This window comes from Mobula hypostoma, chromosome 10 (assembly GCF_963921235.1).
Source record: "Mobula hypostoma chromosome 10, sMobHyp1.1, whole genome shotgun sequence".
Classification (NCBI taxonomy): Eukaryota; Metazoa; Chordata; class Chondrichthyes; order Myliobatiformes; family Myliobatidae; genus Mobula; species Mobula hypostoma.
Window position 1 is genome coordinate 29,541,657 of NC_086106.1, and position 72,089 is coordinate 29,613,745.

Here is a 72,089-nt window from a genome sequence, read left to right on the forward strand (position 1 = left end):
CTGCAGACACCATGAACAACCCCATCAGATTAGCAGGTGAAGTCTTGCCTCACGTTGGAGGACTGTCTGGGGCCCTGAATGGAGGTGATGTATTGGCAGGTGTAGCAGGTATAAGTGCCAGGGGGAGATTAGTGGGGAGGGACGAATGGGCAAGGGAATTGTGGAAGGAGTAAACCCTGTAGAAAATGGAGGGGTAGAGGTAACAAAATGTTTAGTTGTAGGATCCCTTTGGAGATGGGGGAAGTTGTGGAGGATGATGTGTTGATGTGAAGGCTCATGGGATAGTGAGAAAGGACTAGAGCAACTCTATCACTTTTAAGGCAGCAGGAAGATGGGGTGAGTGTGGACGGTTGGGAAATGGCGGAGATGTGGGTGAGGACAACATCAATAGTGGAAGGAGGGAACTCCCGCTCTTTGAAGGACATCTCTGATTCCCTGGAATGGAAAGCCACATCCTGGGAACAGATACGGTGGAGATGAAGAAACTGAGAAAAGGGGAATATAGCATTTTAACAGAAGATGGGGGTGGGAAGAGGTATAGTCAATTTAACTGTGAGAATCAGTAGTATGGTAAAAGATATTGGCTGAAAGTTTGTCTCCAGAGATGGAGACAGAGAGATCAAGAAAGGGGAAGAAGGTGTCAGAGATGGACCAAGTGAATTTAAGGGTAGGGTGGAAGTTAGAGGCAAAGTTGATAAAATTGACAGGCTCAGCATGAAGCAGCATCAACACAGTAGCCAATGCAGCAGAGGAAGAGTTAGTGAGTATTACCAAGGAAGGCTTCGAATGTGGACGGTTCTATGTAGCCAACAAAGAGTTAGGCATAGCTGGGGCCCATGCAGCTGCCCATGCCTATCCCTTGGTATGGAGAGACTGGAGGGAGCCCAAGGAAAATTTGTTCATGGCGAGGACCTGTTCTGCCAGAGGGAAGAAGGGTGGTGGAGGAGGGGGATTGGTTAATTCAGAGAGCTTTGAGGTCTTCTTGATGGGGGCTAGAAGTGTATAGAGACTGAGCATCCATGGTGAAAGTGAGGCAGTCAACGCCAGGGAATCGAATCGCCAGGGAGATTGAGGGTATGACAAGTGTCATAGATTTAGGTGGGAAGGGACTGAACGGAGGGGGATAGAATGGAATCGAGGTATGAGGACACGGGTACAGTGGGGCAGGAGCAGGCGGAGACAATAGGCCTACCCAGACGGTCAGGTTTGTGGATCTTGGGTAGGAGTTAGAGGCAAGCAGTGCAAGGTTAAGGAAATGGAGTTTGGTGGCAGTGGATCCGAGTTCTCCAGAGTGGAAGAGGTCAGTGATGGTGTCAGAGACAGTTTTCTAGTTGTCCGGAGAGGGGTTCTCTTCAAAAGGTAGGTAAGAGGAGGTGTCTGAAAGTGGCCAACTGACCTCAGTAAGGTAGACGTCAGCGTGGCACTCTACCACGACACCCCCTTTCACTGTGGGTGTGACGGTGAGGGTGGGACTGGTGCAGAGAGAGTGAAGGGCAGTGTGTTCAGAGAGTGTAAAGTCCTGTTGTTACCTTTGTTTGTTAACATATAACAATCTGACGTAATGTTGGGTCAGGGAACCTCTCTCCTGAGTGACTGCAAATGCTGTCAGCTTGTGAGTACCAAATAAAGCTTTGATACTGTCAGCTGTATGTCTCGTTCATTGATAGTCACAACACACTTACATGCTGGGACCAGGACAGGTCCTGCGAAGTAACACTGAGGAGTTTGAAGTTGCTGACCCTCTCCACCTCTGATCCTCCAACAAGGACTGGCTCACGGGCCTGTGGTTCCCTCCTCTGCAAGTCAATGATCAGCTCCTTGGTCTTGCTGACATTGAGTGAGAGGTTGTTGTTGTGGCACCCCTCAGCCAGACTTTCAACCTCCAAATTGGAGCAGATCCAAGTCGCTTCTCGGGCGGGAGTTAATATGTTTCAACACCAAACTCTCAAAACACTCCATCACTGTAAATGCTACTGGGCGATAGTCATTGAGGTAGGGTTCCATGTTCTTCTCAGGCACCGGTATAAGTGAAACCTCAGACTGCCGAAGTGAGAGGTTAAAGATCTCAGTGAACACTCCACCCAGTTGTTTAGCAAAGGTCAACCTATCTTCATAAGACATGCCAGGCAGCAACTTGGTAAATTTTCTCTGCACCCTCTCTAAAGTTTCCACATCCTTCCTATAAAGAGGCAACCAGAACGGAATGCAGTATTCCAAGTGTGGTCTAACCAGGGTTTTATAGAGCTGCAACATTTCCTCTTGGCTCTGGATCTCAATTCCCCCCAACTACTGAAGACCCAACTGTATTTGCCTATTATGCCAGACGACCTTGAGCTTCCAAACCCTCTGATCCAGGGTCTGGCTAGCATTATAGAATGAATGAATTCAAATTACCTTAAACTAAATAAGGGAAAAAAACAGAAATTTTGGTTATTGGTAGCAATAAAAATGCATGAATTTTAGAAATACTTGATCATCTGATCTTACAAATCAGACTGGAAGTAAAGAATTTAGGCATTAATATTGATTCTGAGTTAAATTTCAAATCACATATTAACCATAGTATTAAGTGCATTTTTTCATTTAAGGAACATTGCATGAGTTTGTTTTCTTATACCATCTCATGATGCAGAGGAATTGCTATACGCCCTTGTAATTAGCTAATTAGACTACTGTAATTCACTCTTTTCCAGACTGCCTAAGGAAGATATAAATCGGCTGCAGCTTGTTCAAAATGCAACAGCATTTTTTTGCCAGTTTTTGCATCATTACACTGGCTGCCCGTGTCCTTTGGGATCAACTTTAAGATATTCGTAATTGTATATCACACTCGGAATAATCTAGCTCCTCCATATATTTTGGAGTGTCTGTCCCCTTACATTCCTAGTCGTAATCTTAGATCAGTGAACACTGGCTTGCTGGGTGTTCCTAGAACTAAGCATACAAGAATCAGAACACTATACAGGCTGAGATATGCTAGGCTAGTACAGTGGAACATTTCAAAACACTTCTAAAAACCTACTTTTAAAATTTGAACTACTTATAGCCTGTTGATGTTAATTATATTTATATAATTTGGTATAATATAAATAAATAATTTCCCACTCAAGATCAATAAAGTACTTGTTATTACATTTGACCACAATTTATTCTATATAATGTTTGTTTTTACTTATGATCTTTAATTTTGCCTCATATTTATACAATTATATTGATTTATTGTTACGCTATGTAAAACACTTTGAGCCTGCATCTTAATGTAAGAAAGGTGTTTATATAAATAAAGTTATTATTATTAATAACTCTAACAACTTACAATGTAAGTTTCAGGGACCTATGCATGAGGACCCCAAGATCCTCTGTTCCTCCACACTGCCAAGAATCCTGCCATTAACCCTGTATTCTAGAAACATAGAAACATAGAAAACCTACAGCACAATACAGGCCCTTTGGCCCACAATGCTGTGCCGAACATGTACTTACTTTAGAAATTACCCAACATTACCCATAGCCCTCTATTTTTCTAAGCTCCATGTACCTACCCAGGAGTCTCTTAAAGATTCTGTTGTATCCGCAAAGACCCTATTGTATCCACAACATTGTATTCTGCTCCAAAGTGAATCACTTCTCTGGGTTGGGCTCCACCTGCCACTTCTCAGCCCAGCTCTGCTTCCTGTCAAAGTCCCACTGTAACCTCAATAACCCTCCTCACTATCCACAACTTCATCAACTTTTATGTCACCTGCTAACTTATTAACCCACCCTTCTACCCTCATCCAAGTAATTTATAATAAATCACAAAGAGCAGGGGTACCAGAACAGATCCATGTGGAACACCACTGGTCACCAATCTCCAGGCAGAAGACAGTCCAGCTACCACCACCCACTGGCTTCCATGGGCAATTCAATTTTGAATCCACACCACAAGGTTTCCCTAGATCCTTGGCCTCCTGACCTTCTGAATGATCCTACCATGGGGTAACTTATCAAGTGCCTTACTAAAACCCATACACACTGAAATCACTGTTCTGCCTTCATCAATGTGCTTTGCGACATCCTCGAAGAGTTCAATGAAGTTTGTGAGGAATGTCCTGCCCCGCACAAAACTTTGATGACTATCTTTACTCAGACTACGCTTCTCCAAATGTTCATAACTCCTGTCTCTAAGAACCCCCTTCTCCAATAATGTGCTTACTATTGAAATAAGATTCAAAAGTCTATAACTCCCAGGGTTATTCTGATTCCATTTCATGAATAAGAAAATAACATTTACCACCTGCCAAGCACCCGGTACTATTCCTGTATACAGTGAGGATGCGAAGGTCATGGCCAAAGACGCAGCATTCTCTCCCCTTGCTTCCAGAAGTAACAGGGGAGTATTTCCTGTCTGGCTCTAGGGACTTATCTATCCTTAAGTTTTTAAAGTTTCATCCACTTTCTTAACGTCGACATGTTCGAGCATTTCAGCCTGTTTTATGCTGTCCTCACAAATGTCAAGGTCCCTCTCACTGGTGAATACTGAAGTAATGTATTGATAAGGATCTTCTCTACCTCCTCCAACCCCAGTCACATTTCCTCACACTGACCATCCTACCATTCTTCATGTTATGTAGAACATATTTGGGTTTTCCTTAATCCAACTTGCCAAGGCCTTCTCATGCCCCCTTCTATTTCTCCTAAATTGATTCATCAACTCCTTCCTGGCTAGCTTGTAACTCTCTAGAGACATCAATGGATCTGGGGTTGAGAGGGTGAACAGCTTTAAGTTCCTCCGCATACACATCACCGAGGATCTCACATGGTCTGTACATACCTGCTGTGTGGTGAAGAAAAACGCCTCTTTCACCTCAGATGGTTGAAGAAGTTCAGCATGAGTCCCCAAGTCCTAAGGACTTTCTACAGGGGCACAATTGAGAGCATCCTGACTGGCTGTATCACTGCCTGGTATGGGAACTGTACTTCCCTCAATCACAGGACTCTGCAGAGAGTGGTGTGGACAGCCCAGCACATCTGTAGATGTGAACTTCCCATGATTCAGAACATTTACAAAGACAGGTGCGTAAAAAGGGCCGGAAGAATCATTAGGGACCTGAGTCACCCCAACCACAAACTGTTCCAGCTACTACCCTCTGAGAAACCATACCACAGCATAAAAGCCAGGACCAACAGGCTCCAGGACAGCTTCTTCCACCAGGTCATCAGACTGATTAATTCGCACTGATACAATTGTTTTTCTATGCTATATTGACTGTCCTGTTGTACATACCATTTATTACAAATTACTAGAAATTGCACATTGCTCATTTAGACAGAGACATAACTAAAGATTTTTACTTCTCGTGTATGTGAAGGATGTAAGAAATAAATTCAATTCAATCCAATTCTGGTCCTTGCTTACTAAACCTTAAGTAAGCTTCGCTCTTCATCTTGACTAGATGTCCATATCTGTTGTCAGCCGTAGTTCCTTCACCCCTACCATTCTGTCCCTGCCTCAATGGGACCATCCTATCCAGAACCCCCTGCAAATGTTCCCTAAAGAACCTCCATGTTGTTCATTCCCATTCCAGTTTGCTCTGCCCAGTTCCTGCCTAATAGCATCATAATTCCCCTCCCCCAATTAAACCCTCTCCCCACATCTGTGCAGACACAGTGATAAACCTTGTTTTGCAGGGCATTTATACAGATCATATCAAAACATCATTACATTGAGACAGTAAAGAGAACATCAAGAATGGAATGAAGAATATAAAGGGATTATAAGAGTTCCAGAGAAAACGCTGGGTAAGGAGACAATACTGTAAGATGCAAGGAGGGAAGGACAAGGTAGATTGTGAGGCTATCTTTATCACACAAGAGGTCTGTTCACTCGTTTCATTACAGAGGGATACAAGCTGTCCTTGCACCTGCTGGGCATTATTTCAGGTTTTTGTATCTTCTACCCGATGGGTGAAGGGGGAAGAGAGATTGTCTGCTGTGGGTGGGGTCTTCGATTATGTTGGCTGCTTTTCTGAGGCATGAGAAGTGTAGGCAGATTCCATGGAGGGGAGGCTGATTTTTGTAATAGATCGAGCAGTGTTCGCAACTCTGCAATCTCTTGTGGACTTGGACAGAACAGTTGCCATTTAAAACGATGCATCTGCAGAAGATGCTTTCTATGGTGCATCTGTAAAAATCAGTGAGCCTCATTTAAGACACACTGAATTTCCTTAGTCTTCTGAGGAAGTAGAAGCACTGGTGTATTGTCTTGATCGTAGTGTACATGTAGATGATGGTTACAGCTAAGAACTTGAAACTCTCAAATGTCTCCACCTCAGCATCATTGACCCATCCCTGAGCGTGTGCTTTGCCCCACTTCCTGATGTCAAAGACCAACTCTTTAGTTTTGCTGACATTCAGGGAAAGGTTGTTAACACAACACCAAGCCGTGAGGCTCTCTAACTCCTTTGTGTACTCTGTCTTGTTGTTATTGGAGAACTGGTCATCAGTGAACGTAGATGGAGTTGGGGCCAAATCTGACTACACATTAGAGAGTACGGGGAGTAGAGTAGGAGCCTGAGGATGCAGCCTTGTGGACACCAATGTCGAGAATAATCATGGCAGAGGGGATTGCTGCCTATCCTTACTAATTATAATTATCTATGCTCTTCATGATTTTATAAACCTTTTTAAAGTCACCCCTTAGTCTCCTTCATTCCAGGGAAAAGTCTCAACTTATTGATGCTCTCCAATGGTCTCAGCAACATTCAAGTGAATTTTTTCTTCACCTTGACATGCTTCATCACATCCTTTCTATAACACGGGGATGAGAATGCACACATTAGTCCCTGTGCTGTCTCACTATTGTCTTGTAGAGTTGTAACTTGGTCTCCAAACTCTAGTGTTCCATGCCCCAATGGATGAAGGAAAGTAGGTCATACACCTTCCTCACCAACATCTCCCATACTGTCTCCAGATTCAGGGAATGATGTACTTGTATTTGTTGATCTCTGTTCTACAATACTCCCCAGGACCCTATCATTCACATGTTGTCCTATCATCATTTAACTTCCCAGAATGTATGATGTGACACTTCTCTGAGTGAAATTCCATTTGCCCATTTCCCTTTACCCACTTTCCCAGTTCACTCAGATCATGTTGTGACCTCAGACAACTTTTTCTCTGTAAAGTACACTGCCAATTATGGTATTGCAGCTAAACGTACTAATCATTAAACCTACTTTATCATCCACAGCTTAATATATAGGGCAGTCAACAGGGGATGCAGCACTTTTTAGTTACAATAAAGAAGGATTTTGAACACATCAAGTTTATAAAATAGAATTGAATTACTTGATGTAAATTGACTGACACACTGGCAGAAACAACCCACAGCAGTGCTCAGAAATGGTTAAAACTGAAAGTGATGAATTTAGTGCTTAGAATTCAAAGATTCACCGTCAGCTGTAAAACAAGCAGACAGAGTCTCAGGCCCTGAAAGAAGCAATTTAAAAGTCCATATTCCAGTCCTTTCCTGGGAATGCCCCCCAGCTCTTTCTGCGCAAACTTTGAGGAAGGCATTGGTGCTGCTTCATACACCAATGCTGAGCTCATCAATTTCATCAGCTTTTCCTCCAATTTCCACCTTCCCCTTAAATTCACTTGGTCCATTTCTGACACTTCTCTCTCCCGTCTCTATCTCTTTGTCTCCATCCCTGGAGATAAACTATCTACCAATATCTTGCATCAACCTACCGACTCTCGTTGCTAATGTGACTATACTCCTTCCCATTCTGTGACCTTTAGTGGTGCCATAACAACAACCTCTTACTCAGTGTCAGCAAGACCAAGGAGCTGATAACTGATTTCAGGAGGAGGAAACCAGAGGTCCATGAGCCAGTCCTCATTGGAAGGTCAGAGGTGGAGAGGGTCAACAACTTTAAACTCCGCGCTATTATTATTTCAGAGGACCTGTCCTGGGCCCGGCATGTAAATGCAATTATGAAGGAAGCACGGCAGCACCTCTGCTTCCTTTGGAGTTTGCGAAGATTCGGCATGACATCTCAAACTTTGACAAACTTCTATTGATGTGTAGTGGAGAGTATACTGACTGGCTGCATCACAGTCTGGTATGGAAAGACTAATCCCTTTGATGGCCCAGTCCACCCCCAGTAAAGCCCTCCCTGCCAACGACCACATCTACAGGAAGAGTTATTGCAGGAAAACAGCATCGTCATTAGGGACACCCACAACCCAGATGTGGCGAGTGTTGGCGTCAGAGGCCTACTGAGGTTTTGGAGTGAGAATATAAAAAAAACAGTGGTAGATTTCTGCAATGCACTGCCTGGTATGGTGGTAAAGGCAAATACATTACAGACTTTTAAGAGATGTTTGGATAGGTATATGGATGTGCAGGAGTTGGGGAAGTTATGGACATTGTGTAGGTAGGAGGAGATTAGTATTTGTTGTATAGCTGGTTCAGCATAACATTGTGGGCTGAATGACCGGTGCTGTACTGTTCTATGTTCCCTTCTGGTCACTGCCATCAGGAAAAAAATACAGATGCCTTAGTATTCACATCACCAGGTTACGGAATAGTCATCACCTCTCAACCATCAGGCTCTTAAACCAAATGAGATAACTTCACTTGCCCCATCATTGAAATGTTCCTACAACTTATGAACTCACTTCCAAGTACTCTTCATCTTGATATTTATTGCTTATTTCTTTATTATTATTATTGCTTTCTTTTTGTGCTTGCAATTTGTTGTCACACACCAGTTGAATGCCCAAGTTGGTGCGGTCTTTCATTGATTCTGTCATGGTTATTATTTTATTATGAATCTACGGAGTAAATGCAACTCAGGGTTATATATGGTGACAATTATCTGATCTGATAATAAACTTACTTTGAACTTTGAATGCCATTCTGTTTCCTCTGTCCTTCGTCTCTGCCACATCTGTTCCCAGGATGAAGCTTTCCTTTCCGAAACATCAGAGTTGTCCTCCTCAAAGTTCAACGTTCTAAGTAAATTTATTATCAAAGAACATATATGTCACTGTATAAAACCCTGAGATTCATTTTATTTTGGGTACAGTCGATGAATCGAATAACCTTAATAGAGTCAATTTCTCCCAATGTCCACTCTTCTCCAGCCCTTTACCTTTTCTATCACCTCCCCTTCCCCACCCACCTGGCTTCACCTATCACCTTCCAGCTTGTATTTCTTCCCCTCCCCCATCCCCCACCTTCTTATTCTGGTTTCTTCACCTTTCTCATTTTCAGTCCTGTTGAAGGGTCTCGTCCTGAAATATTCACTGTTCATTCATTTCCATAAATGTTGCTGAGTTTCTTCACCATCTTGTGTGTGTCGCTGTGAATTTCCAGCGTCTGTAAAATCTCTTGCGTTTATTAAAAACTTGAAAAACACCTTCCTTGGTGTCCTATTTTAACCAGAACCCCCTCGTCTTCGGAATGCGCTCTATCAGTGAGTGCTAGGCAAGATACGACCCTAACGTAAAGATTCCTGAGCATGCACAATGTTTAAAGTTCAAAATTCAAAGTAAAATTTATTATCAGAGTACATGCATGTTACCACATACAACCCTTAGATTCTTTTTCTGTGGGCATACTCAGCAAACCCACAGAACAGCAACTTAACAAACTGTGCAAATGCAGATATAAATAAATAGCAATAACTAACGAGCATGAAATAACAATATAACGGAGTCCTTAAGTGAGTGTAGCTATCCTTTTGTTCAAGAGCCTGCTGGTTGAGGGGTAGTAACTGTTCTTGAACCCGGTGGTGCGAGTCCTGAGGCTCCTGTACCTTCTTCCTGATGGCAGCAGCGAAAAGAGAGCATGGCCTGGGTGGTGGAGATTTTTGATGATGGATGCTGTTTGTGTATGACAACGTTTTATGTAGATATGCTCAATGGTTGGGAGGGTTTAACTTGTGATGTACTGGGCCGAATCCGCTACCTCTTGTAGGATTTTCTGCTCGAAGGCATTGGTGCTCCCATACCAGCTGTAATGCAGCCAGTCACACTTTCCACCACACATCTATCGAAGTTTGCCAAGGCTTAATATCACCGGTATATGTCATGAAATTTGTTAAATTAATGACAACAGTACACTGCAATGATAAACATAGATAAAATAATAATAAAAATAAGTTGAATACAGCAAGTCTCCCCCTTTGCTGTGAAAAAGGTGACATCCCTCCCTTGCTAGTGAGGAAGAGAGCCTGTCGCGTGTCGAACTGCTGGGTAAACAAAAGTTTTTGTTGACTGCAAGTCATGGTCTTTCTCTGGGTGCTTTGCTGTGGCTTGCTTGGTGGGTGGTGGGGGCTGATGATTTTTGCTGAAATGGATGGGGCAGAGGAAGGGTTGATGCTCTGCTGCTGCTTGCACGGGGGGGAAGAGGGGGCTCGGGGTTCAAACATTTTCTCTCATTTATTCTTTTGGGGGGTCTGTTTTTCGCGGATGTCTGTGAAGACTAAGAATTTCAGGTTGTATACTGTGTACATTCTCTGTTAATAAACTAAACCATGTATTAAATAGTTAAGCAACATACATCAAAGTTGCTGGTGAACGCAGCAGGCCAAGCAGCATCTATAGGAAGAGGCGCAGTCGACGTTTCAGGCCGAGACCCTGACGAAGGTTCTCGGCCTGAAACGTCGACTGCGCCTCTTCCTATAGATGCTGCTTGGCCTGCTGCGTTCACCAGCAACTTTGATGTATGTTGCTTGAATTTCCAGCATCTGCAGAATTCCTGTTGTTTGTATTAAATAGTTAAACTTAAGATAATGCAAAACAGGAAAAAAATGAGGTAGTGCTCATGGCTTCAATGCCCATTTAGAAATCTGATGGCAGAGGGGAGGAAGCTGTTCCTGAATCGCTGACTGTGTGCCTTCAGGCTTCTGTACCTCTTTCCTGACAATAACAATGAAAGAGCATGTCCCAGGTGATGGAGGTCCTTCATATTGGATGCCACCTTTCTGAGGCACCACTCCCTGAGGACGTCTTGGTCACTACTGAAGCTAATACCCAAGGTGGAGCTGACTAATTTTACAACTTTCTGTAGCTTTTTTTCAATCCTGTGCCCCCAATCCCCATACCAGGCAGTGATGCAGCCTGTCAGAATGCTCACCATGGTATATTTGTAAAAGTTTTCGGGTGCCTTCTTCCCTCCCCAGAGGGAGGCCACTAGAGCTCAGCGGCAGGTAGAGCTGTGGCCGGATGGCAGAGAAACAGTGTGTCTCCAGACAGCCGGTAGGCTGCAATGCTGAGGCAGTCCCGGCCCTTCTCCCCTCTCCCTCATCCAGGCTTAGGGCAGTCTCCCACTGAAGGTGTCGCTACGACCGACAAATGGACCAGCAATGGAGAGGTCCAATCACGAACAAGAGAAAACCTGCAGATGCTGGAAATCTGAGCAACAAGTACAGAATGCTGCAGGAACTCAGGAAGACTGAAGGGTCTCGGCCCGAAACGGTGACTGTACTCTTTTCTGTAGATGCTGCCTGGCCTTCTGAGTTCCCCCAGCATTGTGTGTGTTGCCGTAATGGAGAGTGCGGTTTCTAGAGCACTGTGCATTTTGGGTAGGACAGTGGTCATTTCAGACCAGTGGCTTGTAGCCAGTGGGCAAACTGTGTTGAGAAGGCAAACAGAACGGATTGGGAGGAGTTGAAGTGTATGGATACCACCAGTTCCTGAAATCCAAATCGGAGTTCTGGGGATGCAGAGCAAAAATTGAACTGTTTAGTGTCTTGATGCCATCAATAGAGCAGATTAACACTGTTCAGGGAAGAAACTTTTCTGTCTACTCAGCAAAATGCTCTCATCAATTTGACTGAATCTTCCCCTTACTTTGGAGAGTGATCAATTTTCTTAATGGAACTCCTTCATCTCATTTTGCAGTGAATCTTCTCCAAGCCTGTGATACCTTCCCCAAATGACTTTTTAAAAAAAATTTAAAATGAATTATTTTCCTAATAGAGGTTCATAAGATGTACGAGCATAATTAGGCCATTTGGCCCACCGAGTCCACCCCACCACTTCCCTCTCAGTCCCAATCTCCTGTCTTCTCCCCGTATACCTTCATGTCCTGACTAATCAAGAATCTATCAACCTCTGTCTTAAGTATCCCCGATGATTTGGTCTCCATAGCTACCTGTGACAATGGATTCACCACTCTCTGTTCTCATCTCCATTTTGAATGGATACTGCTCTATTCTGAGGCTGTGTCCTGTGGTCTTAAGACTCCTGCACCATAGAAAGCATCTGCTCTACATCCATTCTATTGCAGTCTTTCAACATTCGATAGGTTTCAATGAGGTCACCCCTCATTCTTCTGAATTGCAGTGAGTATAGGCCCAGAACCATCAAACACTCCTCAAATGACAAGCCTGTCAATCACAGAATAATTTTCATGAACCTCCTTTGAATCCTCTCTAATTTCAACACATACTTTCTAAGATGATTCCCGGCTGGTGGCGTAGTGGCATCAGCGCTGGACTTCTGGGCCAGAGGTCCTGAGTTTGAATCCGGCCGGCTCCCTTGCACGCTTTCCATCTGTGCTGCGTTAAGAGCCGGTGATCTCTTAAAAAAAACTTATCTCTGGGGTTGTGCTCCCAATGGGTTTTTTTTTTCATTTATTTTGCTGTTGGTAGGGTTTTCTTTTGTTTTAGTTAGTAGGGATTCTTTTTTCCTTCTTTTTTCCCAAAAAAATTTAACATTTTATTTTTTCTTATTATTATTGATATATTGTTTAGCTTTGTTAATCAGTTATTTGAAAATTTAATTCTTATTGTACATATTGACTTGATTACTTTAATATTTTTTGTTGATTTTCATTAATAATTAATAAAAAAGATTTAAAAATGAAAAAAACTTACCCAGCAGAAGGCAATGGCAAACCACTGCTGTAACTTGCCACATACATGATTTCCCAATACGTCAGAGCAGCGTGGAAGGAAATTGCATGCCAACTGGAAATTCCAGATGCGACATACTGATGACTTTCTAAGATATGGGGCCCAAAATACTTAACAGTGCTTTATAAAGCCTCAACATTACATCCTTGCTTTTAAATTCTAGTCCTCCTGAAATGAATGTCAACATTACATTTCCCTTCCTCACTACTGACTCAACCTGCAAATTAACCTTTAGGAAATCCTGCGTGAGGACTCCCAAGTCCTTTTGCACTTCAGATATTTGGATTTTCTCTCCATTTAGAAAATACTCTATGCCTTTATTTCTTCTTCCAAGTGCATGACCATACACTTCTTTGTGGAGGCATTAGTAATGATCTTTCAAGAATCAATGGACTCTGGCGTAGTTCAAATTGCAAATGTCACTCCACTTTTCAAGAAGGCAGAGGGACAGAAGAAAGGAAATTATAGGACAGTTAGTCTGACCTCAGTGGTTGCGAAGATCTTGGAGTCGATTGTTAAGGATGTGGTTTCTGGGTACTTGAAGGCACATGATCAAATAGGCTAAAGTCAGCTTGGTTTCCTGAAGGGAAAATCTTGCCTGACAAATCTATTGGAATTCTTTGCAGAAAAAATAAGCAGGATAGACAAAGGAGAATCAATGGATGCTGTGTGCTTGGATTTTCAGAAGGCCTTTGACAAGGCTGCTTTAACAAAATAGCTCATGGTATTACATGACAGATACTAGCATGGATGGAGCATTGGCTGATTGGCAGGAGGCAAATAGTGGGAATAAAGGGAGTCTTTTCTGGTTGGCTGCCGATGATGAGTGGTGTTCTACAGCCACCTGTGTTGGGACCCCTTCATTTACTTTATATGTCAATGATTTGGATGATGCAATTGATGGCTTTGTCCCCAAGTTTGCATCTAATATGAAGATAGGTGGAAGTGCTGGTAGTTTGAGGAAATAGACTATAGAAGGATTTAAACAGATTAAAGAGAATGGTGAAAGAAGTGGCTGATGGAATAGTGTCATGCACTTTGGTAGAAGGAATAAAAGTGTAGACTATTTTCCAAACAGGGAGAAAATTCAAAAATTCTGAGGTGTAAAGGGACCTGGGAGACTTTGTGCAGGATTCCCTAAAGGTTAATTTGCAGGCTGAGTCAGTGTTGAGGAAGGCAAATGTGATGTTAGCATTAATTTTGAGAGGACTAGAATATAAAAGCAAGGATGTAATATGGAAACTTGATAAATCACGGGTGAGGCCTCACCTGGAGTATTGTGAGCCATTTTGGGCCCCTTATCTAAGAAAGGATGTGCTGACATTGGAGGGGTTCAAAGGAGGTTCACGAAAATGATTCTGGGATTGAAAGGCTTCTCATATGAGGAGCATCTGATGGCTCTGGGCCTCGGCTTTCTGGAATTCAGAAGAATCAGTGGGAACCTCATTAAAACCTATCAAATGTTGAAAGGCCTAGACAGAGTGTATGTTTCCTACAGATGGAGAGTCTAAGACCAGGGGTCACAGACTCAAGAACAGAAGGATGTCCATTTAGAACATGAGGAGCAATTCTTTTAGCCAGAGAGTGGTGTATCTATTGCCCAAGATGGCTGTGGAGACCGTCATTGAGTATACTTCAGGCAGAGGTTGATAGATTCTTGGTTAGTCAGGGCATGAAGGGATACGGGGAGAAGGCAGGATATTGGGGTTGAGAAGGAAATGGATCAGCCATGATCAAGTGGTGGAGCAGACTCGGTGAGTCAAATAGCCGAATTCTGCTCCTATATCTTATGGCTTTAATGAAAATGTAGAATCTTTGCTTTGGTACTCAGCAGGAATGAATGAACAGCAGCAGGTCATGAAGAGGGTGACCCCTGTAGAAATGGGTGGGGAGGAGAAGATTTGGGAGAGAGTGATCCCTGAGGAGAGGGGATGGACAGAATCAGGTTTATCGTTACTCACGCATGTCATGAAATTTGATCTTTTGCAGCAGTAGTTCAGTGCAGTACATTAAAAAAAACACTATAAATTGCAATAGGATTTACAACAATATTTTTATTGTGTATTTTGTGCTTATTGTGTGTTTATGCTGCATTGGATAAGGAGAAATAATAATTCTGTTCTTCTTTGTACTCATGTACTGAAGAATAACAACAAATAACCTTGATCCTTGATACTGACTTTCCATGGCATCTAGTTTTACCCAGTAAGCATCCTCTCAGTATAATCCAAACTGAAGTTCTACGGTGGGTTCTGAGCATGCGCAAAGCCAAGCATGCCCGAGCCAGTGTCTCGGAAGGATGAGGCAGGAAGCAGGAACACAACGGGTTTCGTTCCCTGCCCTGGTGGAGGGAGACCGGGGGACAGGAAGGAGTGGCGTGCTGGCCTGTGACTTCAGCCAACACCAAAGCCGAGCCGAGGATCGGTTCTCAGATGGGGCAGAGTTGGTGCACTCTCCCAAAACCCTGTCAGCCATCAAACAGGCAGCAGTACACTAGAAGGCAGAAAAATTAGTATAGCTTACAATCAATAAATAAATAAATAGTTTGAAAGATAAATGAGGTAGTGTTAATGACTTTATGGATGTTGCGAAATCTGATTTCAGACAGTAAGAAGCTGTTGCTAGATTGTTGATGTATTTTAATAAGTCTGATCTAATTTTTCCCCCATTCACTCCATGCTGTTTTTGGTGGTAAATCTTCTCCAGGCTGCTGCTGCCTTCCTAAAATGCCATGGTCAGTACTGGCCCAGGTTCTTTCTGTTGTCTAAGCAGGAACTTGTACAGATGTGGAATCTTTGCCCTGCCTCGGGGAGGTGCTCTCGCGCCTCAGAGTCGCAAGGTGTCACTGCACAGTCACAAGAGATTCTGCAGATGCTGGAAATCTTGAGCAACTCACACAAAATGCTGGAGGAACTCAGCAAGTCAGACAGCATCAACGGCGGGCAGTAAACGTTCAATGTTTCGGACCGAGACTCCTCCTCAGCACTGGAATAATAGTGGGCAGAAGGTGGGGGAATGGGAAGGTGTACAAGCTGGCAGGTGATAGGTTAGACCAGGTGAGGCGTAAGGTGGGTATGAGGTAAGAAGCTGGCAGGTGATAGGTTAGACCAGGTGAGGCGTAAGGTGGGTATGAGGTAAGAAGCTGGCAGGTGATAGGTTAGACCAGGTGAGGGGTAAGGTGGGTATGAGGTAAGAAGCTGGGAGGGGATAGGTTAGACCAGGTGAGGGGTAAGGTGGGTATAAGGTAAGAAGCTGGCAGGTGATAGATTAGACCAGGTGAGGGGTAAGGTGGGTATGAGGTAAGAAGCTGGGAGGGGATAGGTTAGACCAGGTGAGGGGTAAGGTGGGTATGAGGTAAGAAGCTGGCAGGTGATAGGTTAGACCAGGTGAGGGGTAAGGTGGGTATGAGGTAAGAAGCTGGGAGGGGATAGGTGGAAGGGATAAAGAGACAAGGGAGGAGGAGGAATCTGATAGGAGACAGAAGAAATGGAGGGAGGAGGGGCACCACAGGGAGGTGAAAGGGCACGTGAGGAGAACAGAAGGAGAGAGAAGGGAAACCAGGGAGAGGTGATAGGCAGGGTTCACCCAGTCTTGTGTTTCCAATTCCTCACCTTATTCTTCTGGCTTCTTCCCCCTTCCTTTCCAGTCCTGATGAAGTGTCTCGGCCCGAAACAGTGATTGTTCATTCCCTCCACTGATGCTGTCTGACATCATTTTGTGTGTTTTGCTCAAGGTATTCGCTGCAGGCACGAGTACCGTAATCTTGAAGGAGAACTGTACAGAGTGTCGAGTGTGGAACCCCCGGGCAGACGTGGCAGAGCCATTTCCGAAATTCTTGGGATAGGCACATGGATGGTAGAAAAATGGAGAGCCATGTAGGAAGGAAGGATTGGATGGATATTAGAGTAGGTTAAAAGTTTGGCACAACATCGTGGGCCAAAGGGCCTGTATTGTGCTGCAGTGTTCTGTGCTCTATTGAGTCTCTCTATGTAACTCATTCCTGGTATCGCTCTCGTGAACCTCCATTTACACTTCTGCCTTTGTCCTTCCTATTTTAGGTGACCAGAACTGTACATAAACTCTGTGAGGTCTCACCGACATCTTGTGCAGTTGCAACCCAGCTGCTGACTCTTGCACTCAGTCCCCTGACCGATGAGGTGCCTGAGTGTGCCAAACGCCTTCATCACCCCGTCTATCCACATTAACACTTTAAGGGAACTCGGTACACGGAGGTCTCTCTGTCCTGCAGTGCTCCCCAGGACACTGCATTCACTGTGCCAGTCCTGTCCCGGTTTCACCTCCCAAATGCAACACTGAGCTCCCCCTGCAGTCCTTGGCCCAATTTCCCAGGCGGACCAGATGTCGGACCCTGGAACAACAAAACAGGACACTGAATTTGCTCAGCAGGTTGAGTAGTGCCCGTGGAGGAAAAAGGTAGAAGTTAAAGTTTCAATTTCGAGACCAAGCGTCAGGAGACCCAGACTGTTGACTCAAACCTTCTGCCTCCACAGATGCTGCTGGACCCTCGGTGTTGTGCTCCCTGCTTTGTGTGACCATCGTACCACAGGTAAAGGCCATTCAGCCCCTCTCACCTGCCCCACCAGTCAGCAAGGTCACACCTGACGGTGACCGGACAGTGTCATCTGATATCCCGTGATCCCTTTAACATCGCGAGTTTCCTACTGAGGTCGATGAACTTCCTTTTTCCCATATTTGTCTCCCATCTGCCGTGTTCTTGCCCAACCCTTCATCTCGTTCACATCCCCTCAAAGTCTCTTCACATCCTCCTCAAGCTCAGTTCGTCCACACAGAACAGATTTATTTATAATCGATGCAGAAGACAAATGTACCTGCAGTTCCAGGGGAAACAACCCAAATGTGCCCAGTAGCCAGGGTCCAAACCTGGATGTGATCAACAGCAGCAATAACGGCAGAATCAGTTCCTGCAGTCACTTGTGAACTCACCGCTCTCTCAGCAGCGGCATTGTTTAAATGCCCCACTTATGTTCTGCACACTTAAACTTTCCCTTCAGTGTGAGTCCGTCGGTGCCTCCAGAAGTGAGATGATCGAGCAAAGTTCTTCCCACATTCTGGGCAAGTGTATGGCCTCTCCCCGGTGTGAATTCGTTGGTGCGCCAGAAGCTGTGACGACCAAATGAACCCTTTCCCACACTCGGAGCAGGCAAAGGGCCACTCCCCAGTGTGAATCCGTTGGTGCGCCAGAAGCTCGGACGACTGTGTGAAACCTTTCCCGCACTCAGAGCAGGTGAACGGCCTCTCCCCGCTGTGAATTCGTTGGTGCGTCAGAAGGACAGACGATTGAGTGAACCCCTTCCCACACTCGGAGCAGGTGAAAGGCCTCTCCCCGGTGTGAATTCGCTGGTGTGTTAGTAGTTGGGATGACCGAATGAACCCCTTCCCGCACTCAGAGCAGGCAAAGGGCCTCTCCCCAGTGTGAATTCGTTGGTGTGTCAGAAGGCCAGACGACCGAGTGAATCCCTTCCCGCACTCAGAGCAGGTGAAAGGCATCTCCCCGGTGTGCATCCGTTGGTGTGTGAGAAGCTCGGATGAACGAATGAATCTTTTCCCACACTCGGAGCAGGCAAAGGGCCTCTCCCCAGTGTGAATTCGTTGGTGTCTCACAAGGCCAGATGACAAAGTGAATCCTTTCCCACACTCAGAGCAGGTGAACGGCCTCTCCCCGGTGTGAATTCGCTGGTGCATCAGAAGATCAGACGACTGAGCAAATCCCTTCCCGCAATCGGAGCAGGTGAACGGCCGCTCTCCGGTATGGACTCGCTGGTGCCGCTGCAGGCTGAAGGAATTCTTGAAAACCTTACCGCAGTGAGAGCAGGTGAACGGCCTCTCCCTGGCGGGAATTTGCTGGTGGTTCATCAGGTCGCCGGGTTACTTGAAGTTCTGCCCGCAGTCAGATGTGTCAGGCGGTTGGATGACTGAATGAACACTCTTCCAGAATAAGATCCTCTCCCTGGTGTAAATTCGCTGGTGTTTCACCAAGTGGGATGAGCGAGTGAATCGAATGACTGAGTGAGTCTCTTCGTGCGCCTGAAGAGGGTGACAATGTTTCCTCGGGATCTCAGTGATCAGTCAGTAAAAAGATGACCGAATTAATTACCTTCTTCAAATGGAAACAGGTGGAAAGATGATTTGAATATTCTCAGGATAATGGATCAAGTTTACCTCAGTCAAAAGAAGGAATGTTTCGCTGGTGCAGAAACAAGGATGTGATGAACACATTCCCAGTCACAGATCAGGTGAGCTCACCTCCCCCAGCGTGTCACACACGGTCTCTCGTTGCAGTGGGTGTTCCTTTCCCAATCTGCACTGGAGTGATCACTGCCCGCTCCTTCACAGACTGGGAGCAGTTACACGGCTTCTCTGCAAACCTCATGAAAGTGGTTTCTTCCCTCCCTGCCATACACAGTGTGTCATCTCCCCAATGTGTCACAATCGGTGCCCTGCAACAGCCCTCACTGCCTGGGGTCTGAAGTGAAACAAACCAGCATCTCTCCTTCCACGTTCACAGGCCGATAATATTCAGGTGCTGGGGAGCTGAGTGGGGTGTCGATCTGATGTGATATTCCATCTGAGATACCCAGTCGCAATTCCTCCACCTTTGATGTTCTGTAAAAAGTTACAAAAATCATCAGTGAGTGCAGGGTAGTGACTCAGAACAGATCACTTTAATCTCCTGGGTGGGCTGTGACTCAGTTGGTGGCTCTCTGACTATGACACTGTAATTGTGACATCTAGACATTCGGCGCATCGAGTCTGCTCTGCCATTCCATCACGGCTGACTTATTATCCCTCTCAATGGAATTCTCCTTCTTCAGCCCAGAAGCTATGAAGCCCTGACTAATCAAGAACCTGTCACCCTCCACTTTAAATATACCCAATGACTTGGCCTCCACAGACTGACAACCCTATGGCTAATGGAATTCCTCCTCATCTAGTCTAAATGGACATCCCTGTATTCTGAGGCTGTACCCTCTGGTTCTAGACTCCCCCACTATAGGAAAAACACTCTCCACATCCACTTTCAATAGGCCTCTCAATGTTCGATATGTTTCAATGAGATGCCCATCATTCTTGTGAACTCCAGAGAATGCAGGCCCAGACCTATCAAACGCTTCTCATACGTTAACCCTTTCATTCCCCGAATCATTCTCGTGAACGTCCTCTGGACCCTCTCCAGTGCCAGCATATCATGATAAAGGGTCCAAAACTGTTCCCCAAGTGTGGTCTGACCAATGCCTGATAAAGTCTCAGCATCATCTCCTTGCTTTTATATTCTAGTTCTCTTGAAATGAATACTAACATTCTATTTGGCTTCCTCACCATTGACTCAACCTGCAAGGCAACCTTTAGGGAATCCTGCACAGGGACTCCCAAGTCTCTTTGCAACTCTGATTTTCTTCCTGCCTAGAAAATAGACTATGCATTTATTCCTTCTAACAAGGTGCATAATTATAAACTTCCATACACTATATTTCAACTGCCACTTCTTTGACCAACCAGCTAACCTCCTAACCACGCTAGTATCTTTCCTGTAATAGGATGGGCTCTTGTTAGGCAGCCTCATATGCAGCTCGTTGTCAAAAGCCTTCTGAAAACCCAAGTTAACAAAATCCACTGACACACGTTTGTCTATCCTGCCTGTTATTTCCTCAAAGAATTCCAATAGATTTGTCAGGCAAGATTTCCCCTCAAGGCAACCATGCTGAATTTAGTATTTAGTATTTTATCATGTACCCCGAAATTTCATCTTTAATAATCGACTCCAATATCTTCCCTACTACTGAAGTCAGGCTAACTGGTCTACACTTTCCTTTCTTCTGCCTCCCTACCTTCTTAAAGAATGGAGTGACATTTTCAATCTTCTAGTCCTCCAGAACCATTTCAGAAACTAGTGATTCTTGAAAGATCACTACTACTGACTCCACGATCTCTCCAGTTCCTCACTCAGAACCCTGGGGTGTAGTCCATCTGCTCCAGGTGATTTCTCTATCTTCAGACCTTTCCCTTCTCCTTGGCAACAGCAACTGTATTCATTTCTGCTCTCTGACACTCTTGAATTGCTGGCATATCGCTAGTGTCTTCCACAGTGAAGATTGATGCAAAATGCTCAAGATTGTCTGCCATTTCTTTATCCCTCCCAATACTACCCTCTCCAGTGTCATTTTCCTGGGGTCTGATCTATTACATTACCTCTTTTACATTTTATATACAGCCTGTATTTAAAAAAACTTTTTGTATCCTTTTATATTATTGGTGAGCTTACCTTCATATTGCAACTTTTCCCTTCTTATTGTTTGTTTTAGTTGCCTTCTGTTGTTTTTAAAAGGTTCACACTAAAGGCTGATTTATACTTGTGCATCAACTCAACGCCATAAGTACGGCGTTGCCCCAAACCCCACGCTGAGCCTACGCAGATCCCTACGCCGTAGCCTGACGCACACCCTTCCTAAAATGTAACTGCGTGTCGCAGCAATGCAGACCGCAACAACTGTGATTGGTCCACCTGGTAGCATCGCATTTCCTCCTACGCTGCAGTAGCTTCCCATTGGGCGACTGAAAGACAGGGAAGGAACTCTGGCTGCAATGCTTTCCATAAAGCTGTACAGACCTCCGAAATTATGGGGGACACATTTCGCTTTTACGAAAAAAGACGCTCACTTTAAACTTCTTTACCCCGAGAAAGACTACCATGACCATGCGGCCTTGCGCGGGCGGGTGTGTGCGCATGCGTGATGTGCCTGAATTGCAGAGCAACGCAGGCACACCAACGCACAAGTATAAATGCTCACAACACGCGTAGGCCACTTGTGTAGGTTACGGCGTCGAGTTGACGCAGAAGTATAAATCAGCCTTAACTCTTGCTCTATTATATGCCCACTCTTCTGCTTTTATGTTGTCTTGACTTCCCTTGTCAACGATGGTTGCCTCTTCCTCCCTTTAGAATGCTTCTTCTTTGGGCTGTCTCTATCCTGCACCTTCTGAATTGCTCCCAGGGTCTCCAGCCAGTGCTCTTCTGTCGTTATTCCTGCTAGTGTCCCCCTCCAATCAGCTTTGGCCAGCTCCTCTCTCACACCTCTGTAATTCCCTTTACTCTATCATAAGACTGATACATCCGACTCCTACTCCCTCTTAAACTGCAGTGTGAATTCCATCATATCAAATCAAAATCAAACCAAATTCAAATTTAATTATGCAACCATACAGGAATAGAGCCAAACGAAAACAGCATTCCTCCTAAAGGATCCTTTACCTTAAGATCCCTAATCAAATCAGTTTCATTACACAACACCCAATCCAGAATTGCCTTTTCGCTTATGCGCTCAGACAAGATGCTCTAACAAAACTATCTCGTAGGCAATCTACAAATTCCCTCTCTTGGGATCCAGCACCAACCTGATTTTCCCAATCTACCTGCATATTGAAATCCTCCATGACTACCGTAACATTGCCCTTTTTACATGCCTTTCCTGTCTCCCTTTGTAATCTGTAGACCACACCCTGGCGACTGTTTGAAGGCCTTCCTTATATAACTCCCATCAGTGTCCTTCTACCCGTGCAGTTTCTTAACTCTACCCTCAAGGATTCTACATCTTCTGATCCTCTGTCACCTCGTTCTATGGATTTGATTTCATTTTTTACCAACAGTCACCCCCACCCCCCTCCCCCTAACTGTCTGACCTTTCGATACGGTGTGTGTCCTTGGATGTTCAGCTCCCGACTATGATCTTCTTTCAGCCACAACTCAGTGATGCTCAGAACATCATTCCTGCCCATCTCTAACTGCATTACAAGATCATCAACCTTTTTCTGTATACTGTGTGCATTTAAATATAACATCTTCAGTCCTGTTTTCATCACCCTTTCTGATTTTGCCCCCTTACATTGCAACTCATCCCACTGACTGCAATTTTGCCCTGTCATCTGCCTGTCCTTCCTTACAGTTTCACTACACACTGCCTCTACTTGCATACCAACTGCCCCGATTACTCCAGTTCCCATACCCCTGCCAAATTAGTTTAAACTCTCTCCACAGCTCTACTAAACCTGCCCAGAAGCGTATTGGTGTCCAAGTTCAGGTTATACCTTCCACAGAAGAGATCCCGATGATCCAGAAATCTGAAACCCAGCCCTCTGTGCCAATTCCTTAGGCATGCATTCATCTGCCAGACCATCCTATTCTTACCCTCACTGGTGTGTGGCACAGACATCAATCTAGAGATTACTACCATTGAGGTCCTGTCTTTCAGCTTCCTACCCAGCTCCCCGTATTTTCTCTTCAGGACCTCAACTCTTTCCTACTTATGTCGTTGGCATCAATACCATGACTTCCAGCTGTTGAAAGCTCATTCTCTTGTGGGCCTTATCAATAAATCTGTAGAGGAAAGGCCACCCATCTTGGGAATTCAACTAGAGGGCAAAAGGCAACAAACTACAAAAAGAAAGGAATAATAATAAATAAACAAACAGCAAATATCAGGAACATGAGATGAAGAATCCTTGAAATAAGTCACTGGTTGTGCAAACATTTCAATGATGGGGCTAGTGAAGTTATCCCCACTGGTTCAGGACCCCGATGGTTGAAGGGTAATAACTATTCCTAAAGCTAGAGGTGTGAGTCCTGAGGCTCCTGTATCTTCTTCCTGATGGCAGCAGCAAGACGAGAGCATGTCCTGGCTGGTGGGGTCCCTGATGATGGATGCTGCTTTCCTGCGACAGGGTTTCATGCAGATGTGCTCAATGGTGGGGAGGGCTTTACTCTTGATGCACTGGGCCACATCCACTACTTTTTGTTGGATTTTCCATTCAAGGGCATTGGCATTTCCATACCAGGCTGTGACGCACCAGTCAATATAGTCCGCACTACACATCTATAGAGGTTTGTCAAAGTTTTAGATGTTAGGGTGAATCTCCGCAAACTCCCAAGAAAGTAGAGGCAGGTCACCCTCCCCCTTTATAATGCCGTGGACCTGATCCAAGATGCCCTTGACCCTGGCACCTGGGAGGTGTCTCTTTCACATCCTCAGAATCTCCTGTCTGCTCCCCTAACAATGGAATCCCCGATCACTGCACTCCTCTTTTCCCCACTTCCCTCCTGACCCACAAAGCCTGGTGATTGCAGCTTCCCTCCGGTAGGTTGTCACCCCCACAGTATCCAACACAGTGTAATTATTGAGGGGAATGGCCACAGGGGTGCTCTGTACTGGCTGCCGATTCCTTTTCGCTCTCCTGATAGTCACACAGCTACCTGTCCCCAGCAACTTAGGGGTGACTCCCTCCTGTCTATCACTTTCCCATTCTCCTGTATGAGTCGATGTTCGCTCAGCTGCAGCTCCAGTCCCTTCATCTGATCTCTAATTAGCTGCAGCTTGGTGCACTTTATGCACACGTACTTATCATAAAGGGTTATCATACAAAGAACATCTGATGGCTGTGGGTCTGTACTCACTGGAATTTAGAAGGATGTGGGGGGGGGGAATCTCACTGAAACCTTTCGAATCTTGAAAGGCCTAGACAGAGTAGATGTGGAAAGGATGTTTCCCATGGCGGGGGAGTCTAGGACAAGAGGGCACAGCCTCAGGATAGAGGGGAGCCCTTTCAAAACAGAGATGCAGACAAATTTCTTTAGCCAAAGGGTGGTGATTTTGTGGAATTGTTGCCACATGCAAGGTTATTGCAAGGAGGCCAGGTTATTAAGTGTATTTAAGGCAGAGACTGATAGGTTCTTGATTGGACATGGCATCAAAGGTTACAGGGAGAAGACCGGGAACTGGGGCTGAGGAGAAAAAAAGGATCAGCTATGATTGAATGTTGGAGCAGACTCGATGGGTCAGATGGCCGAATCCTGCTCCTACGTCTTATGGTCTTATCCTGGGGAGGTCTGTCCGAGTTCTCACATCTCACACAAAGAAAATAACACTAACCCTGGATCCATTCTCAAAACATGCTAACTATGTACTAAAGGACAAAGAAAATGAAAAGAACTTCCTAGAAACATACTTAGAACCTCTGCCTGTTCTCACTGAAACCTGTTAAGCCAAAGCCTCCCACTCTAACCCAAGCACTTCTTTTGTATTGGCCCTTGCTAAGTTACTAATAACCCAAGCAATCTCCTGCTCGGCAGACAAATACCAAAAGGTCCCGCTCTCTTTTTTAAAACTGCATGTAAATGCGACAAGGAAACGTTTCCACCCCATTGTGCAATCTCCTGTTCAGCAGACAAGTACACTTGAAAGAAGTTTGGAAAGGTACATTGATGAGGAGCATAGAGGATGACGGTCCAGGTATTTTTTTCCTCCAGTCCGGCCAAAGGGTTTTGGCCTAAAATATCACCTGTACTTTTTTTCCATAGATGCTGCCTGGCCTGTTGAATTCCTCTGGCATTTTGTGCTTTGCTCGGATTTCCAGCATCTGCAGATTTTCTCTTGCTGGTGGATGGGATGAGGCAGAAGACCAGGATGGCATTGACTAGATGGGCGGAAGGGCCTGTGTCCATGCTATATTGCTCTAAGATTATCCTGCCACTGGGTCAAGCTCAGCGGCTTGTGTACACCTCCAGAGACTTGAGCACAAGACTAGACAGTGAGGTCAATTAGTTCACATTCAGATCACAGACCACCACACAAGATTAGAAATCCCTGGACACAAACTTTTGAAATCCTCAGCCCAAGATCGCGATGATGGTGGAGTCACAGGTGATATCAAAGCACCTTTGAGCCATAAGGGGGTCGAGGAAGTGGACTTCAGCACTGCAAAGTCCTACATGGAAAACCAGCCTGATGATGAACAAGTGATCTGTTAATCTTTGGGGAAACAAAAACTTGGCCAGGACATGGACACAAATGTATGGCTCTTCTCCCAAACACTGACATGGAAATGCCGTGTTCTGATGACCTAGCAAAGGTGCTGTCTTTAACTCGGTGCAGCGAGGCCTGGCCCCTTCACCGGTCCCACAGGCACCCCACACCACAGGTGATACACGATTGTAGCAGAGAAGCAAGGACACGATGATATGACGCTATATTTCATTAGGAGATTCGGTAGGTTATCAAAGACTCTAGCAAATTTCTACACATGTATCACGATGAGCATTCTACCTGGTTGGATCAGTGTCTGGTACGGGGGTGGGAGGAGGGGCACGGCAAAGGAATGAAGAAAGCTGCTGAGAGCTGGAAACGCAGGCAACTCCCATCATGGGCACCAGCCTTCCCACCACTGAGGATATCTTCGAGAGGCAAGCCTTCAAAAAGGTGGCATCAGTCATTCAGGACCCCCATCACCCAGGGCGTGCCCTCTTCTCATTGCCAGCATCAGGGAGGAGGTACAGGAGCCTGAAGACACACACTCACTCAATGTTTTATAAACTGCTACTCCCCCCCGCGCATCCCCCCCCCCACCATTAGCGTTCTGAACGGCCAGTGAACCCATGAACACCACCCCACTATTTACTTTAAAAAAATTCTTATTGCAACTTGAGTCTATTTTATGTATCATACTGTACTGCTGCCACAAAATAATATGTTAGTCAAAATAAACCTGGTTCTGAAGTCTTTACAAATCATTACTGGGCCTCAGCTGGTCCATCAGAAAGGACATCGAGGGATCAGTGAGATTGTAATACAACTGTAATGTCATGGGGATCATGATTATCTGGAGTGACTGGAGCAGCTAGTGAGATTCTGTGCCCACTTTAATGCCAATCCAAATTAATCCCATCCATCAGCTCGTGATCCATCGACCCCATTCCCTGCCTTTCATGTTGAACCTAGAACAGGATGGGTTAGGCAGCTGAAGACCACGAACAGTCTCAGAGGCTACTTTATTAGGTACAGGAGGCCAAGTAGACATTGCGCATAACTGCAGCATTATAAATTTCACTTCTTTTGCAGTACCTTCCATCAGTTTAACTGCTCGCTGTACCTGTACATTCACTTTCAGTGATTCACGTACAAAGCTCCCAGGTCTCTCTGAACACCCGCACTTCTGAATCTGTAGTCATTTACAAAGTAATCCACTGCTCTATTTATTTCACTGAATTGGATGATCTCACTTAGAGCCAGTGTCACTGACTTCTCCATGTGAGATTTCATTTGCCCTGTTCCCACCCACAAGAGGTAGCACCTCCGGTGAAGGGGCTTGTCGTGTCCATCCTGGGGCAGCTCTCTCACCTCTGGTCCCCACTGGACACTCAGCTCTCGCCTGTGGCTCCAAGTAGCTGTTTGCTTGCGACAGTGGCCACACCCCCCGTACACCGCTCCGACATGCAGGCTAAACCGGGTGAGGGTAGGCGGCAGGATTCATATCCTGGTAAGCAAGGATATGCCTATCCTAGCACGTGAAGTCAGCTCTAGTGGACTAGATGGGGGAGATCAACATTGAGGTGCAATGACCAGAAAGTTGGTTCTGCAATGCTTTGTGGAGACCGAAGGATATGGCAAGGTACAGAAGTCGTCACGGTCATCCACCAATAGACAATGGACAATAGGGGCAGGAGTAGGCCATTCAGCCCTTCGAGCCAGCACCACCATTCACTGTGATCATGGCTGATCATCCACAATCAGCACCCTTTTCCTGCCTTCTCCCCATATCCCTTCACTTCTTTAAGAGCTCTATCTAACTCTTTCTTGAACGCATCCAGAGAATTGGCCTCCACTGCCTTCTGAGGCAGAGCATTCCACAGAACCACAACCCTCTGGGTGAAAAAGTTTTTCCTCAACTCCGTTCTAAATTGTCTACCCCTTATTCTTAAACTGTGGCCTCTGGTTCTGGACTACCCCAACATCGGGAACACGTTTCCTGCCTCTATCGTGACCAATCCCCTAATAATCTTATGTGTTTCAATCAGATCCCCTCTCATCCTTCTAAATTCCAGTGTATACAAGCCCAGTCGCTCCAATCTTTCAACATATGACATTTCCGCCATCCCAGGAATTAACCTCGTGAACCTATGCTGCACTCACTCAATAGCAAGAATGTCCTTCCTCAAATCTGGAGACCAAAACCAAGTGCAATGCCCTGGTTGACATCTTTACTGCTGTGCTGTAGGTATTTCATTGAGCAGCTCTGTTAAGAGCAGTCTGTTCATCTTTCAGCCTGTTTGGGTTATTGTTGAAGATAAGGGATGATGTGGAATGTGTGCCAGCCAATTAGCGGGAGGTTTTCTTGGTGAGGGACAATAAGGTTGGTCTTGGGCTTCCGTTCAGTGGGAGATAGAGAGGAAAGACGCTGGGGAGAACCGGTCATAGCATACGATCCAGTGGGAGACCTGTTTGTTTGAGATGGATTGCGAGCGATGTTCGGAAGGTGGTGTGAGTGCTCATGCTGACCGAGGGCCCAGCGCGTGAGTGACAGAGAAGTTCAAGATGATCTCCAACCTGTGCACGTTTGACTGTTTTAATAACTTTTTGTTATTTCTTACTAACCCTTTTAGTTAAGATTCATAAATATAATTCCTTTAATCATATGCCGTGTACTGTCTGCTATTTCAGGGCACTAACAGGGTAGCAAATCACACAGCATCCACACGAACCGGGGTTTGGGGTGGGACGAGGCGTATCGACCTCCCGAGTATGCAGGACTTGAGAGTGTCTTCCCTACAATTACGCAGCCAAGGAAACAAGGGTGTTTCATTGTGGGGGTATCGACCGGGATCGATTTCGTTGGATGCAGTGTGATTGTCCTCACTGCAGAAGACATCTGAAGTATGTGTCTGATATGAGAAGGGAGCTGAAAAAGGCTTATGAATTAGCTGAGGTCTTGGCTACCAAGCAGAATCAAGGAAATAAGAGGAAGTACGATCAAAAGTTTAGGTTCTCCGAACTCATGCCTGGAGACCGAGTCCTCATAAGGAATTTGGGGCTACTTGAACATAGAACATAGAATAGTACAGCACAGTACAGGCCCTTCGGCCCACGTTGTTGTGCCAACCCTCAAACCCTGCCTCCCATATAACCCCCCATATTAAACTCTTCCATATACCTGTCCAGTAGTCTCTTAAATTTCACTAATGTGGGGGGGTGTCACGGGATGACGTGGGATTAAGACGTGTAAATCCAGCTCTCCCGTAAAAAATCAGCAAAGTACCGTTTAAACGAAGTAAAGTTAATAAATACTTTCCGAAAACTACTGATACACTTTGTAAGACTACTCTACGATATGCCTCGTAAACCGTAACAGAAGAAGTCTGTTGTTGTGAAGTCGTCGCGAGATGGGAAGAAAAAAGGGCCTACTGCAGCGATGGAGCCTCGGATTCAGGTTGGATCTCCTTCAGAGGAGACACATTTTATCTCTGGCATAGAAGAACTGGGAGCAATGGCGGCGGTAGCGGTCTCTCGGAAGATGCCGGAATTGCGCATGCGCAAATCGACACAACTTAAACTACAAGAACCGACGGCCACCGCAACTGAAAACGACACAGAGTCAGAATTGGATTCCGCAGAGAACACAGATGAAGAGGAGGAGGAAGACCTGGAAGAGACTGGAAGTAAAGGAGCTGACGGAGACATAAGAGAGGCTTTGTTGCAATTAAGGGCTGAACTAAGAAAATTAAGAACAGAGCTTAGAGACGTGAAGATGTGCTATGATAAAGCTATGAAAAGACAGGATAAAATGGATAAGAAACTTCAGAAGATGGAAACAACAATGGAGCATATTAACGATAGAGTGGAAAAAACAGAAAATAATGTGCTCGTCTGGAACACGGAAAGAAATCGACTCTTGGAGAAAGTGGATGTGTTGGAAAATTTTAGTAGACGTAATAATATTAAGATTGTTAGTCCTAAAGAAGGTATAGAGGGAGACAATCCAATAGAATTTTTTCAAAGATGGATCCCGAAAACCTTGCAAATGAAAGACGAAGACCGATCAACTGAAATTGAGCGGGTACATAGAGCTCTAAGACCAAAACCACAAGATGACCAATATCCACGATCAATTTTAATAAAATTCTTAAGATTTCAAGACAAAGAAAGGATTCTACAGGCGGCTGCCCAAGCTGCCAAGAAGAGAAAAGGGCCACTGATGATAGAAGGGAAGAAAATTTTTTCTACCCTGACATAAATTATGAACTTTTGAAGAGAAGGAAGAAATTTAATCCAGTGAAAAAAGCCCTATGGGATCACGGTTATCAATTTATATTGCGTTATCCTGCAACCTTGAAGATTTTTTTGACTGGTGGAGAAACAAGATTTTTTAATGATTACCGGAAAGCGGAGGAGTTTGTGCGAGATTCTTTGAATATTCACCAGATACAAGAACAAACCCTGGGGAGCGAGATGGATTGAAGACAAAGACTGGATCAAGGAATAGGCTTGTTGGATTTTTAGGCGGATGAATATATAAATATATTATTAATTATATGAGGGAGGGGAAGAAAGGTTAAAATTTGAGGAATACTAGCTGGGAATAATGACATTAATTTCTTCTTTATATATATATATATACAATTTTTTGTTACTGACCAATTGCTACGTTATTCATGTGTGCAAGCGTGGCAATAGCCGCGACCTGCACAATGGAGGGGGGTAGTGTTGTGCATCTTTTCATTCACAACATTAGTGGGGGGGTATTTTGTTTTTTTTTGTATCTCATCTATTTTTTTTTCTTTTTGCCTGGATGATTGGGAGGGAAACACATAGCAACATGGTGAAGTTCAAAAGAGATTCCCCAGGGAACTATGAGAGTTGAGAAGCTAAGTAATGTTTTAGATATGATAAAGATCTTGGTTCCTTGGGGAAAGTAACAAATATATATTAAATTTATTTTTAATCCCATGGAGCATGTGGAAACCTTCCAATATTCAGGCGGTTCTTCTTTTTTTTTTCTCTTTTTTTTTCCTTTTCTCTTTAGGTAGTAGTATATATCGGGGGGAGAGGGTTAAGGGGAAAGGCGAGGGTAGATTTTTTTCTCTTGTATTTACTTTGAAAACTCAATAAAAATTATATATATAAAAAAAAATTTCACTATATCTGCCTCCAACACGGACTCAGGCAGTGCATTCCACGCACCAACCACTCTCTGAGTAAAAAACCTTCCTCTAATATCCCCCTTGAACTTCCCACCCCTTACCTTAAAGCCATGTCCTCTTGTATTGAGCAGTGGTGCCCTGGGGAAGAGGCACTGGCTATCCACTCTATCTATTCCTCTTAATATCTTGTATACCTCTATCATGTCTCCTCTCATCCTCCTTCTCTCCAAAGAGTAAAGCCCTAGCTCCCTTAATCTCTGATCATAATCCATACTCTCCAAACCAGGCAGCATCCTGGTAAATCTCCTCTGTACCCTTTCCAATGCTTCCACATCCTTCCTATAGTGAGGCGACCTAGAGAAGCGCAAGTTGGCTGACTGCTGGACGGCTACGCTCTGTGTGGTGGAGAGTCAGATGCCAAACACACCAGCTTTCCAGGTGAAACCAGAGGACGGGAATGGGACTGTCAAGATTCTCCATCGGAACCACCTTTTGCCTCTGGGACAAGAGGTGCGTGTTGACCCAGAGCTTACACCCAGTAAGAGGACTCTGCGGCGATATGGAGCGACTGAAGGACCAGCAGCGGGAAGGATTAGACCGGCTCACGCTCCTGAATCAAGAGGATGAGGAAATGGGGGTGTGGCATACGCAGCCTTTTGCTAACTCCTCACTAATTGAAGAAGAGATTCCCAACCCTTCTCACACTGAGGCAGGTGAAATCGGGGGGACTATCTGTGGACGGGCAGTTTTGCAGCTGGATCCCGAAGGGGGACTGGGCTCTAAAGTAACTGGAATGAAGCTGAGCTCAGCCGAGTGGCAGGGGGACCTGAGATGTCAGAAGGCAGGAGTGATAGACCGAGGGAGGCCTCGCGATGTCGACCAGGAGAATCCCCAGGAGTGTCTGAAACTGAAGACAGAGATGATGGGATAAGGAGGTCTCAGAGAGTCAGGCGATAGGCTGGCCTACGTAGCACCGGAGGAACAGAGGGTTGCAACTATCCCCCAGTGAGATATGTCACTACCATTTACAAATGGATTGGAGGTGCTGACCTCACAAAACTCCTTTGAAAACGGTGTTATTAATGATGGGCTAACAAATTATTTCAGTGTCATGAGGACATGACTATTTGTGGTGTGGGAGGGAGTATAATGCCCTGGTTGACATCTTTACTGTTATGCAGTAGGTACTTCATTTAGCAGCTCTGTAAGAGCTGTCTGTTCCGCTGTCACCCTGTCTGGATTATTGTTGAAGATAAGGGATGATGTGGAATGTGTGTCACCCAATTAGCGGGAGGTTTTTCTTGATGAGGAACAATAAGTTGGTCCTGGGCTTTTGCTCGGTGGGAGATAGAGAGGAAAGAGGTTGGGGAGAACCAGTCGTAGCGTAGGATCCGGTGGGAGAGCCGTTTGTTCGAGATGGATCGCGAGTGGCGTTCGGAAGGTGGTGTGTGCTTTCACGTTGACCGAGGGCCCAGTGCGTGAGTGACAGAGAAGTTCAAGACGAGGTCCAGCTCGTGCACATTTGACTGTTTAATTAAAATGGGCCCTTTTCTTTTTGTTATTCTTTACTACCCCTTTAGTTAAGATTCATAAATATAATTCCTTTAACCGTATGCAGTGTACCGTCTGTTCTTTTGTGGCACTAACTTGTAACAGGGTGGCAAATGACACAGCATCCTCACAAACCGGGGTTTGGGCTGGGACGAGCTACCTCAATCTCACGAGTCTGGCGGGACTTGAGAGTGTCTTCCCTAGGCTTACGCAGCCAAGGAAACCAGGGTGGTTCATAAGGAAAACCCCAGTTGTGACGACTGCTTGTCTTACTAGACCTGGACCTCTGAGTTGGAAAGAGTGGAACTGCCCAGTGCAACAGTGTTTCCACTTTAAATCTCTCCCGCACAGGTTTCACTGTCACTGCCGGAAAGGACGGATAACCTACCTATCCTGTCTCTGCACTTAATAACTTTCTGTGTCCTTGCTACAACACAGACACACAATCACCCAGTTCTGCACCATCAGCAACTGTACATGCAAGTCACTTGGCCCCAGATCATTGATCATGGCTTGTTAACTTCTGGAAACTTGCATCATTCCTTACAGCTTCCAAACCAAGAAATAACCTGCTTATTCCTCAACTTTTGATCCATTTTTATTACACAGTCCTCAATTCACACCGGTATAATATCGCCGACCCCTAGTTTTTACTTGTTTTGCTGATAGAGCATGGTAACAGACTCTTCTGGCCCTATGACCCCAATTACACCGATGTGTCTAATTAACTTACCGAACTGTATGTCTTCGGAAAGTGAGAGGAGACCAGAGCATCAGGTGAAAACCCACAGGTCATGGGGAGAACATATAAACTCCATACAGTGGCAGAAATTGAACCCGGATCATTGGCATTGTAACTGTGTTACAGTAACCACTACATAACTTCGTGTGGCACCTTTCAAAGTCCTTCTGAAAGTGCAAATAAACTATATCTATCCTTTTCTCATCACAACACTAAAAAAACTAAACTGTCAATCACCAGTTTCTCATCATTAATCTATGTGAGAGCCATCGAGAGAGACAGTAAAGAGAAAGGCTCTTTTACCCAAATACATGCCAACTATATACAGTACTGTGCAAAAGTCATAAGCACATTTTTAAACAAATTGTGTACAGCAAAGGTTTTTGATCAGAGGCCAGAAGTGTGAGAAGGTGTAGCTCACAGGCTCGCCGATTGGGTAGAAAAGGCTGTGGTGCAGACCAGCTCGGTTTAAACATTTAAAAGAAGTTTGGGTAGGTACATGGATGGTAGGGGTATGAAGGGTATGATCTCTGTGCTGGGTCAATGGCAGTTGGTAGTTTAAATGTTCGCCACAGATTAGGTGAGCTGAAAGCCTGTTTCTGTTATGTACTTTTGTATAACTCTAAAGATGCTTTCAAAAATAATGAAATGAAAATCATAGAACATAGAAACTTACAGCACATTACAGGCCCTTCGGCCCACGATGTTGTGCCAACCATGTAACCTACTCTAGGAACTGCCTAGAATTCCCCTATCGCATAGCTCTCTATTTTTCCAAGCTCCACGTACCCAAGAGTGTCTTAAACGATCCCATTGTATCCGCGACCACCACCATCACCAGCAATGCATTCCACACACCCACCACTCTGAGTAGAATGCTCAGTCCTGTCATCCCCTCTGGATATACTTCCAAGCACCTTAAAACACCTTAATTTTGTGAACAGATTCTTGCTCTGGGATAACCTAATCAGAGCAGTTGAATGTGGATACAAAGGGCTTCAGGTAATGACTTGCTAAACCCGAGACAATTCTCAGATCAGCGGCTATTTACTATGTAAAATGCCAGACCTACCAAAGAAACAATCTATAATTTCGTTAGACTCTGTCTAGATCACCTAGTTAAACTAGTTTGGACCAGTCATATTTGAAAGGCTGGAGTGGGCAGAACCATGAAACAATTCTGGTTGCAGCCCTGGACTAGAACCAGCAAGACGGTGACCCAGGTAGGTCAGATGACCTTCAGCCAATGGGATGGAGATCCACCAGTTCAATTGATAAGCAACACTATAAGAGTCAGGAGCTCCAAATACGTAGCGGTGATAACTCTCCAGCAACCAGAGACCAACCATCGCGGATACCGAGGAACCCATGGACACATGAAGATCAGAACCACAAGGATCACCTGGGCAGTGTGACTCCTTTTCTGGGTAATACCTTTCCTCTTCATTGACTGTTCATGAGGGGTCAAGGGGTGATCCTTGTAACAGCCTCCTGTCCTCCCCTATCAGATTTCCCCTTCTCCATCCATCAATTTCCCAGCTCTTTACTTCACTCCCTCCCCCAACTCCCGGTTTCACCTATCACCTACCACTTTGTACTTCTTCCTCCCCTCCCCTCCCCTCACTTTCTTACTCTGACTTCTCACCTTACCTTCCAGTCCTGGTGAAGGACCTCAGCCCGAAACGTCAACTGTGCACTCTTTCCATAGATGCTGCCTGGCCTGCTGAGTTCCTCCAGCATTTTGTGTGTGTTGCTTTGGATTTCCCGCATCTGCAGGTTTTCTCATGTTTGTGAAAATTTGCTCTTTTCTGCTGACACACTAATGCAGAAGACAAAAAAAAACACCCAAAGCAAAATTTATATGAAAAAAATATAGAGTCCCTCACACTCTTGCACAGTACTGTACAATAAATCTACATCAATTCTGTTGTATTCTCCACACTCTTATCAAGACCTTGGAGTGAATTACAGTGGTCAATTCATCTACTGAAGGGACAAAGGTAACTGTTCTTGCATCATCTGCTATAATCAGCAGCTGGATCAGAGATTTATTTTCTTTATTTACTGGGAGTGTGACCCAGTTCCTCTTTGTTCCAGCTCCAGCACTGTCTGCCTAGGTTTGGCTATGGAGAGCTCGGCAGGGCCTGGGAGCCTCAGCACCAGCTCCAGTTCATCTGCCTGTACACCGGACGCTTGTGCTATCAACGGCAGCTTTGTTGACCATGTTTCCACACACGCGAGCAACCGCCACTATACATATGCCACCACGTGTATTTCAGGCCGGCAGCGGCTCAGGTCAGAGGGTCCCGGGGTGGGTGGTGAGAGATTGGAGGGGAGGGGGGAAGAGGGTTCAATCTCACCTCAGCGACCCGCACTGTTTGTGGTACACGTACTGGCTCTTTCCAGCCGTCCGGGACGACTTCTTCTAGTAACGTTTAATGGGGATTGGGAACTGGTAATGGCAGTGTGCACTCCCGCCACCTAATAAACACCGAACACTTCTCCCAGAAAGTCTTCCACCGCCGTCCCCCTTCACATTTTTTGTCACTACAAAGCCACACAGTACTATGAGCACTAAAACCCTCCACACTATATGAGCAAGGCTCCCTCCCCCCATCTGAAATGTGTTTCACGGGAGCACCATTGACAGCGTCCTGACAAGTTGCATCTCCATCGGGCTTGGGAGCAGCTGAGCATCGGACCGGAAGTCCTTACAAAGGACTGTGAGAACGGCTGAGAGGATCATAGTGGTCTCCCTGCCATCCACCAGGAGCACGGCCTTTACTGTTATCAGGGACCCCACCCACCCATCCATCCTCCTCGACGTTCTACCAGGCAGGAGACTACAATGCATAAAAACAAGAACGGTCAGGATGGGCCATTAGGTTCCTGAACTCCCTGCTGCATCGTATTCAATGTGTCACTGGTTCACCTGTTCTGCATCTTGCAATATTTAATATTAATGTGCTTTAGTTTGTTACTTATGTGCGATCTATCAGTAGATTTTATCCTTACCTTCATAAGTTATCGTGTGTTATGTGCTTTACACCCTGGTTCAGAGAAACCCTGTCTCGTTTCTATATACATTATATGGTTATATACGTTACATATTTGTATATTGTTAAGTGACAATAGACTTGACTTGCGTGTCCCATTTCCACTCACACTTTCTAATATAACAAGTGTTAAAATTTCACAAAGGTTGGAAAAATGTATTACCTGTACTTCATAAACACAAGGGATTCTGCAGATGCTGGAAATCCAGAGTAGCACACACAAAATGCTGGAGGAACTCAGCAAGGTGGACAGCATCTATGGAAATGAATAAATAGTCGACATTTCGAGCTGCGACCTTTCTTCAGGACTGGAAAGGAGGTGGGGAGACTTCCCAGTCTCGGCCCAAAACGTCAACCCTTTACTCTTTTCCATAGATGCTACCTGGCCTGCTGAGTTCCTCCAGCATTTTGTGTGTGTTTATTTCTACTTCACTATCCTTTCTCCAAATTTCAACCACAATTGACTCAAAGTCCAATTTCCATTACCTCATGTGCTACCCCGTTTTGAACAAAGGTAGCCACTCCTCCTCGTAACCATTTTCCAATCACGTCTTATATCAGCATAACCTTCCATCTTAAAACTTAGACAAGATTTCATCCAGAATTTCTGTACACATACAACATCAGGTTTATTTGGTAACTCTTAATAATTTTATTAAATTCTTGACCATTAGCTAACAGGCTTCTAGCATTCTATTACAGGATTAAAAAAAACCCTTCTTTGAAGGCAGAATATTATTTACCCCTCCTTTAATAATTTCCAGAGTTAAGTCTTTATCTCTAGATATTTCTCTGAAGCTTTTAATATATATTTTTTCTATCCTACTTTTAGTTAGTGCTGTACAATTTGCCACATCTGCCATGAAAGTGACAAACTTTAGTTTATCAACAATCAATGCACTTAACTCAATGTTATACAATCATGCACTTTACACACCGACTTCAATCCATCTATATTCTGGATATTACTGGGTTTTCTTCTGGATAGTAACACGTTCCATTGACGCTGTCTTCTGTTCTTTCTGAAGAACCTCTGTATGTGAAATGCCCAATTCCAACTGAACATATTACAGAATCACTGCTTTCTTACATACAGGACACCCTGCATAAGTGGAGTTATGGTCCCCTCCACAATTGCTACATGTTGGCCCAGCACCTTCTCCACCACATCTACCACCCTGCTGATTGCCCCATGACCAAACGCCTGGCACTGAAAACATCTCCGAGGGGGCAGCACATAGACTCAAACTCATATGACCTAAAGTAACCTTATCCAACAACTCTTTCCCATCAAATGTAATCAACACCGATAAGCTTTATACTTACTGCACCATGAAAGCCATTTAGCGTCCACAACTTTTCCCCCGGCTGAACTATTTGTAACTTGGTTCTTGGAGTCCTGTGGTTGCAGCCCCCAAATCCACTGTCATAATTCCTTGCTGTTACATTCCTAGCTCCCACTGTTTTTAATGCCAACACCTATTATCTTTACACTAAGAGTACCCATCTCTTAAACAGCCCACAATATCTGATATCTGTCCCCCCAAAAAAAATCCTTCATGCACCTAACGGAAGTGTGGCCAAATGTCTGTGGCGCATGGCCAAGTGGTTAAGGTGTTGGACTAGTGATCTGAAGGTCGCGAGTTCGAGCCTCAGGCGAGGCGGCGTGTTGTGTCCTTGAGCAAGGCACATAACCACACATTGCTCCTGCACGTTTATAACCCGTCAGCAATGGTTGGTACAAGACCAGACAAGAAACTCAACAATAACTGAAAGTCTTCCTTACTTTAAAAAAAAATTTAAACCCTCTCTACTGCCCTTACTGGACGATAAGCCGCGACAAACCTCAAATCGCAGCTTATTTTCCCATTTCCCAGAAAGCTGCCATTCGCTTTCCTCAATCCAGCTCCTCACCCAATACCACCTCCCGTTCGCTACCTCCGTCTTCTTCTCTTCCTGACACCTCCACCCACCCCCGTCCTGCTGAAAATCAACCCAAGATCTTTCAAACTCCCGACTCCAGCAATTCCTCCTGTCCTGCTGAAGTTTAATGGTTGACAGACCAAGACAAGGGGCATCACCCACACCTACAGATCGGGAGTGAGGACAGGAAGTACACCCACTTTAATCCCCCCTCCGCCAAAGAGAAAAACCGCAGATGATATCCAAAGTCAAAGGGGCCCACATATATGAGGGCGGCAGTGATGTCCTACCGGCCGCCGGGGGTGGCTCCCCGGTGTAGATTAAAGCCGCGGCCCGGCGTTTGCCTCCGAACCGCCGCCGCCGAACTTCCGTCAGCGCCCAGCAACGCGAGTGTGACGTCGGGGTGACGTCACGCCCATGCGCTCTGGGCGCCCGGGCGAACCTGCATTTGGATGGCGCCTGTCGCCGGCTGCCTGGTTCCCCGCCGCCCTGTGCTCGGGTGTCGTCATGCCAGAGCAATACAGATCAGCTCGAAACCTTCAGCAACACACAAAATGCTGCAGGAAATCAGCAGGTCGGGCTGCACCTATGGAGGGGAAGGAATGTCGCCGTTTCGGGCCGGGACCCTCATCGGGACTGGAGTGGGAGTGGGCAGACGCCAGAATAAGAAGGTGGGGGGTCACAGGGGGGTAGCTGTGAGAGAGGGTCCATAGACACTGCCTGACCTGTTGAGTTCCCCTAGCATTTTGTGTGTGGTGTCGACAGACAGCCTCCCGAAAACGACAACGTGACCATGAAAGGATCTGTAATGTTGGCTGGGGAGCAAATGTTATTCGGGACCTTGGGAATAGATCTCCATCTCTAGTTGGCATATTTGGGGATGTTTGGTGTCTGCCTGAGGGAACAACTCTCCAACACAAAATGCTGGAGGAACTCAGCAGGTCAGGCAGCATTTATGAAAATGAATAAACAGTTGGTGTTTCGGGCCAAGACCCTTCTTCAGGAAGAGGAAGAAAGGGGAAAGGTGTCAGAGTAAAGAGGTGGGTAGATGGATATACACAAGGAGTCTTCATCCTCTCAACCTTATAGGGTAAGGTACTTGGTGGAAACGACTACTGACAGTGAGCTGGGAATCACTTTAAGAGTCTGTTTTGACATGATGATGTAGTTATGTTAAGTTCTTTTACCACACTTATTTGGTCCAGTGTTTGGATTACAATAAATGATTTGTTATGATTTTTCTTAAACATAAAAGGCCCCATGTCATTTTATTTGTGAAAACCTACATTGGTGACCCCAATGCTCTAAGACGGTTCTAGAGTTATTGAATATGTCGACCAACGTAGTCACTTTGAAACTGCTGGAGTTTGGGGGGCAAAATGCCGTCGCTTGGTTTGTACAAGCCGAGGCCCAATTTGGGCTGAGAGAAATCTCCGCCAACAACACCAAATTTTTCTACTTCATGGTGTCGCTCAGCAACCCCATGGCTGCGAGAGTGGCGAGTCTGTTTGAACGCCCACCTGAACACAATAAATACCGATCACTGAAAACCCAGCTTTTACAGACTTATGGACTATCCGAGTCTGAGTGCGCCAAACAGTTGCTCTCCTTGTCTGGCCTCAGCAACGTTAAGCCATCAGAGCTAATGGACCACATGCTGTCTCCTGGAAATCACCAGCTTTGTCTTATTTTAAAAAGAACTCTTCATGCAGCAAATGCCTGATCAAGTTTGCATAGCCCTCACTAATGCTCCGTGAAGGACTATAGTGAGCTTGCTTGCCCAGGCAGTGGTGCATTATTCCTCCTCCTTTTACTGCTTCTAAAAGCCCCCTAACTTAAGGATGCCCGCAGCTGCGAAACAGACGATGCTGGGCCTGTGCTTTTACCAGGCTCGCTTTGGTACCAACGCTAGGAAGTGCCGACTGCCTTGTAGCTTCGACAGTGCCAGAGGTCTGTGAACATTGTGGGTTCCAGCTGTCAGGGTGGTCTGCTGTTCATCACACAGACACCCTTTCAGGGTGACACTTCCTGTGTGACACAGGTGCTCAAGTGAGTGTGCTGCCAGCATCACCTATTGATGAGGAAGCTAAGGGTGAAAAAACCTCACCGGAGGCTGCCAACGGCAGCAGGATCCAGACTTACGGGACCACAGCGGGTGCCGCTGAGCTTCAGCGAACGTTACGCATGGGACTCCGTCACAGGTAAAGTGGCTAGACTTCTGCCAGGGTAGATTTTCAAGGACCGTTTGCCGATTTGAAGAACTGCTGGCCTGTGGGTGTCAAGGACTTTGGAGTCATTACCCTGCTCCCCTAGTAAGTTCCCCACAAAGACTCTGTCAAGCACATGCACCACCACATGTGAGTTTACTCGACTGCTGGGCAACTTCCCAAACCTCAACAAGCCCACATTCTCCACTACAGTCACAAAACATGGGGTCAAGCACCACATTCCCACAGCTGGCCCACCAGTCCATGCCCACTGTGTAGACTGGACCCAGAGAAGCTGGAAGCCACGAAGGCCGAGTTTGCCAATGTGGAAAGACTTGGCAATAGCTCTTCACATGGCCTTAGACCACCTGGACAACACAAACACCTATGTCAGGATGCTGTTCATCGACTATAGCTCAGCATTTAATACCATCATTCCCACAATCCTGATTGAGAAGTTACAGAATCTGGGCCTCTGTACCTCCCTCTGCAGTTGGATCCTCAACTTCCTTACCGGAAGACCACAGTCTCTGCAGATTGGGGATAACATCTCCTCCTCACTGACGATCAACACTGGTGCACCTCAGGGGTGTGTGCTTAGCCCACTGCTCTACTCTCTCTATACCCGTGACTATGTGGCTAGGCATAGCTCAAATACCATATATAAATTTGCTGGTGATACAACCATTGTTGGTACAATCTCAGATGGTGATGAGAGGGCGTACAGGAGAGAGATATGCCAACTAGTGGAATGGTGCCACAGCAACAACCTTGCACTCAATGTCAGTAAGACGAAAGAGCTGATTGCGGACTTCAGGAAGGGTAAGATGAAGGAACACACACCAATCCTCATAGAGGGATCAGAAGTGGAGAGAGTGAGCAGTTTCAAGTTCCTGGGTGTCAAGATCTCTGAGGATCTAACCTGGTCTCAACATATTGATATAGTCATAACGAAAGCAAGACAGCGGCTGTAATTTATTAGGAGCTTGAAGAGATTTGGCATGTCAACAAATACACTCAAAAACTTCTACAGACGTACCGTGGAGAGCATTCTGACAGGCTGCATCACTGTCTGGTATGGAGGGGCTATTGCACAGGACCAAAAGAAGCTGCAGATGATTGTAAATCTAGTCAGCTCCATCTTGGGTACTAGCCTGCAAAGTACCCAGGACATCTTCAGGTAGCAGTGTCTCAGAAAGGCTGCATCCAATATTAAGGACCTCTTGCACCCAGGACATGTCCTTTTCTCACTGTTACCATCAGGTAGGAGGTACAGAAGCCTGAAGGCACACACTCAGTGATTCAGGAACACCCTCTTCCCCTCTGCCATCCGATTCCTAAATAGACATTGAACCAGTGAACACTACCTCAATTTTTAAAAATATATTATTTCTGTTTTATACCGTTTTTAATTTATTCAATATACATATACTGTAGTTGATGTACTTATTTTTTTCTTCTTCTATATTATGTATTGCATTGAACTGCTGCTGCTAAGTTAACAAATTTCACGTCACATGCCGGTGATAATAAACCTGATTTGGATTTTCTCTTGCTTGTGATTTGACTAAAACTAGGGGTTATGGGTTTAGTGTGAAAGGTGAAATATTTAAAGGGAAATTGTGTGACAGCTCTCAACTATATATGATGTTGGAAAGGCAACAATGAAAATCTTGACCTTCTTCCACAGTGCAGGATAGCATTCGGAGATTGCTTTCTGCAACCAAAAGTCTTGATTTTTTGAACCTTGGCTTCAGCTCAAAGTCATTTTGTAGTGAGATCAGTTCTTCCTCATCCTTCCTGTTAATTTCCCATATCAAGTGTTCAGGAATGGATTTATTACCAATCTGGAATTTGGATCGTGACAGGATCCTGAGATCTTTCTGAGATGTCTATGCAGCTCACCTAGGTGAGCAGGGTATGACTGAAGATCATCTGGTATTCTTTCTTTCTCTTGCAACTCAGAGAGGCTCGGAAATTGGAAAAGGTCACAGCTGCCAATGTCGCACTTAACTTGAACAGAATCAGAATTAGAATCCAGTTGAGGCCAGTTCATTGGCTATGTTTAAGAGGGAGTTAGATATGGCCCTTGTGGCTACAGGGGTCAGGGGGTACGGAGGGAAGGCTGGGGCGGGGTTCTGAGTTGGATGATCAGCCATGATCATAATAAATGGCGGTGCAGGCTCGAAGGGCCGAATGGCCTACTCCTGCACCTATTTTCTATGTTTCTATGTTTCTATGAATCAAGTTTATTATCACCGGCATGTGATGTGAAATTTGTTAACTTAGCAGCAGCAGTTCAATACAATACATAATCTAGCAGAGAGAAAAAATAATAATAAATAAAATAAAACATAATAATAGATAAAGAAGTAAATCAATTACATATATTGAATAGACTTTTTCAAAATGTGCAAAAACAGAAATACTGTGTATTAAAAAAAGTGAGGTACTGTCCAAAGCTTCAATATTCATTTAGGAATCGGATGGCAGAGGGGAAGAAGCTGTTTCTGAATCACTGAGTGTGTGCCTTCAGGCTTCTGTACCTCCTACCTGATGGTAACTTTGAGAAAAGGGCATGTCCTGGGTGCTGGAGGTCTTTAATAATGGATGCTGACTTTCTGAGACACTGCTACCTAAAGATGTCCTGGGTACTTTGTAGGCTAGTACCCAAGTTGGAGCTGACTAGATTTACAACCTTCTGCAGCTTCTTTCGGTCCTGTGCAGTAGCCCCTCCATACCAGACAGTGATGCAGCCTGTCAGAATGCTCTCCATGGTACATCTATAGAAGTTTTTGAGTGTATTTGTTGACATGCCAAATCACTTCAAGCTCCTAATAAAGTACAACCGCTGTCTTGCTTTCGTTGTGACTATATCAGTATGTTGAGACCAGGTTAGATCCTCAGAGATCTTGACACCCCGGAACTTGAAACAGAAATATAGAGACGACTGAATTGACTTTGATAAGATTCACATCATCCCTTGCAATTGAAGATTCATTTAATTAAACTTTGAATAATTCTGACAAATAAGCAACGTCATACATAATATTCTTAAGTTGATTACTGAATGAAGCATCTGGATCTTCAAAGAATTTTATCATAGATTCCAAATGCACATAAAAGCCTCTCAGGCCATTTCCTTTTGAGAGCAATTTGACTTCTGTGTTTAACGGCAAGCATTCTAACGTTCATTATTCTCAATACAAACCTCTGGACTGAGAAGATGGAACTTGATTTTATTTACCACTGTGATAACGGTATTTAATGAATTGTGCAGTTGATCACATTGGCTTTTTGGGACAAGATATTTTCTGTGATTTACACACTGAATAGTAAATATGTTAGGTACAGCTTTTCAGAAGAAAGTAATAATCCCACGGTGGTGCCCTATCATTGATGGTGCCCCATTTATTGCACAAGCAACAATGTTGGTGAGCAGAATGTCAATCTCCTTGAAACATTGCTCAACAACCCAAAATATTGAGTCCCCCTTTGTATCAGTTTCTAGTCCCCTTGCAAGTAACAAAGTTTAAACTATGCTTACACCTCTTATAAAACAAACACAACCAAGAAGCAAAGACTTATTGCCTGGCAAAGTTGACTCATCCAACTGCAGTGTAAATTCTGTTGTCCTAAGTATATTTCATACTGTGCCTGCCAAGGTTTCAGACATTTCATCGATTCATCTTTGCACAGAATTGTCACTGAGCAGAATTCACTTTAATTATTTGGTCTGGTCAATTATGCAAAACTGTACTCAGAACCTCCCTTACTGCTGGCAGAATCAGTTCTTCTCATATTGTATGGGGCTTCCCAGATTTAACAATGAAATGTTGTATGAAGCACATAAAACTTTGATGTTTTGTTGTGAAGTGGTGGCAAATATGTTCCAAAGTGTTTTTTGTTTCTGAAAGTTTTCACAAAGTGACTGAAAATGAACCAAATTCTTGTTTGCTTTATCAGAGTTTATTCTCTTCAAATGTTCAAGCAACCTGGATGGTTTCATTGCCTCATTTGAAAATTTTTTTTTCACACTACAGACACATTGGCTACTGTTGATTGCTTGGTATAAATCCATATTTCAGATACTCCTCAGTATACTGTCCACACTTCTTTATCATTTGGTCTGCTTCTGCCATTTTCATTATGGATTAACAACCACAGTCAATCACTCATAGTTTAAGTCTAACCTCAAGCGCTGCGATCAATACAGGGGAAAGTTATGACATCATAATAGCTCAGGCAAAACCTGACTCCCTGCCTGAAGGTACGTAAAGAGGGACAGCGATACCTCAGTTGGGCCGTGAGCTAGAGAAATGAGGTCAAGACAATTTGGAAGGGAAGATTCTGAACTTTACCCCATTGAATGCCATACTGCTATTCACAGGAGATGCATCACAGGAATGGGAATTGTATTAGCTAACAGTAGTGAACAGCAATAACGCACAGGAAAGGCCTGGAAATAACAAGATTTCTTCAGTCCAGATTTCTCATGATATGCCAAATACAAGTGTCACATACTTTTCGACAACTATAACGTGCTTTGAGCAAAGTCTAAGAGAATGGTGGGTTAGGAGGAGATGAAGTGATTATGTGATCATTGTAATCATTATGAGGCACTGAGGATCAAATGTTTATGGTAAGTAATTAATTTCATAAATTTCCCTCAGCTCTCCTACTGAGCGCACACTGCCTCCCCCACCCCGGAGTGCCTCCTTTATCTTTATCTCCCCCTTAGAAACCCTAACTGCCCCCCGGGGGGGGGGATGCGATATTTCCTCATTTTGGAAACCACTGATCTAGAAGAAGACCTTTCAACCACAACCCTCTGTCCTCCATGGGCAAGCCAGCTCTGAATCCAGGTGGCCAATTCACCACTGATCCCATGCATTCGAATCTTCTGGAAGAGCCTCCCATGAGAGAACTTGTCAAATGCCTTACTGAAATCCATGTACACAACATCCACAGCTCTATCTTCATCAATCACCCTTGTCATCTCATCAAAAACTCAATCAAGTTAGTATGAAACAAAGTCCTGTACAAAGCCTTGCTGGCTGTCCATAATTAGGCCATGGCTTTCCAAGTGCTCATAAATCCTATCCTTAAGAATTCTCTTCAATATCTTCACTGCCGCTGATATGAGACTCACCAGTCTATATGTTTCCAGGATTATCCCTGGTTTCCTTCTTGAATATCCTATGGCTAGAGAGGACCACAAAGACATTGGTCAAGGCCCCAGCAATCTCTTCTGTTGCCTCTCTCAATAACCTGGGCTATCAGGCTCCGGGGGCTTATCCACTTTAATGCTTTTTAAGAGACCCAACACTACCCCTTCTTTTATTTTAAAATGCCCTGACATATTAACACTTCTGGCTCTGATCTCCCTATCCTCCAAGCCCTTCTCCTTGGCAAATCCTAATGTAAGGTACCATTAAAGGCCTCAAGCACATTTTCAGCATCCAAGCAAATGTTCCCCCCTTCACCCTTGAGTGGTGCTACTGTCTCACCAGCTGTTTTCTTGTATGTATTGTCAGGAACCCCGTGACGGGTTGAAAAGGACCAGCAGAAACGGAACACACCTGGAGTCTGGTTTACTATAAATTAAGACTATATTTATTACTATTACGGATTAATATCATTAAACCGAATAATACAATACAGGTTATAAACTATTATATATATTATATATATATCCGTAAATGTGTGTGTGGATACAAAAATAATAGTCCAGGAGGTAGATATCAGTCTTACGGTGTCAGGTAAGTTTAAGCAATTCAGTTCACTTTGTGTTGCGTTGAGTTGAATTGATGGAGAGGGAGAGTTAATTGAGTTGATGTTCCAGTTGGCAGCTTTAGTTGTTCTTGCTTCCGAAATCTTCAGAGTCACTTCGTGTGACCCCCCCCCCCCACACAGACACAGATGGATAGAGCCCCTTCTAGGGAATGGTTTACTAACCCACAGTACAGGTTCACCAACAGCAGACCCTCACAGGCAAGCTCTTACCCGCACTGGTAATCACGGGTCGAAATTAATCAGTCCGTCACCTCCACCCTCGTGGTGGTCTGAAACTCCACCAGTGGTTTCTCGGGTAGCTTCCGTAGTTCTCTCGTGTCGTGTCTCCTCTGCTGTTATCAGACTGAAGGATCAACTTTTTATAATCCATCCAAAATTCCAGCGTCCATTAGCTCAACTGCTCTGAGCTGTTACCATGGTGACTTCCCAGCTCGTGTCTCAGCTCGCACTGTATTCTCACTCTCTTTTAATTGCCTCCTTGTTCATTAGACTGCTGAACTTTCCAGCAGTTTCTCACTTGCATGACAGTATAGAATGTCTCGGCATTCTCTTTAATTCTACTTGCCAAGGACTTTTCATGGCCCCTCATAAATTTCCTGATTTCCTTCTTGAGTTCTTTTACGTCGTCTTTAAAATAATCTCCCTCAACACCTGCTGTTCTCTTACTTTACCATCCTTGTTCTTCCTTCTGACTGGAACATACCTGTCCTGTACTCTGTGCAGTTGGTCTTTAAACACCCTCCACGTCAGATGTGGACTTGCCCAGAAACAGCTGTTCCCAATTAACTCTCCCTACTTCCAGCCTAATATGTTCATACCTGTAATTTGCCCTGATCCAATTTAATACTCCCCTGCAAGGTCCGTACTTATCCTATGGCTTCCTTAGAACTTTACGACCTGTGGTCACTCTTGCCTAACTGCTCACCCACTGAAAGGTCAGTCACCTGGCCAGGCTCATTACCCAACACCAGGTCCAGTACAGCCCCTCCTCTTGTTGGACTATGCACATGTTGATTTAAGAAACAGTCCTGGATGCACTTTAACAAATTCTGCTCCTTCTAAACCTCCTGCACTAAGAAGCTCCCAGTTTATATTAGGGAAGTTGATGCCCTCATGACAACACCCCTATTATTTCTACAGCTTTCCTTAACTTGTCTACACCTCTGTTCCTCAATGTCCCAGTGGCTATTGGAGGGTCTGTAGTACAATCTCATCACAGTGATTGCAACCTTCCTATTTTTGAGTTATACCCATATAGATTCAGTGGACGAGTCCTCCATTATGTCCCCTCTGAGTTCAGGTGTGATATTATCCCTGATTAGTAGCGCAACTCACCCCTGCCCACCACCTCTTTTACATCTATGTTTTCTAAAACATCGAAAACCTGGAACATTAATCACCCATTCCTGTCTCTCTCTCAACCGAGCTTCTGTATTAGCCACAAGATCGTAGTTCCATGTACTGATCCATGCTCTAATTTCATCACCTTTACCCATAATACTCCTACCATTAGAATACACACACCTCAAAACTAACCATCCCATTATATGTAATAATTTGCTCCTGCCTGCTTTTATTGACCTGACCTCCACCCTCCTCTCCATTCCTTCACTTTCTGACCTAGTACGCTGGTTCACATTCCTGTGCCAAATGAGTTTCAATTCTCCCGAGTAGCATTAACAAATGTCCCTGCCAGGATATTGGTTCCCCTCCAGTTGAGGTGCAACCTGACCCTCTTGGAAAGGCCACCCTTGCCCCAGAAGAGGTTCCAATGATACGAGAACCTGAAACCCTGCCTCCCCCCCCAGCCACTCATTCATCTTTACTATCATCCTATTCTTGCTCTGACCAGAACGCTGCACTGGGAGTCATCAAGAGTTTAGTAGCTTGGAGTTACTGCTCCTCAGCCTCTTTCCTAACTCCCTATACTCTCTCTGCAGGACCAGCATCTCCCCTTCTACATGTCATTCGTCCCAATGCACACCACAACCTCTCAATGCTCTCACCCTCCTCGAGAATGTTCTGCAGGTGTGCTGAGAAATCCCAGACCCTGGCACCCGGTAGGTAACAGACTGCAATGTTGTCATTCTCTCACTCGCTAGCATGAAGAATGACTCACTCCCAACAAGCTGCCGACGCCTTCCCAAAACGCCATGACCGTTATTGGCCCAGGTTCTTTCTCTTGTCTAACCAGTGACCTCATGAAAATGTAGAATCCTTGCCCCGTCTTGGTGAGGCGTGTTTGCACCTCAAATTTGTGAGGTTCCCCTCCATAAATACAAGAGATTCTGCAGATGATGGCAATCTTCAGCAACACACACAATGTGCTGTCGAAACTATGGAGGGCAATAAATGTTCAACGTTTCGGGCCGAGACCCTTCATCGGGACTGAAGTGGAAGTAGGCTGGAGCCAGAATAATGAGACGGCGGGTGTTTGGAAAGGAGTACAAGCTGGCAGCTGGCAGGTGATTAGTGGCACTAGGTGTGGAGTAAGGTGGGTATAAGGTAAGAAACTGTGAGGGGCTAGGTGGAGACAGCAAAGGGACAAGGAAGACGGAATCTGATAGGAGCTGACAAAGAAAAAGGAAGGGGACGTAACGAGAACAGAAGAGGCAAGTTACAGCAGTGGTTTGCCATTACCTTCTGCTGGGTGAGTTTCTAAAGAGATCACCAGCTCGTAACCCAGGACAGATGGAAAGCGTGCAAGGGAGCCGGCTGGATTCGAACTCGGAACCTTTCGTCCCGAAGTCCGACGCTGATGCCACTACACCACGAGCCGGGTCCTAAAAATAACAAAAACGTCACTGATGTCTTCTGTCAAATATCTAACTTCTGAAGTGTTTAACACGCGTATTAATTGGACAAAACACAATGTGCTTAAGACGAAGAAAATGTATTGGGCACTGGCAAGAAACATTTAAAATCATCATCGTCAGGATGCCAGGCTGAGATAATATCCCCAGTCCAATTCTGGATATAATTCTAAGGAATAATTACATTGGAATCCAGCTCCTACAGTCACTTGTGGACTCACTGGTGATTCCACAGACTAACTGACTAAGTCTCTCCCCCCACTTGGAGTAGGTGAACACCCTCTCTCCAGTATGAATTTGCTGGTGTGACGTAATCCTCTGTGACTGAGTGAAACCCTTCCCATTGTGAAGGGGAAGGTCTCAATAGTGTGTAATTAGCCTGTCAGACCTAGTGAATCCTTACCCACACACGAGGCAGTCAAACAGCTTCTCAGCAGCGTGAACTAGGCGATGTACCATTAACATGTCAAGCTGAATGCATCCCTTCCCACACTGAGCAGGCAGACAGTTTCTCCATGGAGTGAACATGCTGGTGTCCAGACAGGGTAGACGAATTGGAATATGCCTTCCCACATACAGGGCAGGTGAAGGGCCTTTCCCCGGTGTGACTGCGCCGATGAATTTCCAGATGAGACGGGTAATAGAACGCCTTGCCACATTCCCCACATTTCCATCGTTTCTCCCTGGGGTAGTGGCTCTGCGATCTCGACAGTCCAGATGCTTGGCTGAAGCCGTCTCCACACTCGGGACCTGAGAACAGTTTCTCCCCGCTGTGAATGATGCTGTTCACTCCCACGTCCAAAGGTTGCTGGTGTTCTGACCTTGCTGGGCTGAGTGACTCTGGCTGATCTTGGCGCCTGGTTTGGATCAATCTTCCTCTTGTTGCTAGCACCCTGCGAAACAGGTTTAGAGCAGGAGAAGGGAGAAGAAAAATAAAATACAAAGATGAGCCCATGAACACTACCTCACTGCCCCTCTTTTCCACTCTTTTTCTTTTATAAGAGCAATTTTATGTCTTGCACTGAACTGCTGCTGCAAAACAACAAATTTTAGGAGATGCATTCAGTGGCCATTTTATTAAGTACACCTGCTCATTAATGCAAATATATAATCATATGGCAGGAACTCAACAAATCATAATAGCATGCAGACATGGTCAAGAGATTCAGTTGTTATTCAGACCAAATATCAGAATGGGGAAATGTGATCTAAGTGTCTTTGACCGTAAAATGATTGCTGGTGCTGGATAGGATTGTTTGAGTATCTCAGAAACTGCTGGTCTCCTGGGATTTTCACATACAACAGTCTCAAGAGTTTACAGAGAATGTGCAAGAAATTTAAAAAAAACATTCAGTGACTGGCTGTTCTGTGAGTGAAAATACCTTGTTAACGAGAGAGGACAGAGGAGGCTGGCTAGACTGGTTGAAACTGACAGGAAGGTGACAGTAACTCAAATAATCACACATTACAACAGTGGTGTGCAGAAGAGCATCTCTGAATGCACAACACATCGATTCTTGAAGTGGATGGGCTACAGCAGCAGAAGACAACAAACATAATAAAGTGGTCACTTTATTAAGTCGAGGAGAACTTTATACTGAGTGTATATCAAATTTTGAAAGCCATTCATAGGGTAGTTTGAGTGTTTTCCCTGGGATGAAATCCTCAAATACTAGGAGTCAAGACACAAGAGTCTGGGGATGCTGGAAATCTGAAGCAACACACAAGGGAGCTGGAGGAACTCAGCAGGTCAGGCAGCATCTGTGCAGAGAAATGGAGACGTCAGTGTTTTCAGTGGACATTCTCTCTTCTCCCCTCTCCCACTGGGCAGAAGATATAGAAGACTGAAGACACATACAATTGCAAGGAAAAGTTTGTGAACCCTTTGCAATTACCTAGTTTTCTACATTAATTACTCATAAAATGTGATCAGATCTTCATCTCAGTCACAAGAGTAGAAAACTACAATCTGGCTAAATGAATAACACACAAACAATTGTACTTTTCGTGTTTTTATTGAACACATTGATTAATCATTCACAGCCCAGGCTGGAAAAAGAATGTGAACTCTTGTATTTATTAACTGATAGAACCTCCACCAAATGTTTCCTGTAGCTGCTGATTAAACTTGTACAACAGCAAGGAGGAATTTTAGACCATTGTTCCATACAAAACTGTTTCAGTTCATCAATATCTCTGGGATACTTTGCATGAACAGCCCTCTTCAGTCATGCCACAGCATCTCAATTGGGTTAAGGTCTGAATTCTGACGTGGCCATTCCAAGATACAAATGTTCTTCTTTTTAAACCATTCTTTTGTTGATTTACTCTTGTGTCGCATCATCCAACTTCTATTAAGCTTCAGGTGACAGTCTGCTACCCTGACACTCTCATGTAAAATGTCTTGATACAATTTTGAATTCATTGTTCCCTCAACGATTGCAAGCTGTCCAGGCCCTGAGGCAACAAAGCAGCCCCAAACCTTGATGCTCCTTCCACCATGTTTCACAGTTGCGATGAGGTTTTGGTGTTGGTGTGCAGTGCCCTTTTTCCTCTAAGCATAGCGGTGTGCATTTCTGCCAAAAAGTTCGACTTTTGTCTAATCTGTGCTGAGAACGTTGTTCCAGATGCATTGTGCAACATCAAGGTGGTCTTTTGAAAACTTGAAACGTGCAACAATATCTTTTTTTTTGGAGAGCAGTGGTTTCCTCCATGAACACCATTCTTGTTTAGTGTTTTTCTTATAGTGGCTACCTGAACAAAGACTAGAGCAAGTTCTAGGATTTCTACAGGTCTTTTTCATCTCTTTCAACATTGCACACTGTGCTCTTGGCATGATCTTTGTAGGACGCCCACTCCTAGGGAGAGTAGCAACAGTACTGAATTTCTTCCATTTGTGGACTATTTCTCTTACTAAGGACCCAGGTCTTAAGAAATGCCTTTGTAGCCTTTTTCAGCTTCATGCATCCCTACAATTTCTCTTCTAATGTCCTCTGAAACATCATCTACAGCTTGCCCCAGTCCAACCAGATATACACTACGATCAAGACAACACACTGGTGCTTCTACTTCCTCAGAAGACTAAGGAAATTCAGTGCGTCCCAAATGAGGCTCACCGATTTTTATAGATGCACCATAGAAAGCATCTTCTGCAGATGCGTCGTTTTAAATGGCAGCTGTTCTGTCCAAGTCCACAAGAGATTGCAGAGTTGTGAACACTGCTCGATCTATTACAAAAATCAGCCTCCCGTCGATGGAATCTGTCTACACTTCTCATGCCTCAGAAAAGCAGCCAACATAATCGAAGACCCCACCCACAGCAGACAATCTCTCTTCCCCCTTCACCCATTGGGTAGAAGATACAAAAACCTGAAATAATGCCCAGCAGGTGCAAGGACAGCTTGTATCCCTCTGCAATGAAACGAGTGAACAGACCTCTTGTGTGATAAAGATAGCCTCACAATCTACCTTGTCCTTCCCTCCTTGCATCTTAAAGTATTGTCTCCTTACCCAGCGTTTTCTCTGGAACTCTTATAATCCCTTTATATTCTTCATTCCATTCTTGATGTTCTCTTTACTGTCTCAATGTAATGATGTTTTGATATGATCTGTATAAATGCCCTGCAAAACAAGGTTTATCACTGTGTCTGCACAGATGTGGGGAGAGGGTTTAATTGGGGGAGGGGAATTATGACGCTATTCGGCAGGAATTGGGGAGCATAAATTACAGAAACGTGGAGGTTTTTTTAGGGAACATTTGCAGGGGGTTCTGGATAGGATGGTCCCATTGAGGTAGGGACAGGATGGTAGGGTGAAGGAACTATGGTTGACGTGATATGGAACATAAGAGGAAGAGAGAAGCTTATTTAAGATTTCGAAAGCAAGGGTCAGGCAGGTAGCTAGGTAGGAGATGTAGAACGGACTTAGGGAGAGCTACAAAGGGCTATGAGAAGGTCTTGGTGACAATAAAGGTCTTTATGAAGGCCATAAAGCAGCGAGGAAGCCGTAAAACAATGACGAGCGCTATTTCAAAGGCAGTTTGCAAGCAGTTTATAGCAGGGACATTGCTAGGGCGCATGTGCGTGACATCGGACGTGACGCCACTAATGGCATCAATGGTACCGTTCGGTTCTCACACGAGATCGGCGGTGGTTTGGAGCTAAGCGTCGGGCCGCGGGTTTAATCCAGATCACGGTGCAGTCCCCGACGGGGTGAGAAGAGGTAAGGGTCCCGGAATCATCGCGAGTCCCCCGGTGAGGTTCTCTCCCCACTCCCCATCCCATAACGTCTGCTCTGTTACTCTCCGCCCAGAGCCGCCAGCGGGCCTGGAATATTCATGCGTATCTGTCGGGTAGAGCGGTTCCTCGTCTGCATGGAATTGTGGGGAACTGGGCGGCCATTGTTCCTGCAGCCCTGCACGAGTATACCGGTGGTGAGATTTCTAGTCTGCTCCATACCCAAATCTGGGCATCCAATCAGACCAGATAAAGAACAACTGAGTTACATTCCTAGTAAATAAAAAAAATCTAGTTTTTCTCCTCATAAAATCAGGGCAGAATAAAACAGAATTAATAGAGATGTAGTGTATATACAGTAGTTGAAAGGGCCTTCCTCTGTGCTGTATCTCTATGACTCCAGCATAGATTTATGACTAGAGAATGATGATTGATACTTTTTAGATTTGTTGGTGTTGTAATTAGCAAGATAGAAAAGGGTGGATATAGCGTTTTTGCACATTGAGAAGAACTTTGAAAGTTATGAAAGAACATTAGGGCAGCTTGATAGTGTTGTGGTCAGAGTAACACTATTACAGCACTAGTGATCTGAATTTGAATCAGATTTGATATCACGGGCATATGTCATAAAATTTGTTAACCTTACAGCAGCAGTACAATGAAATACATGATAAATAAATATAGAGAAAAACTGTTATTTTAGGAGTGTGTGTGTATATGTGTGTGTATGTATACACAGGATTCCCCCGCCATCCGCTCCTATGAAACGGTTTGTAAGCTGATATGTCGTAAAGTGAAGAAACAATTACGATTTATTTATAAGGGAAAATTTTGTGAGCGTTCGCAGACCCAAAAATAACCTACCAAATCCTGCCAAATAACATATAAAACCTAAAATAACAGTAACATATAGTAAAAGCAGGAATGATATGATAAGTACGCAGCCTATATAAAGTAGAAATACTTTTCCACAATCATTGCCGGCACTGTTCTCTGAAGCGAAAATCTCATGCAAGCGCTATCGGCAGAAAATTTCACACAAGCGCTGTTGGCAAAAACACTCTCTCCAGTTACCTTTCAGCTATGAAGCTGCCAAATCATGCCAAATAACAAGTAAAAGTACACAGCCTATATAAAGTAGAAATAATGTATGCACAGTGTAGTATCACTTACTGGAATTGGGAAGACAGCGCCGAGCACACTGATGATGGTGTGTTAGACTGAGTCGTTGGAGTTTGGGTGGTGCAGTGGCCCCCAACCTCCGGGCAGCGACCTGATACTAATCCGCGAAGCATGCAGGGGTACAGTGGTAGCTGGGAGGCACACAGCACATCTTTAAGAAAAAAGCCAAAATAAGCATGCTAGTTAATTAGGTGCTGCCCGAAACGTAATTAATTAGCATGTTTATTTCAGCTGTTTTCTTAAAGATGTGCTGTGTGTCTCCCAGCTACCGCTGTACCCCTGCATGCTTCACGGATCAGTATCTGTATGTGGCCTGCGGGTTGGGATGATGGGACACTGGGTTGCATCTCATCGTCATCTGTTTCCATTAGAGCAGGCAGCTCATCTTCTCCTATGACTGCCTGCCTCGATGTCGAAGGTCGAGGTTCGTCGTCTGCTGTGGCTGATGTGGAAGGCTTGCTTGACTGCTGAGCCTCATGCATTTTTCTATCATACAGTTCTTTGTAAGGACTCAAACCATCCTGCAAATATCTCCTAAACCAACGTACCCTTTCAAAATTAAAGTCGTACTTTATCATTGCAGCAAAAATCTCACGCAGTTGCTTCACGTTCATTTCGCTACTGCATTCAGTTTCAATTGTTATTCTTTCCTCTTCCAATTGCATCAGCTCTTCATCTATCAGTTCTTGGTCATGAGATGCCAAAACCTCTTCAACATCACCTTCGTCACCTTCCACAAGCCAAACTCACAATGTCCTTACTTCATTCACCACCATCGAAACGCTTAATTATGTCTAGTTTTACGCTAAGTGTAACACACGAGATCTTTCAGGCTTTTCCGATACCTTAGAACTCACCTTGCAAACGGCTGCTCACAGGCTTGTGTTTAAGCAATGCCGTTCCGAATCCGGGGGAGAGCGGCTACTCGGGTCGTGCGCTGCCTTTTATCGACCGCTGATTTTTTATCGTGCTCTGATATTTTTCGTAACAGTGAAAACACCTTCTGTTAGCGAATACAGGGAACTAATGTAGGTCTTTAATAACAGTGAGGTTTCGTAAAGCAAACGTTCGAAAAGCGGGGGACACCTGTATTATAAATAGTTGTGTTGGCGCGTGGCCAAGTGGTTAAGGCGTTCGTCTAGTGACCTGAAGGCCACTAGTTCGAGCCTTGGCTGAGGCAGCATGTGGTGCCTTGAGTGAGGCACTTAACCCCACATTGCTCTGCGAGGACACCGGTGCCAAGCTGTATGGGTCCTAATGCCCTTCCCTTGGACAACTTCGGTGTCGTGGAGAGGGGAGACTTGCAGCATGGGCAACTGCTGGTCTTCCATACAATCTTGCCCAGGCCTGCGCCCTGGAAACCCTCCAGGGCGCAAATCCATGGTCTCACGAGACTAACGGATGCCTATATAAATAGTTAAGTTAAGATAAGTAGTGCAAAATAACAAATAAAAAAGTAGTGACGTAGTGTTCAAGGGTTCAATGACCATTTAGAAATCGGATGGCAGAGGTGAAGAAGCTGTTCCTGAACTGCTGAGTGTGTGTCTACAAGTTTCTGTACCTCCTTCCCAACGGTAACAGCAAACAGGGCATGTCTTGGGAATGCTTAATGATGGACAAGTGCCATCCTAAGGTTCCGCTCCTTGAAGATGTCTTGGATACTATGGAGGTTGGTACCCATGATGGAGCTGACTAATTTTACAAGTTTCTGCAAGCTATTTTGATCTTGTGCAGGCACCCCTGCCCCACCCCATAGCAGACAGGGATGCAACCAGTCAAAATCCTCTCAACAGTGCTTTTGTAGGGGTTTTTGAGTGTTTTAGTTGATAAACCAAATCTCCTCAAACTCCAAATGAAATATAGCCACCGTCTTGCCTTCTTTATAGCTCCATCGATATGTTGCATGCAGGCAAGGTCCTTGGAGGTATTGACACCCTGGAGCTTGAAACTCCTCACTCTCTCCACTTCTGATCCCTCTGTGAGGGTTGGCTTATGTTCCCTCATCTTACCCTTCCTGAAGTCCACAATCATCTGTTTAGTCTTGCTGAGGTTGAGTGCAAGGTTGTTGCTGTAACACCACTCAACTAGCTGGTATATCTCGCTCCTGTACGCCCTTTCATCACCATCTGAAATTCTGCCAACAATGGCTGTATCATCAGCAAATTTATAGATGCTTTTTGAGCTGTGCCTACTCACATAGTGGGTATAGAGAGAGTAGAGCAGTGGGCTAAGTACACACCCTTGTGGTGTATCAGTGTTAATTGTCAGTGAGGTGGATATGTTATTTCCAATCCGCACAGATTGTGGTCTTCCGGTTAGGAAGTCGAGGATCCAGTTGCATAGGGAGGTACAGAGGCCCAGGTTCTGTAGCTTTGCGATCAGACCTGTAGGAATGATGGTGTTAATTGCTGAGCCCTGGTCAATAAACAGCATCCTGGCATAGGTATTGCATTATCCAGGTGATCTAAGCCTCCTGGAGACTCATTGAGATTGTGTCTGCTGTAGACTTATGGCGGCGAAAGGAAAACTGCAGTGGGTCCAGGTCCTTGCTGAGGTAGGAGTTCAGTCTAGTCATGACCAACCTCTGAAAGCATTTCATCACCGTAGATGTGGCTGCCACTGAACAATAGTCATTAAGCCCCCTCATGCTGCTCTTCTTGGGCACTATTATGATTGTTAGCCTTTTGAAGTGGGTGGGAGCTTCCAGCTGTGGCAATGAGGGATGGAAATTGTCTTTAAATACTGCCACCAGTTGGTTGGCACAGATTTTCAGAGCCTTACCAGGTACTCCTGCTGCATTGTGAAGGTTCACCCTTTTGGAAGACAGCCTGACGTCGGCCTCCAAGACAGAGATCAGAGGGTTGTCAGATGCTGCAGGGATCCTCATGTCTGTGGTTGTATTCTCCCTTTCAAAGCGAGCATAAAAGGCATTGAGCTCATCTGGTAGTGAAATTTTTCTGCTGTTTTGCTTTGTTAGGAAATAATGTCCTGCAAACCCTGCCAGAGTTGATGTGCATCTGATGTCACCTCCAACCTCCCCTGGAATTGTTTCTTGGCTCTTGAAACAGCCCCCTGCAAGTTATACCTGGTTTTCTTATACAGACCTGGTTCACCAGACTTAAATGTCACAGATTTAGCCCTGAGTAGACTACAAACCTCCTGGTTTATCCACGGCTTTTGGTTTGGGAATGTGCAGTAAGTTTTTGTAAGCACACACTCATCCACACAGGTTTTAATGAAATCAGTGACAACTGCAGTATACTCATCCAGGCTCGAGGATAATCCCTGAACACAGTCCAGTCCTGTAAGCGCTACTGTGCCTCTCTAGTCCATACCTCACGACTGCCTGTACTCAGGGAGAAGGAGTACAGCCAGGTGATCGAATTACCAAAGTGTGGACGTGGAATAGCATGGTAGGCACTCTTGATGCTGGTGTAACAGTGGTCCAGTGTGTTGTTTCCTCTGGTACTACAGGTGATTTGTTGATAATTATTTAATGATTTTATCAGGCTGGCCGGGTTAAAAGCCCGCAGAATGATGGTGAAGGCTTCAGGGTGCGCTGTTTTGTGCATGTTGGTCCCATTGGTCAGATCATCTAGAGCTTGTTTGATAGTGGTGTGAGGTGGAACGTACACCGCTAGTAATATGATTGGTGAAATCTCCCGTGGAGGTAAAATGACCAGCACTTAATTGTGAGGTATTCCAGGTCTGGTGAGCAGTATTGGGACGTCACCGACACGTTAGGACACCACAAGGAGTTGATCACGAGGCATGCACCTCCTCCTCTGCTTTTGAGAGACTCGATCATCCTATCTTGACAATGTGTTGTGAACTCGTCTTTTTGAATCGCTGCATCTGGCATGGAAGGGGTTAACCAAAGTTCCATAAAACAAAAGATGCTTGTGTTCCTAATGTCCCTCTGATACCACACCCCAGCTGTACCAGAGGCTGTATGTTTGCCAGCAAGATAGTTGGTATTGGGGGTTGAAAATCTTTTTTGTAATGCACCACCAGACCAGCATGATGAGCCCTCATTTGCCAGCGCCCTCTTAAAGGGACAGTGTGCTGGCCACAGTCCGATCTAGATCAATCGCATTAGAACTTCATCAGTGACTGCACACATCATAGATACAGTTATAGCTCTCAGCCGTAGCAGTCTAAAACAAGAAGATTTGCTGCTTGCCATCGTTTTCAATGAGAGCTGCTGTTAGGATCGTCTGTGGTGTTGGCACCCCGGAACTGGTATTGGTAACGGGTTCAATTCCTGCCACTGTCTGTAGGAGGTTGTAGGTTTCCCCCATCACCACGTGGGTTTCCTTCGGGTGCTTCAGTTTCCTCCCAGTTTCCAAACAGTTTAGAAGATTAATTGGTCACCGGGGTGTAATTGGGCAGCACAGATTCGGTGGGTCGGAAGGGCTTGTTAATCTGCTGTATCTCTAAAAGAAAATCAAACACAAAAAATTCACGGGTCTGGCGATAGTACACTGGTGTGAATTAAGGATTGTGTAATATAAATGGATCGAAAGATGAGGGATAAACTGTTTACTCCCAGGTTAGGAAGCTGTAAGGATTGATGCAGACGTTCAGAAGCCATGATCAGTGATCTGGGGCCCAGTGTCTTGTATCCATATTCACTGACGGTGCAGAACTGGATGATGGTGCGTGTGAGAACAAGAATACAGGAATTGGTCAAGTTCAAGTTCAAGTGTCATTCAACCATACAGCCATGAATAGCCATACAGTCTGAATACAGCCAAATGAGACAGTGTTCCTCTGGGAGCGAGGTGCAAAACATACAACCACACTCACACACAGTACACAGCACAGACAGTATAGCAAGAGAAATGTACTGTTAGCAAAAAATTGTTATGTAAAAATATAGCCCAAGTCTCCGAGCATCATGACCTGTAGATTGATGGTGCATGGATGTTGGCCTGGAGCCACGTTTCTGCAAGATCAAGCCCGCAGCAGTTTCTGATATCACACAGTGCAGCCGCAGACAAATGCAATCCAGCTTGTCTTCCACAGAGCGAACACTAGAGGGCAGCACTGATGGGAGAGGAGGGTCTGCGATTCAGTCAGGATCCAGCGGCACTCAGCCATCTCTGGTGGCTGCAGGTTGCTGCCCCGTTGCATGAATGACGACTGGTCTGCGCGCTACAAATAAGGTTACCCAGCTCCCTGCCGTCGGTCTCGCCAATGGACCGGTGAATCGGACTTACAGTATTCTACATTACCAATGTCCAAAAGGATCTCATGATCACAACAAAAACATCCGAGACAATCGCCCGCTGACCATTGGATCACGCAGCACACACCGCCGCTGATGCTGGCTGCAACACGGTGCACAATAAGCCCAGCTCCATGGCTACCGAGCAGCTGGCTAGTGGGGCAGACCTGCGGTAACCAACATTGTCTTGCACTCGTGAAAAGAAGTAAAGGAGGTAAAACCAACCCCAGAGAGTGCGTGGCCATCCAATGGGAAACCCCTACTACCTTACCAGAAATACCCTCCGTCTTCCTGTGCAGAGACGGGATACGTATGGGTGAGAATGATGGATTGACTGGCTCTCCGTTTTATCCAACGATGACAGTGGAACCTGTGCCAGAGTGTTTTTTTTTAAAGTGGAAAATACGTTGCACTGGGACAGATTCATTCTTGGACTCCAACTCGAAGTCTGGCTCCAGCGGTACGAGAAGTCATCACAACTGGGGTTTTCCTTGGTCGCAATGAATGACCGAGACTTCCATGCCTTGTCGTGCCCTCGTGTTGCAGAACTGCCTTCCGGACTGTTGGATCTCTCTGTTGATCTCATCTGCATAGTCCGCTGGAGCTGTCCTTGCCTGCTAGGACAAGCATGTCCCTATCTCACCGTGGCATGAGGCTCACCAGCTACCGTCATCTACTTTAGCTGGCCTGTCAGATTGGTGTATTGGTGAGTAGCACTGTCGCATGCAAACAGCTACTTGGAGCCACAAGTGAGAGCTGAGTGTCCAGTGGGGACCAGAGGTGAGTGAGCTGCCCTGAAATGCTCACAACAAACCCCCTTCACCAGAGGTGCTACCCCTGGAGGGTGGGAATAGGGCAAATGAAAAATCACATGGAGAAGTCTATGACTCTGGCTTTAAATGAACTCATTCATTTCAGTGAAATAAGTAGAACAGTAGATTACTTTTTAAATGACTACAGATTCAGAGTGAGGGTGTTCAGAGAGACCTGGGAGCTTTGTACATGAGTCTCTGAAAGGGAATGTACAGGTACAGCTGATAAAGTGTAAGGGAATGGGTGATTTTCAGATTTCTGTAAACAATGGGTTAAGTACTGACCATGTCTGTGACTGCAGTGTGTTTGAATAATGTCTCACAGCTGCTTTCTTTGGAGCAAGATAAGGGTTAAAGTTCACACAGATCCACATAAGATGTCTCTGGGCTTTTCACACCTTTTGATTTTGACAAAAAGCAGTACCTGATGGAAATTAGTCAGAACATTGCTTTCTTCATTAAAGCACAAATTTGATGTATGTTCTTATCTTTGTAATTAAGTTGTGGCTCCAACAAACCAGGTAGAACATTAACACGAGGAATTCTGCAGATGCTGGAAATTCAAGCAAAACACATCAAAGTTGCTGGTGAACACAACAGGCCAGGCAGCATCTCTAGGAAGGAGTACAGTCGACATTTCGGGCCGAGACCCTTCGTCAGGACTAACTGAAGGAAGAGCTAGTAAGACATTTGAAAGTGGGAGGGGGAGCGGGAGATACAAAATGATAGGAGAAGACAGGAGGGAGAGGGATGGAGCCAAGAGCTGGACAGGTGATTGGCAAAAGGGATATGAGAGGATGAGAGAAAGGTAGGACTTTCCTTTCTTTAATTAAGGTGGCTGGAGTGTCTATCAAACTGATTGTTCTCTGTATCAATAGTCCATTGACTTGGCCAGAATGGTTATCAAACTGATTGTTCTTTTGTATCGGTGGCCTTATAACTTCTAACAATTCTGACATCAGGCAGTGAACTTGCTGCACTGCTGGGGAGATGAGAACATTTCTCTCCCTGATGTCGGGTCTAAGTTCACTCGCCGGCTGAGCTTGAAGGAATAAACGGGTGAAAAGATAAGTAACGATCTTTTTGTGCTGTCGTTATTTGATCCAGCAAATTTACATTTACACAGCGAGCAGTTAACATACACTCAGTGGCCACTAATAAAGTGGCCACTGAGTGTACGTTCACGGTCTTCTGCTGCTGTAGTACATCCACTTCAAAGTGCAATGTGTTGTGTGTTCAGAGGTGCTCTTCTGCACACCACCATTGTAACGTGTGATTATTTGAGTTACTGTCACCTTCCAGTCAGCTTGAATCAGTCTGGCCATTCTCCTGTGACCTCACTCATCAACAAGGCTTCTCACCCACAGATCTGTCGCTCAGTGGATTCTTCACACCATTCTCTGGGTGGTGGGTGCCCTTAATGATGGATGGCAACTTTTTCAAGCATCACCTTTTGAAGATGTCCTCGATGATGGGGAGGCTGGTGCCTTTGATGGAGCTGGCTGAGTTTACAACATCCTGAAGTTTTTCTCCAATCCTGTGCAGTGGCCCCTCCATTACCAGATGGTTATGCAACTAGTTAGAGTGTTCTCCACGATGTATCTATAGAAGTTTTCTAGAGGGTTTGCTGACATGCCAAATCTGCTCAGTCCCAATGAAATATAGCCACTTACCATCACATCCTTGCTTTTCTGCTACCATAGCGTAGCCAGCGGTGGTGTTGGGTGCCTCATTCTTGCCTGTGGAGCAGGTAGAGGGGCCAGACCTCACTGCACCAGGTTGTACCAATGCCCTCGCCATCTTGGTGCATGCCACTGAAGCACTGTAGTTCCATTACAATGTTTGGGACTTGAGCTGGAGATCAGTACCTCATGTCTGGCCAATAATTTTGTTTCTCTAATGACTAACAGATTACTTGTTCATCGTCAGGCTGGTTTCCGTGTTGGACTTTGTAGTGCAGAAGTCCACTTCCTCGGCTCCCTTAACGGCCCAAAGGTCCTTTGATGTCACTCGTGAATACAGTGGATTCCTGTTATTTGGGCCATTGGTTGATAGGGGCAGCTGCTTATTTGGAACAACTCTGAAAGAATAAAAAATAATTGAGAAGATAGTCAGGATTCCCTTCGTTTATTTGGGACAATATGCTGTTTAATCGGGACAGGAGACTGTCGCTGATCAGTCTCTAATTTGCTTCGGTCGTGGGCACTTGTCTGGCCCTTAGTCACTACACCGCACTTACAGCAACGAGTTTTTAAATAGTGCAGTTGCATATGTGTATCTTCAAAAAGCAGTGATTTCAAATTAAATGATTTCACTACTTCAACAAGTTAGGAACTATGAAACATTGAAGGTATCAATAATCGTCTTGAATGTTGCAATGAAAGTTAAGATTTGGAGAATGTACAGTAATTGTTGAAAGCATTGTATGAAGACCATCCATTCTCTGCACTGGGTGTCTGTGCTCAGTTTGTTCATTTACAGTTAAATCGAAAGAACACGGCATTGTCCACCAGATGAATTCTTCTGTTGATAACTATTAGGAACTAATATACAGTTTTGTAGTACTGTAGTAGCTTTGGTAGTGTTCTACATTTCATTTAAATACATAATTTGTTACTCAGTAAAATAGTAGTTTGTCATTGTTCACTCCTTTTTAACTATTTCCATGAAATCTTGGCTAATTTGGGCAGCCGCTTATTTGGAGCAAAATATACTGGTCCCAATTAACTGGAATCCACTGTCTATTCAATGACTCCACTCCATTGCGATCTCGACAGAGAGTTTCAAAAGTTTGTGTCAGGGATTTCTAATCTTTATGCAGTGATCTGTGATCTGAATGGGAACTAATTGACCTCTCTGCCCAGTCTTGTGCTCAAGTCTCTGGAACTGGACACGCCCCTGATCCTGACCTAGAGGCAGGAAAATCCTAGAGCACTACAGCATGGTAACAGGCCCTTCAGCCCATCTAGTATATGGCAGCTGCCATCCACCCCTATCTGAACCATAGTCCTCCCTACCCCTGTCATCAATGTACCTATCCAAAGTTCTCTTTAATGTCACAATTACAGTGTCGTAGTTAGAGAGCTACCAACTGAGTCACAGCTGACCCAGGAAATTAAAGTGATCTGTTCTGAGTCACTACCCTGTACTTACTGATGATTTTTGTACCTTTTTACAGGACATCAAAGGTGGAGGAATTGCGACTGGGTATCTCAGACAGAATATCACATCAGATCTACACCCCACTCAGCTCCCCAGCACCTGAATATCATCGGCCTGTGAACGTGGAAGGAGAGATGCTGGTTTGTTTCACTTCAGACCCCAGGCAGTGAGGGCTGTTGCAGGGCACTGACCGTGACACATTGGAGAGACGATGTTCTCAGCGACGATGAGAGAAACTGCTAACGTGAGGTCAGGAACCAGTTGCCGAAAAACCGTGTAACTTCTCCCAGCCTGTGAAGGAGCGGGCAGTGATCACTCCAGTGCAGATTGGGAAAAGAACACCCACTGCAACGAGAGACCGTGTGTGACACGCTGGGGGAGGTGAGCTCACCTGATCTGTGACTGGGAACGTGTTCACCACATCCTTGTTTCTACACCAGGAAACATTCATTCTTTTGACTGAGATAAACTTGATCCATTTCCCTGAGAATATTCAAAAGTTCTTTCCACCTGTTTCCATTTGAGGAAAGTAATTAATTCGGTCATCTTTTTACTGACTGATCACTGAGGTCCTGGGGAAACATTGTCACCCTGCTTCAGGTGCATGAATGGACTCACTCAGTCATCTGACCTGATGAGACGCCAGCAAATTCACACTGGGGAGAGGCCCTTCACCAACTCTGCATGCAGGACAGGCTTCATTCCCTCAGCCCACTTGGCAATACACCAGCGAGTTCATACTGGGGACAGGCCATTCTCCTGCTCTCGTTGTGGGAGGGGGTTCCTTCGGTCATCCGACTTCCTTGCATGTCCAACCCCGGGAAAGGTTGAAGTGACCCGGTGACCTGATGAGCCATCAGCTGTTTACCGCTGAGGAGAGGGCGTTCACCTGCTCCCACTGCGGGAAGGCTTTCAAGCATTCCTTCAGCCTGCAGAGTCACCAGCGCGTCCACACCGGGGAGCGGCCGTTCATCTGCCCTGAATGCGGGAAGGGGTTCACTCAGTCGTCCAGCCTTCAGACGCACCAACGAATCCACACCGGGGAGCAGCCTTTCTGCTGCCGTCAGTGTGGCAAGAGGTTCACTCAGTCCTCTCAGCTCCTGATACACCAGCGAATTCACACCGGGGAGCGGCCGTTCATCTGCTCTGAGTGTGGCAAGGGGTTCACTCAGTCGTCTAACCTTCAGACTCACCAACGAATTCACACCGGGGAGCAGCCTTTCTGCTGCCATCAGTGTGGCAAGAGATTCACTCAGTCGTCCCAGCTACTGATACACCAGAGAGTACACACCGGGGAGAGGCCGTTCATCTGCTCCGAGTGTGGGAAGGGATTCACTCGATCGTCTGACCTTCAGAGACACCAACGAATTCACAATGGGGAGCAGCCATTCGTCTGTCGTCAGTGTGGCAAGGGATTTGCTAAGTCATCCAGCCTACTGACACACCAGCAGGTTCACACCAGGGAGAGGACATTCACCTGCTCTGAGTGTGGGAAGGGATTCGCTCAGTCATCCAGCTTACAGATACACCAGCAAATTCACACTCAGAAGAGACTGTTCACCTGCTCCGAGTGTGGGAAGGAGTTCACCCAGTCATCCAAATTGCTGGCTCACCAGCGGGTTCACACTGGGGAGAGGCCGTTCACCTGCTCAGAGTGTGGGAAGGGGTACACTCGGTCATCTGGCCTTCTGACACACCAGCGAATTCACACTGCGGAGAGGCCCTTCACCTGCGCCGAGTGCGGGAAGGGATTCACTCGGTCGTGCGACCTTCAGATGCACCAACGAATTCACACCAGGGAGAGGCCCTTCACTTGTTCTGAGTGCGGGAAGGGGTTCACGCGATCGTTCGAGCTTCTGATGCACCAGCGGACTCACACCGGAGAGAGGCCCTTCACCTGCTCCGAGTGCAGCAAGAGTTTCACCCGGTCGACTGACCTCCTGAGGCACCAGCGAATTCACACCGGGGAGAAGCCGTTCACCTGCCCCGAATGTGGGAAGAACTTCGCTTGGTCATCTCACCTTTGGAGACATCGACGAGCTCACGGTGAAGGGTAAGTTTAAATGTGTGGTGCGTAGGTGGGGCATTTAAACACGGCAGCTTCTGACCCAGCGGTGAGTTCACAAGTGACTGCAGGAACTGATTCTGCAGTTATTGCTGCTGTTGATCACATCCAGGTTTGGACCCTGGTTACCGGGCATGTTTGGGTTGTTTCCTCTGGAACTGCAGGTACACTTGTATTCTGTATCAGTTATAAATAAATCTGTTTGGTGTGAAGAAGTTTTGAGCGGATGCAGACAAGCTGCAGGGACGGAAAAGAGCATGTGCTTGTGCACACACAGACTCACCCTCCTTGAATCCTGAATTATGCATGACATGGTCTTTCTGGTGGGCACACAAGTACAGGATCATCACGAGGTAGCTTGTAAGGTCAAGAGTCCTTCTTATCATACTAGAGAATCGTTTAATAGTCTTAATACAGCAAGGTAGAAGCTGTCCTTGAGCCTCGTGGTACAGCTGCAAGAAAAAGTTTTTGTACCCTTTGAATGACCTGGTTTTCTGCATTAATTACTCATAAAATGTGGTCTGATCGTCTTCTATGATGAATAATAGACAAACACAATCTGTCTAAACTAATACACACAAACAATTGTACTTCTCATCAATACTGAGTACACCATTTCAACAATCATAGTCTAGATTTAAAAATGAATGTGAGCCTCAAGGGTAATGCTTTCTACAAAAGCTATTTGGAGTCAGGTGTTCAAAAAATGAGATCAGATTGGAGGTGTGGGTTGTAGAAGTCCCTGCCTGATTTATTTTTTTTTAAGAGAGACCCACAAAGTCAGGTTACTGACAAGAGTCTACTCTTCTCAAGAAAGATCTTTTTTATGTGCACCATGCCTCGATCAAAACAACTTTCAGAGGACGTTTAGAAGAAGAATTGTAGAGATGCATGAAGCTGAAAAGGGCTACAAAACCATTGCTTAAGACCTGAGTCTGTAGTAAGAGAAATTGTCCACAAATGGAGGAAATTCAGTACTGTTGCTACTCTCCCTAGGAGTGGGCGTCCTACAAAAATCATGCCAAGAGCACAGTGTGCCATGTTGAAAGAGGTGAAAAAGACCTGTAGAAATCTCTAGAACTTGCTCTAGTCTTTGTTCAGGTAGCCACTATAAGAAAAACACTAAACAAGAATGGTGTTCATGGAAGGACACCACGGAGGAAATCACTGCTCTCCAAAAAAAAAGACATTGTTGCACATCTCAAGTTTTCAAAAGGCCACCTTGATGTTGTGCGATGCATCTGGGACATCATTCTCAGGACAGATTAGACAAAAGTTTAACTTTTTGGAAGAAATACACACTGCTATGCTTGGAGGAACACCAACACCAAAACCTCATCCCAACTGTGAAGCATAGTGGAAGGAGCATCACGGTTTGGGGCTGCTTTGTTGCCTCAGGGCCTGGACAGCTTGCAATCGTTGAGGAAATAATGAATTCAAAGTTGTGTCAAGACATTTTACAGGAGAATGTCAGGGTAGCAGTCTGTCACCTGACGCTGAATAGAAGTTGCATGATGAAACAAGAAAATGATCTGGAACACATAAGAGTAAATCAACAAAAGAATGGTTTAAAAAGAAGAAAATTTGTATTTTGGGATGGTCAAGTCAGAATCCAGACCTTAACCCAATTGAGATGTTGTGGCATGACCTGAAGAGGGCTGTTCATGCAAGGTATCCCAGAAATATTGATGAACTGAAACAGTTTTGTATGGAACAATGGTCTAAAATTCCTCCTTGCTGTTGTACAAGTTTAATCAGCAGCTACAGGAAACATTTGGTGGAGGTTCTATCAGTTAATAAATACAAGAGTTCACATTCTTTTTCCAGCCTGGGCTGTGAATGATTAATCAATGTGTTCAATAAAAACACGAAAAGTACAATTGTTTGTGTGTTATTCATTTAGCCAGATTGTGTTTTTCTACTCTTGTGACTGAGATGAAGATCTGATCACATTTTATGAGTAATTAATGTAGAAAACTAGGTAATTGCAAAGGGTTCACAAACATTTTCTTGCAACTGTATGTGTTCTCAGTCTTTTGTATCTTCTGCCCAGTGGGAGAGGGGAGAAGAGAGAATATCCACCCAAAACATTGATGTCTCCATTTCTCTGCACAGATGCTGCCTGACCTGCTGAGTTCCTCCAGCTCCCTTGTGTGTTGCTTCAGATTTCCAGCATCCCCAGACTCTTGTGTCTTGACTCTTAGTATTTGAGGATTTCACCCCAGGGAAAACACTCTAACTACCCTATGAATGGCTTTCAAAATTTGATATACACTCAGTATAAAGTTCTCCTCGACTTAATAAAGTGACCACTTTATTATGTTTGTTGTCTTCTGCTGCTGTAGCCCATCCACTTCAAGAATCGATGTGTTGTGCATTCAGAGATGCTCTTCTGCACACCACTGTTGTAATGTGTGATTATTTGAGTTACTGTCACCTTCCTGTCAGTTTCAACCAGTCTAGCCAGCCTCCTCTGTCCTCTCTCGTTAACAAGGTATTTTCACTCACAGAACAGCCAGTCACTGAATGTTTTTTTTAAATTTCTTGCACATTCTCTGTAAACTCTTGAGACTGTTGTATGTGAAAATCCCAGGAGACCAGCAGTTTCTGAGATACTCAAACAATCCTATCCAGCACCAGCAATCATTTTACGGTCAAAGACACTTAGATCACATTTCCCCATTCTGATATTTGGTCTGAATAACAACTGAATTTCTTGACCATGTCTGCATGCTTTAATGATTTTTGAGTTCCTGCTTTTATGCATTGAGTTCCTGCCATATGATTATATATTTGCATTAATGAGCAGGTGTACTTAATAAAATGGCCACTGAATGCATCTCTTAAAATTTGTTGTTTTGCAGCAGCAGTTCAGTGCAAGACATAAAATTGCTCTTATAAAAGAAAAAGAGTGGAAAAGAGGGGCAGTGAGGTAGTGTTCGTGGGCTCATCTTTGTATTTTATTTTTCTTCTCCCTTCTCCTGCTTTAAACCTGTTTCGCAGGGTGCTAGCAACAAGAGGAAGATTGATCCAAACCAGGCGCCAAGATCAGCCAGAGTCACTCAGCCCAGCAAGGTCAGAACACCAGCAACCTTTGGACGTGGGAGTGAACAGCATCATTCACAGTGGGGAGAAACTGTTCTCAGGTCCCGAGTGTGGAGACGGCTTCAGCCAAGCATCTGGACTGTCGAGATCGCAGAGCCACTACCCCAAGGAGAAACGATGGAAATGTGGGGAATGTGGCAAGGCGTTCTATTACCCGTCTCATCTGGAAATTCATCGGCGCAGTCACACCGGGGAAAGGCCCTTCACCTGCCCTGTATGTGGGAAGGCATATTCCAATTCGTCTACCCTGTCTAGACACCAGCATGTTCACTCCATGGAGAAACTGTCTGCCTGCTCAGTGTGGGAAGGGATGCATTCAGCTTGACATGTTAATGGTACATCGCCTAGTTCACGCTGCTGAGAAGCTGTTTGACTGCCTCGTGTGTGGGTAAGGATTCACTAGGTCTGACAGGCTAATTACACACTATTGAGACCTTCCCCTTCACAATGGGAAGGGTTTCACTCAGTCACAGAGGATTACGTCACACCAGCAAATTCATACTGGAGAGAGGGTGTTCACTGACTGCAAGTGGGGTGAGAGACTCACTCAGTCAGTTAGTCTGTGGAATCACCAGTGAGTCCACAAGTGAGTGTAGGAGCTGGATTCCACTATAATTGCTCCAAAGAATTATATCCAGGACTGGACCGGGGATTCTTTCCCAGCCTGGCATCTTTCTGATGATGATTTTTAATGTCCCTTACCAGTGCCCAATAAATTTTATTGGTCTTAAGCACATTGTGTTTTGTCTAATTAATACACGTGTTAGACTCTTCAGAAGTGAGATATTTGACAGAAGATATCTGTAACGCTCAGCTATATTGGCTGGTATATGTCTAGGGGAAATCCCGCCCAGCACCTGCCTGAACGCTTCTCACAGAGTCGATTGTTGCACCACTGCCGTCCGAATCAATCCCAATCATCAATCATCAGCCGGCACACCCAGTACATTTTACCAAGTACACTTTATAGATATTACTGTCTATGAAATTAATATAAATTCCATACAGAAAAGGAAGTAATGGAAAAAAAGGGAGCCAGACACATCAAATCCCAAGTTCTTCGTGCACAATCATTGGAGTTCAATCAATTCCTGCCAACCACCCGGATCCTGTCGACTCACGGCTCGGGACCACCCAAAGTGATTGACCGGAGCCTTTCCGCACGTCCGCCGTCCTCGCCGTCGCTCCTCCGACTTCCCCCCCCGCCAAAAACCCCGTTCCCAGTCATATCAGACAGCATTATCATCTGAAAAAAAGGACACATGAACACCCACTGGCTAATAGCACCCTGCTATCTGTATTAACCCAAGCAAATGTCTAGCTAGAGACTTTCTCAGCATTTAACATAACAAAGAAGCATTCCCCAGTATAACATAACATAGAAGCCATTTTACTTAGCCTACGCAGTAACATAAGAGACGAAACCCCCTTATATATCATTGACATTTTTGTGGTTTTTATTGATAGGCAAAATCTGTGGTACTAATGCGAGTTTTGGGCCAATAAGCCAGGCCTTTCCGGAGCAGGTTGGTGGAACATTTCCGCGTAGTACAATTATGAAAGGTCCCCAGTCATTTTGCACTCCAGCCACTGCACCCTGAACCCCCAGTCTCCCAACCTGATCTGTCAAGGACCGTGTGGTGGCTGCCCATGCATCAGCCTCCCCAAGTTAAACAGTTACGCACCGGTGTTCTTCATTACATTCTTCATTACATTCTTCATTCTACCCTGACTTCCATCCAAATAATTATGGAATTTATCAAATCAAGTCAAGTGGAATTATCATTCAAGCCATTGTTACGTACCCCGTAACTGGGTTGCCAAACCAGCAGAAATGGATCACTCAGTTGGAGTCTGGAGTACTAGAACTAAGAAAGTTTTATTAAAGAAACGAGCAACACAGTAATCGAAAGGATAATAAATGCAACAGTTCAGCGATGATAAACGCACATGTGCACAGAATTAAGATAACAGCATCAATCAAGCTCTATCGTTGTCTAGGGGTAAATGACCAAATTTCAAAATGACTCAAAGTTCAGTCCAGTTAGTAGTTCAGTTCGCAGTAATCGTTGCCATGGCGATGGACAAGGTGGGGGAAGAGACAGAGATAGAATAGGAACAACTGATCATTCAGAACAGCTTCACTCACAGACCAGCGATATGGCTCACAAACAGCTTTTGGGCGGGTCCTTGGTGATGTCACCTGAGGTCACCGACTGTGACCCCTCCTCCAGATGCGGTCGATCCTCTGCAGTGAACCCGGCACCTAGGCAAGGGCGGACACACACCGGGTTCCCGCTGATCGTACCTTTCCACCCTTGTCGTTGTCTGATGCTTCTCACCCACTCGTGAGAGGCGCACCGCTTCCAGGGTCTCGTTACCTCGGGTGGCGTGTGTCCCTGTCTTAGCGAACCTGTCCCTTTTTATCCCCCTGCTGGGGTATCGCCTGTCCATCACTTCAAACAGTTCAGGGTTCAAAGGGGGGGGAGCCGCTCCAGACAGCTCTCTCTCCCACATCCCTTCATTACACATCTCCAGACGCTGCTCCATTGTTCCTTATCTCTCCTTCCCCTGAGGGCAGGTGACAGACCAACTGCTGATGCCACTGATGCTAGCCCAGGCCAGCAAACATCTTAATTTTATGTGTATTCTCGTAACACCATATATAGATACAGCTGAACCAGACAGCGTTCATCTGTGGCTAAGTTGCAAAAGAGCAAGCAAACTTCAAAATAACAAGTAATATTCAAAATAGCGAGCAAAGAGGCATATTAACTCGAAAAGATGGTCTGGGCCGGAAACATTGACAGTTTACTCTTTTCCATAGATGCTGCCCGGCCTGTTGAGCTCCTCCAGCATTTTGTGTGTGTTGCATTGGGTTTCCAGCATCTGCCAGATTTTCTCGTATTTGTGAGAATTCCCAAGCCCCTTTGCACCTCTGATTTCCGAATGTGCTCTTTGTTCAGAAAATATGGAAACTATAATGCTGGAAAACATTAAAGTGTCAAGGATCCAAATGTCTGTGCTGAATGGCTAGGCAGGCTGTACCAGTAAATACAATATTGGATTGAGTGAGATTGGAGGAGGCTGGGGTGGAGGAGAAACAGTAACAGGGACCACCTGGGCTGAATACTCCCTCCCACTGCACCGTGTGTGTATCGCAGAGGCTTTAAGGAACCCAGACTCATTTTAAAACAAAACTGATTTGTCACAGATCAGGAATATTAAACCCAACACCCAATTTAGGGGTACCTAACATGCACAGAAAGAAATCTTAGTTGTACCTAGTGATAAACAA

General features: G+C 45.1%; 2 protein-coding genes across 7 annotated transcripts; one reads left to right on the forward strand and one right to left on the reverse strand.

Annotated features, from left to right (window-relative positions):
* Positions 1-14,230: 14,230 nt before the first annotated feature.
* Positions 14,231-38,660, reverse strand: LOC134352776 (zinc finger protein 239-like). Of its 6 annotated transcripts, XM_063060218.1 has the most exons (4): positions 38,475-38,524; positions 37,199-37,294; positions 34,856-35,024; positions 14,231-19,556 (listed from the first exon to the last, which is right to left on the reverse strand). In XM_063060218.1, the coding sequence occupies exon 4, from the start codon at positions 18,804-18,806 to the stop codon at positions 17,928-17,930; it is 879 nt and encodes a 292-aa protein (XP_062916288.1). In that variant the 5' UTR covers positions 18,807-19,556; positions 34,856-35,024; positions 37,199-37,294; positions 38,475-38,524; the 3' UTR covers positions 14,231-17,927. The 6 variants fall into 6 exon arrangements, 5 of the variants coding, with proteins under 5 accessions (XP_062916288.1, XP_062916287.1, XP_062916286.1 ...); XM_063060217.1 differs by lacking the exon at positions 37,199-37,294 and having other exon boundaries at positions 34,851-35,024; positions 38,475-38,659; XM_063060216.1 differs by lacking the exon at positions 37,199-37,294 and having other exon boundaries at positions 38,475-38,656.
* A 14,428-nt stretch (positions 38,661-53,088) lies between these two features.
* Positions 53,089-69,527, forward strand: LOC134352757 (gastrula zinc finger protein XlCGF26.1-like). The gene is made up of 3 exons (XM_063060187.1): positions 53,089-53,221; positions 63,638-65,674; positions 68,690-69,527. Exons 2-3 carry the CDS (start codon positions 64,470-64,472, stop codon positions 69,114-69,116), a joined length of 1,632 nt encoding a protein of 543 aa, XP_062916257.1. The 5' UTR covers positions 53,089-53,221; positions 63,638-64,469; the 3' UTR covers positions 69,117-69,527.
* Positions 69,528-72,089: the final 2,562 nt, after the last annotated feature.

What these genes read in the sequence shown, in the direction of transcription:
- LOC134352776 (XM_063060220.1), bottom strand. Translation starts at nt 18,806, where the DNA reads ATGAACCACCAGCAAATTCCCGCCAGGGAGAGGCCGTTCACCTGCTCT.
- LOC134352757 (XM_063060187.1), top strand. Translation starts at nt 64,470, where the DNA reads ATGAGCCATCAGCTGTTTACCGCTGAGGAGAGGGCGTTCACCTGCTCC. An exon ending in CGACGAGCTCACGGTGAAGG is followed by an intron (nt 65,675 to 68,689) that starts GTAAGTTTAAAT and finishes CCTGTTTCGCAG; the next exon opens with GGTGCTAGCAACAAGAGGAA.